The 72,089-nt window shown below is 36.6% G+C and overlaps 3 protein-coding genes across 3 annotated transcripts; all 3 read left to right on the forward strand.

Annotated features, from left to right (window-relative positions):
• Positions 1-16,111: 16,111 nt before the first annotated feature.
• LOC113359892 lies at positions 16,112-17,263 on the forward strand. Its single transcript, XM_026603460.1, has one exon. It carries the CDS (start codon positions 16,112-16,114, stop codon positions 17,261-17,263), a length of 1,152 nt encoding a protein of 383 aa, XP_026459245.1.
• Positions 17,264-36,986: 19,723 nt separating this feature from the next.
• LOC113357148 lies at positions 36,987-40,295 on the forward strand. Its single transcript, XM_026600444.1, has 3 exons — positions 36,987-37,145; positions 37,918-38,806; positions 39,761-40,295. The coding sequence occupies exons 2-3, from the start codon at positions 37,941-37,943 to the stop codon at positions 39,933-39,935; spliced, it is 1,041 nt and encodes a 346-aa protein (XP_026456229.1). The 5' UTR covers positions 36,987-37,145; positions 37,918-37,940; the 3' UTR covers positions 39,936-40,295.
• A 518-nt stretch (positions 40,296-40,813) lies between these two features.
• Positions 40,814-48,036, forward strand: LOC113357149 (pentatricopeptide repeat-containing protein MRL1, chloroplastic-like). The gene is made up of 19 exons (XM_026600445.1): positions 40,814-41,227; positions 41,477-42,230; positions 42,359-42,593; positions 42,854-42,917; positions 42,989-43,133; positions 43,256-43,371; positions 43,976-44,104; positions 44,279-44,452; positions 44,576-44,740; positions 44,999-45,139; positions 45,351-45,450; positions 45,622-45,730; positions 45,820-45,911; positions 46,094-46,184; positions 46,559-46,790; positions 46,896-46,988; positions 47,202-47,250; positions 47,351-47,444; positions 47,586-48,036. The coding sequence occupies exons 1-19, from the start codon at positions 40,895-40,897 to the stop codon at positions 47,863-47,865; spliced, it is 3,396 nt and encodes a 1,131-aa protein (XP_026456230.1). The 5' UTR covers positions 40,814-40,894; the 3' UTR covers positions 47,866-48,036.
• The last annotated feature ends 24,053 nt before the right edge of the window (positions 48,037-72,089 follow it).

Genomic DNA, 72,089 nt, shown 5'->3' on the forward strand with positions numbered 1-72,089 from the left:
CGTCATTAGGGGCGATCCTGAAAGAATTAGGGGCGACTAATAAGACAAAATAGGGTCACCCAATCCTAAAATGAAGCCATCCCTTATCTCCTACTTTTTGAAATGACAAATATACCCTCCACAATCGGTAGATAAAACTACAATCGGTAGTTTATTTACGTAATCGGTAGATTTACAATAATCAGAGGTTATTGTGTACATACATAGTTTGAAAGTTTTGTTATTTTGAAAAAAAACTACAATCGGAAGGTATTTAGTTACCATGTCTCCCGATTATGGAGTTGCCCCAAAATTGATATTTGAAAAAATCTCAAGTTTTTCGAATTTGGGAACTACCATAATCGGTAGCTTATGAAGTTAACATGTCTCCCGATTATGGAGTTGCCCCAAAATTGATATTTGAAAAAATCTCAAGTTTTTCGAATTTGGGAACTACCATAATTGGTAGCTTATGAAGTTAACATGTCTCCCGATTATGGATTTGCCCCAAAATTGATATTTGAAAAAATCTCAAAGTTTTTCGAATTTGGGAACTACCATAATCGGTAGCTTATGAAGTTCACCTAATCTACTGATTTTAAACCCCACGTTAATCGATAGACAATGATAAAATGTTGTGTCGATTATAAGGCTATTTAGGTTCACAAGAACAGTAAAAATGAAGCCACTATAATCTGTAGAAATGATAAAATGTTGTGTCCGATTATAAGGCTATTTAGGTTCAGAAGAACAATAAAAATGAAGCCACTATAATCGGTAGAAATGGTTAATATTTGTACTTCTGATTATGGACCTGTCTGACTTTTTTTTTGAAAAGTCACCAGATCGGTAGTTAAGGTTGATAACATTACTACCGATTCTGCACATATCTCATAATTTTTTGAAAATTTACCAGAATCGGTAGGTAAGGTTGATATGTATCCTCCGATTATGGTAAAAAATTCAGCAATTTCAGACAATCAAGTAATAAACATAACTCAAAATACATTCTAAACCCATAAACTTAAGAACATATAATCCAAAACAAGTATTTAAAACATCATAATCCGAAAGAAACTGTTAAAACAACATAATCCGTAACATCGAATAACACATTACCACCTAGTATTATTCTTAGTATTGTTAGCTAAAGTTTTAGAACGCTTAACACGATCCGGACGACCCGCATTATCACCAGCATCACCTTCATCTCCCTCAATATTTCCTTCAGCACGAGAGCTTGAAGAAGCCTGAGATCTTTTGTTCGCCTTTGATGCTTTTTTTTTGGGCGGGTTCTTCGTCACTTTCTCCTCAAAATCAGTTGCATACTCTTCATTATCAACATTATCAATCATCTCCATGTGCTTTTTTATCTTCTCAATTGGCATAGGTTGTCCAGCCGTTATGCAATCAGCGCACCATTTGGACAAAACCTTGAACCTATTCACCTGTTTTTTTAATTGAAGAAACATCAAATGGAGTTCATCTAAGAAATTGAATCGTAATATTAGAGGGAAAAGTCATAACCATACGCACCAGTTTATCATAACCTGAGGGTTTTTCTTTGATGATACATCTGTAAATGGAAGCCGCTGAGGTCGTCTTTGCTTTAAGTTCACGGAATACACGAAGATGTGAATGTTCCCGGTACCACTCCATATAGCCTGGATCATTTTCATCACCTCGGGTGACATCTCTCCCAGTGTTCACCATGTGGTACTCGCTCTTATCCCAATGTTCAGTAACAGATGGTGTACCAGAGTAAACTACCTTGATGTTGTCCTGGTTAGACTCGCTATGCTCCACGTCCAACTTGAACTTGACATTCATTTGATGCCATGGTACTGTTTGGAAAGCACCATGTTTTCGCATCACCCTGGAGCCATTGTACATCACATAACCTGTGGGGTGCCACAATGGTCCAAAATAATGGGACAACTCGGAACGACCCGCTATATGTCCACTAGCTCGATCTTCCTTGTATGGATCAAAGCATACCTCCGAGGCTTTGAGTGAGTCTAATTTCTCCCTCAAGCTAACCAACTGCTTCTCCTTTGACCTTGAGCGGTTCTTTGTGAACTTGTACTTTGTTCCTCTCGGTGAACCTCTCCCCCACGCTGTGTTCACATCTGCCAACTCCAGACTGAGGTGGTGGTCATAGATCCATGTATACATATCAAACCAAGTATTAGAAATTGATTCTTAAATTAGAAAAAAAAACATAACTGAAAAGACGAGGGTACCCAAATATACCTCAATCTAAAACTTTTCCACCTATAAGTCCTTTCTCCGAAAGTGATTGTTTATGGACTGAGTCGAGACAATACAACGAATCGGTTCACACTTCGTGTGATCGTCTATGGATACGAGATCGAGACAATACGACAACAAGATAACTTGCGTGATTGACTATGGATACAAAATCAAGACAATACAACAACGAAATATGATTACTTGATAATAGGTTTGGACTTAACCAAACACTATAGGATTGCTATCAAGTAATTAGGAATTAACGTTTGTGTATTTTACTTCTAATTATAATAAATCAATTATAATTGCGGAAATAGAAAAGTAAAAGACACAACAAGATTTTGTTAACGAGGAAAACGCAAATGCAGAAAAATCCCGGGACCTTGTCCAGAATTGAATACTCTCAGAATTAAGCCGCTATACTGAATCTAAACCAACTTCGTATAATTAATACCAAGCAACTAAACCTATAGTTCACCTAGTTCCCTCAGTATCCCTGCGCCTCCAACTTGCAATAAGTCACGCACTTGGAACAATTCCTTTGGTTCGTATTCCAAACAGTAAAGGAACAACAAATCTGTTCGGTAACAACTCTTTTAAAACAACGTGATATGAGTTTAACAAAAGTCTCTTCCGTTTAACCAATAAACTCCTTTGTCGGGTTCTTAGATCAATCTATTTAACAAGTACCAAAGTAATTGTTTAGACTATGCAATCAATACTATGAATCACAAAGAAATGTATTGATGCCGATCTATGCAACTCATTAATCCAATCTATCAAAAGATAAACCGATTATAGTTGGATCCCCAACCGGTCAAGTTTTGTGCACACCAAAGATTATGAACTTAAATAAGAAATCTTCTTAGATCTTCAATAAACACCTGCACACAAACAACTTGAATCTCTTGTGATCAATCACACACAGAACGGAGTCTGTTAACGATGGATTATCACAAGACGTCTTTAGATCTACAAACAGTCTAAAGATCCCCATCGAAACTTCGATCTAGTTTGAGTGAATCTTATATCAGAAAAGAAGATTCTCAAGCATAAACAAATTAGGTGTAATCAAAGTTCAACAACCGTTAGTCAATCAAATCAATCGAAAAATAATAATAAACTATAATTATCTAGTTTCCCACCAACGGTACTCGTAGAACTTCTCAATCCCAAAGAAGTCTTTAAAACGAGCGGTCGTAAGAGATTTCGCATAATTACAGAAATTTCCTCTTCGAATAGACGGCTCCACCAGTAACAACACAACTAGGTAGTTTTGCTGGCTCTGAGAATCAGTCTGTTCGAAATGCAAACTTCAATATTTATAGACCAAGGAAGTTTGGACACCAAGGAATTTCCAAAACCGAATATTCTCAAAGATATGCAATAAATCCAAAATCGGTTTTCATAATTCCTGGAAATACTCTATCCAAATATTGACCGAAATCTCAATAGAAAATCTCCAATTAGTAAATGCACATTGACAATTTTTATTTTCTAGCCTCCAAGTGGCTATTAGGATCGGTTACACTAGTTTCCATAAAATGTCTAACTAAGTACCAGGATCGGTTACCACTATTTATGGTACTTACTTGTGATCGGTTGGACAAGTTATAGGATCAGTTACACCAATTACTAAAACTTGTTAACCTACTACAAGGATCGATTACACATCTTGCGATTAGTCCCACCAAGTTCTAGGATCGGTTACCCAATGATTAGGAATGGTCATACCAATTAAAAATATCGATCATACCATCTCAGGTGATTACTTAAGATTGGTTTCACTAATAAAAGTCATACCGATACATAAGTCAGGCATTGTGAATAGTTTTACCAAGATACATAAACAAGTTATGAGCGGTTATACTAAACACACATATTGGTAATCCAAAGATTTGCAATGAATAACAATACCAATAAGCCTAGCGATTTCCCTTTCGATTCACAAAACAAGTTTATGAATTGTACTTCCTTTAAAAGAATGTAAAACATTGTTTCCTATGACGAAATCTTCACCCATACCCATACATAATCACAATAGCATTCGTACGATTATGTCGATGTCTTATATACGAAGTTCAAAAGATAGGCGTTATACTTCGTATTATAATTCCTTAATACTAGGTCTAACTAGAGTATAATCATTTACAGCTTCGCAGTTATGTTTTCAATATAGCACGACTTGAAAGATACGTTAGGAATGAAACAGTTGAAGTCAAAATTTTACTAACCTTAAGAGGAAGGATGATGTCGTCGATGTAGCTCTTTACTTCTTCGCATTCTACAAGTCTTCGAGTAAACTTGTAAGTCTCATATCCTAATAACTTTCTAGCTAACCTATACGAACTTGACTCTAGTAAATAATCAAGCGACTCTTTAAATGAGTTTTGGTTCGCTCAAATATGACAACCAAACTTGACATACCAACGCTTGGTGGGTTCAACCGAGCAATGCTCTAACAATCTCCCCCTTTGTCAATTTTAGTGACAAAACTCTTACATCATATGGGTAAACAAATTACAAGAATTCATTATACATACACTTGATTCCAAGTTTCAACAACACAATAACCTGCATATATTCAATCCATAAATGTCGTTGTTAACATTATAATAACAAAGCTAATACTCCCCCTAAAGGTGAGATAGGTAGATTTTCAATCCGCACATCTTTGTTATTTCCTCTTATAGTCCATATAACTACAAATCATCATATGATATGTTTCTCCCCCTTAGTCAATGCTTTACTCTTTCGTTAGATATAACGTTTTAGCACCATTGTCCTTTCCTTAGTGAATCACATAACTTGTTTACTCCATATATTTCTCCCCTTTTTTGTCACAAAATGACAAAGTTACGAGCAACTAAAGTACAAACCAAAAGGATCTTACAAATCTAAAAGACTTGCATAACCTATAAGAGTTAAGCACGAAGGTTTCACATACCATTTTAGATAACCAATATCGAAACCAAAACTACAAAGTAACTTTATTTTGATATGTTATCAAGGAAACAAGTGCCCGAAGCAATTTTCCCTAATAGTTTAGCAAATTAAAAATTGACTAAGCACCTTAGTTCTTTTGCTAAACCGATTGTACAAATACAATCACTTGTTTGATAATACCAAAATAAAGATCAGAACTAACTCTATTTTTCTCATCAGGTTCTAATTATTCGAATAATAACTTAGATCTTTCACTTTAAACAAGACAAGTACTAGGTTAGTTAACTAGTATTTCTTGTTCGATTAGACTTGAATAACTGAATCCTCCACTTTGATAAGTCTAACTAAGATCAAAATTAACTTAGTTTCTCTTATCCGGAATCGAAATGGACTAAAAAATTGATCCCGAAAACCTTTTTGTTAAGCCATAAACAATTCATACAAACCAAATAAATCAACTTGCATAATTATTTATCTTAACCGGAAGCAATTGAAACAAACATAGACATTAAAGCACCGCAATTGCACCGAAATTTCGTTAAGCCTAAACAATTGATACCAAACAATAAAGCAAGATGAAAATAGTTTTTCTCAACTGGAAACAATTGAATCACACACACATCCATACACAAATAATGGAATAAACATCAATTGTACCGAAATTTTGTTAAGTAAAAGCAAAGTATATGCAATAAAATCAGGCTTTTCTTAAACAGGAAAATGATTAACTAACAAATTCGTTACCTCAAGTTCCACATCCTTTTCTTTGCATCTTTCCAGGGAGGAATATCACTGTGTTTTCATCCTCTTGCAAGACAAAAGAACAACAACAAAACCCAACCTTTACCAGAGAAAGGTTGAAAATCGGTTTTAACTAATGCAATGCAAAAGTTGAAAACCCGAAACACATATGCTTTTATGCTAAACCAAAAATGATTCAACATATTGTGACTTTTTCACACATGAGTTTCAATCGGAACCTCTTATGATCCTTTGATAAAGCCTACCAACATGGGCTAGAACTCAATCCCGCTAAATCAAAAAGTCACCCAAATCATATGGGTTCACACAATATGAGATCGATATTAAGGTTATGAAAATCGAAATCAAACATCCCATAAACACATAGCAATAAAATAAAGCATGTATGCACATGCTATGTAATCGAAAAACTATCACACGAAAAATTATAAAATAATAATTTTATTCATAAATAATAGATAGTTTTATTCAAAATAGACCTTGTACAATTATTGAAAGAAATCAAAAACTGATGTCTATTTTTCTGGATTTAATCACGAGTCTTGTGAAGCTCGTTTTCGAATACTGGATTCAAATTCTTTTGAGCACTTTCTTTTCCAGTAGAGGTATTAATCATCTCAAGTAGTTGAGAATGAAGATCAGCTAGTACTTCTTTTGAATCCTTTATCATTAGCTCATGATGTCTAATACAACTTCTAACAGTAAGAATTTGTCTTCTCAGAGAATCTTGCAGATTATCAGGTTGTGAGACATCTTGAGATTCAGTTATGACAGATGCACAGAGTGCTGAATCATCAAGAGATGATCCTTCTTTTACTGATTTCTCCATTGATGCAAGATGTCTTCTTCCAGACAAGAAGAATATATATAAATATATAATAAGAGAAAATCAAAGGGTAATATAATTTGATTTATAGAAACCAAATATATTTATCGCAAATGTAAAAGATATTGACTATTGTTACCTGATGTACAATTTTGTACATTCTGCCCAGTTTTATGCCTCCTCACAAACAAAATTTTGGGCAACACGTGAGGATGCATATTTCAACACAATCATCGTGCGTTGTGGTGAGGATTAATCTCACCAGAGCCAACAAAGACATCCTTAGGATGATTTATAAACACAACAAATTGTGTTTCCTTGTGTTCTTTCTTTCTCTTGTTACTGCAAGAGTCTACTGCTCCTTTTTGAGTTCTAATAAACTCTTCACCCTTCAACATCTTTATGCCCTTGCGAAGAGCATTGATGAATTTTTTTTGTTGGGAATTCTCATGGAGCATTGCAGTATGACTACAAAAAGAACTTGTCATATTACCAAAATTATCTCCTGAAATCTTTGGTTTGTTAACCAATTTCTTTTGCTCAGATTTCACATCTTGAGTTTTATCTGATAGGGGTTTCATAAGATTTTTAAGTTCTAGACTTAATCTTTTGTTTTCCTTAATCCCCCGCTCAAGTTTTTCTAAACAGTTTGTTAGGAGTTGATTAGACTCGTAAGATTTATTACTGTTAGAATTAGCAAAAAGTGCATTACACCTACATATTCCTTCATAGGGTTTATCCTCGGGGATATCATCTAGATTAGAGATGTAAACCTTATTTCTTTTCTGAGCATTTCTCCCTGAACACTGTTTTGCCATATGTCCGAAACTACGACACTTGGAGCATTGTATTTCTACACTACCCTTTTTATGATAAAAACATAATGTATCAGGATCATAATTATCATTAGATAAGATGTCCTTAATTCGTTGCGCTATAAGCACAATTGTTGAGTCAAGCTCCCTTTCAACAAGTACCTTGTCCTCTTGACAACGTTTCTCAGTTTGATTCTTCAGCAGAATTTCTCTATCAAAGATCTTTAACTTTCCTACAAGAGAGATTCGAGAAAGTATAGAAAGATCATTTGCTTCTATTATGGCATGTTTCTTAGACTCGTATCTGGATGGTAACGATCTAAGTATTTTGCATACTATTTTCTTTTCAGGTATAGTCTTTCCTAGTAAGAAAGAAGCATTGACAATCTCAGAAAGTTTAGTGTTAAACTCCTCAAAGGTATTGTTATCATCCATTTTAAGGAATTCCCATTCAGATGAAAGGGACAGAAGTCGGGCTTCTTTTTCGGAATCATTTCCTTCGAATACAGTCTCAAGAGTATCCCATGCCTCCTTAGAAGTTCACATGACAAAACATGATGAAGAAGATAATCACTTACTGCGTTATGATGTCATTTAGACCATCAGAGTTCTGCTTTGCAAGAGCTCTTCTTCATAACTGCAGAATGCTAAGCGTTTAAACTCTGCTTCTGGATATTCTACTCTTGGTCTTTCATATCCGTCTTTGATTAATAACCAAGTATTAAAATCTCGGGATTGAAGAAAAGTTCTCATAGCAGATTTCCAAAATGGGTAATTTATCCCATTAAATCTTGGTGGTACGTTAACTGAATCATACATAAGATTAATTTCTTATAGGTTGGATCGCACCAAACACAGATTGTTAGATCTTTTCGTGTTTGCCCGCTCTGATACCAATTAAAAAGACAAGGGTACCCAAATATACCTCAATCTAAAACTTTTCCACCTATAAGTCCTTTCTCCGAAAGTAATTGTCTATGAACTGAGTCGAGACAATACAACGAATCGGTTCACACTTCGTGTGATCGTCCATGAATACAAGATCGAGATAATACGACAACAAGATAACTTGCGTGATTGACTATGGAAAAGATCGAGACAATACAACAACGAAGTATGATTACTTGATAATAGGTTCAGAATTAACCAAACACTATAGGATTTCTATCAAGTAATTAGGAATCAACGTTTGTGTATTTTACTTCTAATTATAATAAATCAATTATAATTGCGGAAATAGAAAAGTAAAAGACACAACAAGATTTTGCTAACGAGGAAACCGCAAATGCAGAAAAACCCCGGGACCTTGTCCAGAATTGAATACTCTCATAATTAAGCCGCTATACAAAATCTAAACCAACTTTGTATAGTTGATACCAAGTAACTAAACCTATAGTTCACCTAGTTCCCTCAGTATCCCTGCGCCTCCAACTTGCAATACGTCACGTACTTGGAACAATTCATTTGGTTCGTATTCCAAACAGTAAAGGAACAACAAATCTGTTCGGTAACAACTCTTTTTAAACAACGTGATATGAGTTTGACAAAAGGCTCTTCCGTTTAACCAATAAACTCCTTTGTCGGGTTCTTAGATCAATCTATTTAACAACGACCAAAGTAGTTGTTTAGACTACGCAATCAATACTATGAATCACAAAGAAATGTATTGATGCCGATCTACGCAACTAATCAATCCAATCTATCAAAAGATAAATCGATTATAGTTGGATCCCCAGCCGATCAAGTTTTGTGCACACCAAAGATTATGAACTCAAATAAGAAATCTTCTTTGTCTTCAAATCTTCTTAGATCTTTAATAAACACCTATACACAAACAACTTGAATCTCTTGTGATGAATCACACACAAAACGAAGTATGTTAACGATGGATTATCACAAAACGTCTTTAGATCTACAAAGAGTCTAAAGATCCCCGTCGAAACTTCGATCTAGTTTGAATGAATCTTATATCAGAAGAGAAGATTCTCAAGCATAATAAAACTAAGTGCAATCAAAGTTCAACAACCGTTAGTCAATCAAATCAATTGAAAACTAATAATAAACTGCAATTATCTAGTTTCCCACCAACGGTACTCGTAGAGCTTCTCAATCCCAAAGAAGTCTTTAAAACGAGCGGTCGTAAGAGATTTCGCCTAATTAGGGTACTTTCCTCTCTGAATAGACGGATCCACCAGTAACAACGCAGCTAGGTAGTTTTGCTGGCTCTGAGGATCAGTTTGCTCGAAATGCAAACTTCAAAATTTATAGACCAAGGAAGTTTAGTCACCAAGGAATTTCCAAAACCGAATGTTATCAATGATATGCAATAAAGCCAAAATCGGTTTTCATAATTCCCGGAAATGATCTGTCCAAATATTGACCGAAATATCAGTAGAAAATCTCCAATTAGTAAATGCACATTACCAATTTTTATTTTCTAAAGATGTGCATTTAATTGCTGGAAATTAAAAGCATATAAAATTAAAAATCTTAATTAAAAGATTCTCAATTTATTTCGATCCGGGATTCTCCTTTAGTTATTAAGGAATATCTTTGAACAATAATAGATAAGACTTGCTTCACATGTTCAAAGTATGTCGGCATCTTTACTTTGTAAATCCTTTTTAATATTTACAATCTTGGAACCGATTTTCCACACTTCCAAACGAGTTTAGAATTGGTTCATCTGATTTCCAAGAACTATGTGATTGATCAAAAACATTTAATCACCATTCATGGGTTTAACGGTTCTACCAAACACAAAGTTCGGTTATACCTCCTAGTGGCTACTAGATCGGTTACACTAGTTTCCATAAAATGGCTAACTAAGTACCAGGATCGGTTACCACTATTTATGGTACTTACTTGTGATCGGTTGCATAGGATCGGTTACACCAATTACTAAAACTTGTTAACCTACTACAAGGATCGATTACACATCTTGTGATTAGTCCCACCAAGTTCTAGGATTGGTTACCCAATGACTAGGAATGGTCACACCAATTATAAATATCGATCATACCATCTAGGTGATTACTTAAGATTGGTTTCACTAATAAAAGTCATACCGATACACAAGTCAGGCATTGTGAATAGTTTTGCAATGAATAACAATACCAATAAGCCTAGCGATTTCCCTTTCGATTCACAAAACAAGTTTATGAATTGTACTTCCTTTAAACGAATGTAAAATATTGTTTCCTAGGACGAAATATTCACCCATACCGATACATAATCACAATAGCATTCATACGATTATGTCGATGTCTTATATACGAAGTTCAAAGGCGTTATACTTTGTATTATAATTCCTTAATACTACATCTAACTAGAGTATAATAATTCACAGCTTCGCAGTTATGTTTTCAATATAACATGAGTTGAAAAATACATTAGGAATGAATTAGTTCAAGTCAAAATATTACTAACCTTAAGAGGACGGATGATGTCGTCGATGTAGCTCTTTACTTCTTCGCATTTTTCAGGTCTTCGAGTAATACTTGTAAGTCTTATATCCTAATAACTTTTTATCAAACCTATACGAAGTTGACTCTAGTAAATAATCAAGCGACTCTTTAAATGAGTTTTGGTTCACTAAAATATGACAACCAAACTTGACATACCAATACTTTGTGGGTTCAGCTGAGCAATGCTCTAACAATAACGATCAATGGATTAATAGAGTTGAGAAAATACCTGGAATAAACTCACGTTCCTGGCAATTTGGCTAGTTCTAAGCCTCGACGCTTTTCTCAACTCTGCCATCAAGAATGCAATGGTTGTCGTGCCCCAGGAGTAGTTCGCGACCTTATGAGAGGATGCAATAGTTGTAGAAGGTTAGCGTCTACTCGGTTGCCACTGGTATTGGGGAATACGACACATACCAATACAAACAAGAGATAGGCGGTGGCCGCGACATGCACTTCGGCATCACTTAACGGTTCTTTCTGTTCTTTCTCGGCAGTGCCTTTGAACATCTTGATCAACTGACTCATATTAAACTCTCTAGTTTTGTAAGAGAAGCACCTGCTGAATTCAATGTATGTTGTCTCTTTATCCAAACCAAAACACTTTTTACACAAATCATAAAGTTTTTCCCAAGTTAACTGCTTTGTGTACTCATACTTGACAGCTACACCATGGTCATTGAGATTAAGAATCTGCTTGGCATCATCTGGAGTAATGGTCATCTCCCCAAACGGCATATGAAAGGTGTCAGTCTCGGGATACAATCTCTCCACAAAAGCCGATATCGCGGCCCAATCATGGTCCAACATTGAGTTCTCGGCAGCACTAGATAGTCCCGAGTTGGCTATAGTTCTCTTGAACCTCTCACGTTCACCGGATAAAGGCCAATCTTTCAATACTTTTGATGGTGCGACAATGGGCTTGAGTAGAGGAATCACATCGAAATTATACTATTAAACACACAACACATTACAAAATTAATAGAGTATTATTACGAATAAAACGACAATACGTTAGTAAAAAAGAATACGATTATTATCTCGGTTTCGCAGATTTCTCTGTCCCAGGAGTCTTTGTAGCCAAATAACAATGCTCCTCCATCTCTAGGCAGCCCATGGATTTCTTTTTCAAAATCCGCCTTCTTCAAAGAAATGGGTACAAGGTGTGATGCTTTCTTCACGATTGGCTTCCTTGTAACTCCTCCTTCTCATTGTGTACCACTTGGTTGTCCTTCTTCTTGAGTGATTACTGGAACACTTTGTCCAACTTCATGTTTAGTGATTCCTGGAGCGCTTGCTTGTACTTCTTCTTGAGTTCCTTGTTGAGCGCTTGGTTCCACTTCTTTTTGTCTCATTTCTCTCCGCGCACCAGCGCTTAGTTTCTTACCCCCTTTTTGACGAGGCTCTGTAACATTTGTATCTTGGCCTTTCTTAACTCGCATGTCCCTAAACAATAAAATTGGTTCGTAAGAATCACATTACAAACTCCACAATCGTAAGCTAAGGTAAAAGCTTTTCTTCCGATTACACACAATCGGAAGTCATATTCTAGTTTTCGTCTTCCGATTATGCATCAATTTTGGTTCAGAAACTGATAAAGTTATGAGACATATATAATAGAAACAAAACAATAAAAATTAACTCCCGATTCTGGGTACCAACTGTGTGTCCCTACATGTTCTAATTCTCTGTTACAATCATAAGGCAACATATAACCTAGCTACCGATTATGTCGATTTTATGGTTCAGTGGCAAATAGCTTTGTATAATCGGAAGTAATCTATAAAAATTAACTCCCGATTCTGGTCGATGTAACTGAAAACCCTAGAAAATAGACATAATCGGGAGATAAAATTTAGATCTAACTCCCGATTCTGGGAAATAACTAAAAACCCTAGAACTTATTTTCATGGATTCGTCAAATTGAAGCAACATAAACACATAAAACGATAGAAACTTACCTAATTGGGGCCATTTTATGAAGGGTTTGTGTCATGTACCTAAGTACAATGACAAGATTGGGGTGATAATTGAGGATAAACCTCTCTCAATTTCGAAGAATCGAGCCTCTCTGAGTTCAAATGAACATAGCCTAAGGAACAAAAGTTCCATTGATTTCTTAATAATTGATGCCCTTCCATTACATACACAAGAGTATATAAACCATCTCAACTACTACCCTAGAATCCACGGCAAGATAGCCACCAGGTGGTACAATCACAATCACAACCCACCATTACAGTTAACTACTTAACTACTAAGGACAGACACAATTACGATATGGGGCACCCCAGGGACATGATATTCCACTCCCCTTGATAACATCCCTGTCCTCAAGATTGGGGTGATAATTGAGGATAAACCTCTCTCAATTCCGAAGCATCGAGCCTCTCTGAGTTTAAATGAACACAACCTAAAGAACAAAAGTTTTATTGATTTCTTAATATTCGATGCCCTTCCATTATAGACACAAAAGTATATAAACCATATCAACTACTACCCCAGAATCCACGGCTATATAGCCACCAGGTGGTACAATCACAACCCACCATTACAGTTGACTACTTAACTACTAAGGACAGACACAATTACGATATGGGGCACCCCAGGGACATGACAGTTTGATTATCAGAATCACCACCACCACCTACTTCAGCGGCGTCATCCTCTTCATGTTCGTGTTCTTCGTCGTTTGCAGCAGTTACAATCACTTTTTTCTTTAATTTTTCTCGAGCTTTCGTAGGTTCATTAGTATCAGTCATCGTTTTATAGAAGAATCGACGATGTTTTTGATTCTGCGATGAACGACGACGATGAATTGAAATTTGAATAGGGGGAATAATGTTTTTACTCTCCACAATCGGAAAGGAAGAAGAAGAGGAGAAGAAGAGTTGAAAAGAAAAGAAAGAAAATGAAATGAAATTCCTAAGTTTTGGGTGGTCTTAATCGTCCAAAGGTTGTGTCGGCAATTACAATCGGTAGTCATATGATGTTCATTTGCTACCTATTATAGACGGTTGCCCCAAATTCATTTTTTCTGCAAACAGATAAAATTGAGTTTTCTACTTTAACAATCGGTAGATATGATATGATAGTATTCTACCTATTATGGCAATAACCCTTTCTTAAACAAACTAGTAATCGCTAGAAATAACTATATTCTAAACTACCGATTGTGGAAGGATATTCTCCGGAAATTTGGACATCCCATAACCTTATTTATGGATTGGGAATACAAAAATCGTCCCTAATTCTTTCAGGGTCGCCCCTAATGACACCAGGTTATTAATAAGGGGTTTTTAGGCTAAGGCCCGACCCATGGGTAACCCATAATATGAGGCCCTTAATTAAAAGAAGTTTAAATCTAGCCCCGAGTTAGTAAAAGACATTCATTCCCTTTTATATATTGTCAAGCCCCAAATTAAATAAAATTTAATTTGGGAGACCGTCTGAAACCCTGAAACCACCGTCGGAAAACAGCCTCCCCCTCCCTATCTCATCACCACCACCATCACTTCGATAGGTTAGAGTGGGGTTGAGGTCCGGGTTTTTTTCTTTTTCTTTTCTCCTTTTTCTTTTGTTTATTTTTCCACGCTGGGTTTCTTCCTCATAAACACGGGTTTTCTTTTTTTTTCCTTTCTTTCTGTCATACTTCCCATTCTCTGTGAGTTTTTGGTTGTACATTCTTCCTTCAACCTTCAGTTTGTTGCTTTTGGTGCTGCCTGAGAACTGCTTGTTACCTGGATGGTGTTTTTTTAGTCTGTGTTTGAGCTTCAGGTGCGCTAACTGTTTGATACTATGGCTGAATGGCATCCATTGGCAAAGGTGTTGTTTTATGTCCCTTTAAAGATTTTCATGGGTGTCCAGATGGGTAGAATGGAGGTAAGGGTTTTGCTTGCTTAATCCCTCATTTGAAGAGACTTCGTCTCTGCAATAAGGAAAGGGAAGATGCTATGCAACAAGCCATTCGATGCGATTTAGACGTTTTTGCTGGATTAGAGAATACACTGAAGACCTTGAAGCAATGGTTATGTTTTGATTGCATGACTATCCAGGCTTGGATCAGAGCATGTAAACATGAAGGGGACACTGAGGTAAGACCTGTAACATGTGAATAGGAAGCGGTTGAAGTGATTGTTGGTATATCTCGGCCCTGCCAGCAGGTAATTCGTTTCATTTAGAAGATGATGATTTTGAACTCAATGTGGAGACACTGGATGCAGTCTTCTGGGCTCCGATTCGCACTGTGAAGAGTATACCAAGGGGTTGCAGATTAGCTTTCTCACATACCTTGAATGCGACACTTCATAAGGTGGCGATAGGACCTAAGTCTGTTACGAATTGGGTCAAACTGCTGCCACTCCCTCGATTGACATTGAGGGTTTTTAGGCCTAAAGGGAGATCAGAAAGTAAGTCTGGTAATCGCAAAACTATTCAGCAGAAACAAATTCTTAAAGCCTTGGAAATCTTGGGGGAATATGGTGGGATACACATGCTTGTAAGAGAAGCTTTGAAGGTGTCCAGGACAAGGTGTGCAGTGAATATGGAGGATGACACGGAAAAAAAGGGACAGGCTAGGTACTAATGTCACAACCTTCTTACGTAAGGTCGCAGATGGACATTTTACGGCTGCTGCTAAGGCTATTAGTTCATCATGGGTGGCGCCAAACAATGCAGATACAAGAAAAGCTCTTGAGGATAAACAGCCGACTATGCCTCCTCCGCAGAAACCTTTTATCCCACTACATGAGACGCCCTTAGAAGCAGAGGCAGGGACTATTCTTAGCTGTATAAAATCCTTTCCTAAGGGTACATCGTGTGGCAGGGACGGTCTTCGGGCACAACACCTTTTGGATGCTTTTTGTGGGGAGGGCTCGTCTGTTTCTGCAGATTTAGTCGCGGCAATAACAATAGTTGTTAATTTGTGGCTATGTGGTAGATGTCCACTCAAGCTTGCGGAGTTCATTGCATCATCTCCTTTAACGCATATTCTTAAGCCGGACAAGAGCATACGTCCCATTGCTGTTGGGAAGATTTAGCGTAATCTTGTGTCCAAAGTGGCTATGAAAGGGGTAGGCAAGGACATGGTTGATTACCTACAAGACTATCAGTTCGGGGTAGGTGTTTCTGGGGGTGCAGAGGCAATCCTTCATGATGTGAACATGTTTGTCAATAAACACCACATGAATGATAAGCTTACTATGTTAACAGTGGACTTCACAAATGCTTTCAACCTTGTTGACCGTACGACTATGCTTTTTGAGGTGCGCAAGTCATGCCCTTCCATATCACCATGGGTTGAATACTTATATGGGCATCCCGCAAGACTGTATGTGGGGGATTACCACATCTTTTCCTCTAAGGGGGTACAACAGGGCGACCCATTGGGGCCGTTGTTATTTTCTCTAGTGCTCCACCAGCTTGTAAGGAAAATAAATGTGGAATGTACATTATCCTTACAGGCTTGGTACCTTGACGATGGCACTATTATTGGTGACACAGCAGAAGTAGCGAAAGCTCTTACAGTTGTTCAGACGGAAGGGTCAACATTAGGGCTTATTTTGAACATTAAGAAAACAGAAATTTTATGGCCTTCTTGTGATGGACGAAAGTTAAGAGTTGGGATGTTCCCTGCTGAAATTTCAAGTCCAAATAATGGTGTTAAGTTATTGGGAGGTCCAGTCAGCTTAGATGATGGGTTTTTGAAAGGCCTTGCCATAAAGAGAGCAGAGAAAGCAGTTGAACTAATGCAGGTTTTATCAAAGCTCCGTGATCCTCAAAGTGAATTATTACTTTTACGTGCATGCATGGGTATTTCCAAATTGTTATTTGGACTTCGTATTTTCCATCCAGAATACGTCATGGAGGCAGTCGACATTTTTGATAAAGGCTTGAGAGAAGTGATTGAGGGCATAGTGGTTTGTGGGGGTCCGTTCTTTGGAGAGCTACAATGGAGGTTATCTACACTGCCAATTAGATACGGAGAGCTGGGCATATATACTGATAGAGAGGCTTACCGATATTCCTTCCTATCATCACGTGTCCAAACTTTGGGGTTGCAGGATCATAAGTTAAGGAGTGGGGAGGTAGAATTCATGGATGACAACTTTAACAAGGCTCTGATGACGTTACAAGCAACTCTCCCTGATTTTGACTTTAGCATCTTTACTAGTAAAGACACCGCGCCCACTAAAACCCAAAGTACTTTGGCGTAAGCTCTTTTTGGTAAAGTAGTTAAAGACATGGACAGAGTTTACGAGTTGTCGGGTAGACAAAAAGCAGTCTTGGGTTGCCTGCAAGCAGGGCATGCTCATGATTTCCTCCTCGCTATTCCAATTGAAGGCCTTGGGATGAAGATGTCACCTGTGGAGTACCGTACCATCCTTAAATACATATTGATGATCCCCTTATACCCATCAGACCCCCGTTGTCCTGCTTGTATCACTGGGTGTTTGGACGCTTATGGGAAACATGCTGTTAGAGCATTGCTCGGTCGAACTCGCATGCATTGCCATCTCAAGCATGTTTGTCAATATTAGTGATCAAAACTATAAGTCTTGATTACTAGCCTATTAGAGCTAAGGTCTTGGATTAGGATAGAAAGTGTAGTTGAGCTCAAGACTCCATGACAATCATCATACAAGACGAAGGACTACTCAAGGAACTTGTGTATCTTCATCAACTAAAAGGCATGCGGAGACTTGAAATTATCTGTCACTCAAAAGTCTATTTACTCTATCTCCTACTCTTGAGACAAAAGTCGTTTTGATATATAGACTTTCATTATACACATTTGATATTTCGAGCCGAGTTTATCTCGCCTATCTATATCTTGAAATGTGTGTTGGTAAGCTTTCACTTTAGCCGAATTCATCTTTACCAAGTGACGAAAGTCATCTTATGTTTCAATCACTTTGAAAATTGCTCTGACGAAAAATGGTCCCTGAATAACGGCTATATAACGCTCTCTGAGAATATTTCAGTAATTGAAATGAGAGTTTAGATTACATAACCATTGGTGGATATAAGCATTATTGTGGAAACACATATATGCATAAGTCCTATTCCTTGAACCAAAGTTTGCTAAACTTTGTTGATCAAGAGAAGTTGGAAGTGGCGTGAGCCAAGTCCGCGAACTAAGTACGTGAACTCAGTCCACGAACTTGTGGAACTTCTTGGCCCGAGATTTTCTGTTGGAGTTCGTGTACTCCCTCCATGAGCTTAAGTCCGCGAACTTGAGCAGGTTATATCTAAAGTCGGTTGTTCTTGGACTAATGTTTAAATAAACTAAGAAATGCTTTTTCAAACCGTGGCTATAAAGTTCATGAACCGATTCGAGTGAATTAAACCGATTTTGCTTCAATCGTGTCTTGTTTAGTTACATAAGATTTCCTTGCAATTGAACAACTCTCTAACTAGTTCATTTGAGTCATTTGAACTAGTTATGGTGAAGAAGAATAAGGTTGATATGAGAGTCATCATATGGCTAACCATTTGGTTGACTTGTTGAACCAACAAATGTTAATGTTTGGGTACGGTTCATAAACCCAAAATTGGACATTTCATTTGTGTGTGACAAGCTAAGTTTTCGATCTAACGGTTGAGAAATATTAACTTGAATCTAATCAGGTTTTCATCCAACGGTGAATATTGAATGCTTTGTTACTAATCTAACATTGATTGCAAACCCTGATTTGAAAGTGTATATAAGGGAGAACTCTAGCAACTGGGAAACCTAATCCCCACACATTCTGTGTGATACTAGTTGTGCTAAGCTAGTGTTGATTCTCCTTTAACCTTTGGTTTCTTCTTCTAAACCAGGTTAACGACTTAAAGACTTCAATGGGATTATGAAGCCAGACCGATACTACTTTTCTTGTAGTTGTGTGATCTGATCTTGCATCTGTTATCGTACAAGTACAATTGAAATAATTGGCTTGAGATTTTATATCTTCGATAGGCAAGATAAAAAGTAATCACAAACAAACTTCGTCTCATCGTTTGTGATTCCACAATATCTTTTTTTGCTGCGTTAATTAAGATTATTGTGAGGTGATTGATAATACTAAGATGTTCTTCGGGAATATAAGTCTGGTATTATTGATTGGTTCATGTTCACCTTGATTTATCAAAAGACGGAACGAAACTCGTAGGTATATTCGTGGAAGACGGATTTATCTATTATCGTAGACTTTTCTGTGTGATACAGATTTGTTTATTAAAGTCTACGACTTTGGGTCGTAGCAAATCTTAGTTGTGTGTGAGATCAGCTAAGGGAATCAAGTGCGCAGTATCCTGTTGGGATCAGAGGCGTATGAGCATAACTGTACCTTGGATCAGTGTGAGATTGATTGGGGTTCAACTACAGTCCAGACCGAAGTTAATTTGGAGTAGGCTAGTGTCTGTAGCGGCTTAATACAGTGTGTGTTCAATCTGGACTAGGTCTCGGGGTTTTTCTGCATTTGGGGTTTCCTCGTTAACAAAATTCTGGTGTCTGTGTTATTTCTTTTCCGCATTATATTTTGTTATATAATTAAAATATCACAGGTTATGCGTTGTTCAATCAATCAGAAAATCATACCTTTCGGTTGTTGATTTAAATTGATTGACATTTGGATATTGGTCTTTGGTACCATCCAAGTTATCTCTCTTTGATAAAGACTCGCATATTTCTATTTGCTTGAGTAAAGATCAAATCGAGAGATTGAGATATAAACTCTTTGATATACATTTTATCTAGATTGAGTCTTACTGTCTAGTTGATTCTCTAGAAAGTATATTAGAGTTTGTCCAAACAGACTTCTAAGAAAAATATTGGGTGTGGTTGTTGTACCCCCACTTTTTCAATTGGTATCAGAGCTGGCAAACACGTTAAAGACCTCATAAGTCTGTGTTTGTAGCGATCTGATTATGGACGACAGTATCTCTGATAAACGCGTCACCAGAAATAAAATCTCTGTCTTGTCTAATTCTATTAAAGAGAAAGATTCCTCAATCTCGAATATAGACGAACCATGTGTTCCAACAAGACAGACAGGCTCCGACATGAGTATTTCCGATTACCATTCAAAAGAGTCTATCTCTCTAAATGAATGGGAAACAGATGAAGAGAGCGTCTTGATTCTAAATCTTGCTAGAATCCAAGATAATAGATTTAATCGGTTAAAACACCATGTCGATGTTCTGCTTGGTGTAATAAGAAACTGCAAATTCAAAGAAAAAACTGAAGATCATTCTTCATGTATGACCCCTGAGGCTAGCCTCAAAAAGGATGCTTTGGAAATTGAACATAGCTTGAGTAAACTCTCTATTCAAGGATGCTCTAAGCAGTCTAATATACCAAGCACTCCTGCTACGCCTGAAAACCTTCCAGCTCCAGAAGTAAGATTGGAATCCCTTCCTGTTAAAAAGAATGTGTCTGAATTTCCCATTGATCAAGGATGTTCCACATCACATGGAAGGAAGAAATATCCTAACGAGGTTGTTAAGACTACCTTGTATAATCACAATTGTGATCAGAAAGTATGTCTCTTTTGTGATGCAAAAGGCTCTGCTAAACAAAAAGAAAACTCTAGGTTGAATAAAACCTCCTTGGTTCAACTTCAACACACCTTAGACTTAATTCTCAAAGGTGTAACTGACATTAGTATGTCTAAACCAGTTGGTTTTCGTACTTATCCTGTGTACATTACCAGGAAGGTCAGTTCAATGAGTTCCTCAAATGCTCTAAAGCAGAATATGAGTCTTAACAAGAATCGTCCAAGGAAAGATCATGTCGTTTCCTCTGGAAATAACATTTCCCTTAATGTGAACAAAATTCCAGAAGAAAAAAGAAAATTTGATGATATGAGAAATAACCCGATGGAAATGATTGGAGGATATAAAGAAATTGTCGACAGGTTGTCATCCTCCTCAAGTCAAAATTCTTTTGGTAAGAACTCTAACTATGTCTCGTATTTTGACGACGGTAAGTTTTATGATAATTTCTCACATAAAAAGGGATCTCTTTCTAGATTCAGAAGGAAAAAAAGACTCGATCATAAACATAGTTATTTTAATGATCTCAGAGCTCATACTTGTGCTAATTAATCACAAGGGCTTTCTCATGAAAATCTTGTTGAGCAAGTTGTGTAAAAATCAAGTATACTATGGCAATTTGGTGTTCTGCTTAGTTGAGCTACCCTTTTATCGTTTATAGATAAACTAGTGTTTGCAGATAATATTGCCTAAGAAGTATTGTGTTGTCTTGTATCATTTCTATCTTTTGAAATTCTTTTGCAAACTTTATGGTCTACTACACTTGTGCTCTAAATTACTCCTATGGTAAAGAATTTATTGAGCCAGTTATGAATTCTCATGTAGCAAAAGTTCTTTTATTGTTTTATTCTTTATGGGCCATGTTGTATTCGTATGTGTACACGGGTTACCATCACGAGTCAACCATTTGCGAACCCTAAAGGTCTTCTTCCCTAAGAAACCATATAAATACTAAACCTCTGAGTCACGTTTGCGTACTCTAGGTTATTTTGGTTCATCAAGAATGTCGTCCTCTTCACAATCATATGATTTTGCTAAAGGCTTTCTTGATAAAGGTATTGGTTTTGAATCCGAAGGGAGGAAGAAAAGGACCCTTGTAGATGAAAATCATCCCAATGCCTCATGTTACTATGCATATACTCATGAGAATGTTGAGAAGGATGATATGATTTCTGCTGAAGTGGTCCATGACTTTCTTAAGTATTTTGAGGAAGCAAAACTGCAGCTTGTTGATACTCTGAAAGATCTTGATGTGTTGAAAACTGAGTTGAAAAAGGTTTCAACTGACCTTGGTCTCATAAAATCTCACATCAATGATCTTCATAAAGAGAATCTCTTCTCTGAAGATGCAACGGATGCTGCTAATCACAAGCTCAAAGACATCAAGACTCGTGAGGTTCCTGAACCGTCTATTTGACCTTAGTTCGTGTTCGGACATGGCACTGTAGTCTACTTTTGTTCCTTAGATTGTTGATTTATTTTGTTTATCTAGTAAATCTTTTATTTTTTTGTTTTTTTTAGAAGAATAACTAGAGGTTGGAATAGCCATTATTGTGATTACACATAGCTATGTCCAACGTTTGCATCTTCATGTTTTTAGATTTACTGGTTTAAATTCTAAACTTGTTTGGAAGATGATTTTTGCAGTATTAATCTTTATGGTTTTATATATTGAAATATTGTTATGGGATATGTGTGTTTGCGTCCGTGAACTTGACCGTCCCATATCTTGTCAAAAGTAAAGTCTTTCGTAAGTCGATATGCATGTATTGATGAAAGAATGAATGAACTTTTGACAAATACAAAAGTTAAGCCTATATTGTCAATTATTGATGGAAGATAGGTTAAAATCTTTTGTTTGCAAGGATTATGTCTATTGAATTTCGTTATGCGAATAGTGATGGAACATAAAATGAATCCTTGTGTATTCCGCAGTAATTGATCTTCCCTAATCCATATTTTATGTATTACTGTGAGGCTCCGTAAAGTGTCTTATGTCGAGCATTAAACAACCAAGTTGATTATTTTTGATTAGCTATGTTGTTGTTCCGTAAGGTACTTTATGTCGAGCATTTTCAACTAAATTAATCATCTTGTTTGGTTATTTAGTTATGACTCCATAAGTCTTCTTATCTTTGAGCGTTCATGACTAGGTTGATTGTTTTCATGATTAACTTAGTCATTGCTCCATAGACTCTTTTATGTGAGTATGACCAATTAAATTGATTACTTTGTGATTAGTTTAATTGTGTATTTCGATTAGATTAATTATGGGTTTACTTGTGATTAATCTAATTGAGCACTCTTAAGTCCCCATAAGTTTACTTGTGTTGAGCATTTTCGGTTAAATTAATCATGAACTTCTTGTGGTTAATTTAATATTTTGGATTCAAATTCATACTTGTATGTGATTTGTTTTGTCCAAAGAAATCCTTCTTTTCTCTTTCGAAATTAAGGTCGCTCGTGTTGTTCCCTTGGGAATGACATATTATGGGGAAGAGTTCTTTTTGAACTTGCGCTTAATTGCCAAATCTTTGTGGGGAGTGCGGCTGTGGAATATTATAGGGGTTATCTTGTATCTTTATAAACTCCTTGATGAATGCATTTAGCTTCGGATTTATGATTGCATCTAAAGAACAAGTTGATATTTTTGTTTTCTTTTGGTCATGAAATGTCTCTTTCGGAAATTTCATTAGGATCCCGTTCTTGTACCTTTGCCAATTTTATTGACAAAAAGGGGGAGAATTAATATGTAATTCACAGTACAAATACATATGGTTTTCGGATCATTATGTAAGGGGGAGTGGTTTCCATGTGAGATGGAGTATTGACTAAGGGCAAGTGATACATATCACCATAGTATTGTTGTTGAAGTTGTGATACAATTGAACTTTGACGTTTTATAATGATACTATGACACTGTATAACAATGATTGAGAACTATTGTTTTCTTGTTGTTATAGCTACAGATTTTCAACAACGATGATGCTAAACTTACAACCTTTGGGATCATTGGAGTACTTGAAAGTGACGAAGATTTCGAGTAATGTTGAAGATTAGGCATGTGGAATAGGAGCTACAAAAGTTAATTTATTTATCTTTTGTATTCCATATGTATTAATAGTTTTTCCACTAAAATTGACAAAGGGGAGATTGTTAGAGCATTGCTCGGTCGAACTCGCATGCGTTGCTATCTCAGGCATGTTTGTCAATATTAGTGATCAAAACTATAAGTCTTGATTACTAGCCTATTAGAGCTAAGGTATTGGATTAGGATAGAAAGTGTAGTTGAGCTCAAGACTCCATGGCAATCATCATACAAGACGAAGGACTACTCAAGGAACTGGTGGATCTTCATCGACTAAAAGGTATGTGGAGACTTGAACTTATCTGTCACTCAAAAGTCTATTTACTCTATCTCCTACTCTTGAGACAAAAGTCGTTTTGATATATAGACTTTCATTATACACATTTGCTATTTCGAGACGAGTTTATATCGCCTATCTGTTTCTCGAAATATGTGTTGGTAAGCTTTCGCTTTAGCCGAATTCATTTTTACCAAGTGACGAAAGTCATGTTATGTTTCAATCACTTTGAAAATTTCTCTGACGAAAAATGGTCTGTGAATAACGGCTATATAACGTTCTCTGAGAATGTTTCAATGATAGAAATGAGAGTTTAGATTACATAACCATTGGTGGATATAAGCATTGTTGTGGAAACACATATATGCTAAGTCCTATTCCTTGAACCAAAGTTTGCTAAACTTTGTTGATCAAGAGAAGTTGGAAGTGGCGTGAGCCAAGTCCGCGAACTCAGTCTGCGAACTTGCGGAACTTCTCGGCCCGAGATTTTCTGTTGGAGTTCGTGTACTCCCTCCATGAGCTTAAGTCCGCGAACTTGAGCAGGTTATATCTAAAGTCGGTTGTTCTTGAACTAATGTTTAAATAAACGAAGGAATGCTTTTGCAAACCGTGGCTATAAAGTTCATGAACCGATTCGAGTAAATCAAACCGATTTTGCTTCAATTGTGTCTTGTGTAGTTACACAAGATTTCCTTGCAATTGAACAACTCTCTAACTAGTTCATTTGAGTCATTTGAACTAGTTATGGTGAAGAAGAATAAGGTTGATATGAGAGTAATCATATGTCTAACCATTTGGTTGACTTGTTGAACCAACAAATGTTATTGTTTGGGTACGGTTCATAAACCCAAAATTGGAAATTTCATTTGTGTGTGACAAGCTAAGTTTTCGATCTAACGGTTGAGAAATATTAACTTGAATCTAATCAGGTTTTCATATAACAGTGAATATTGAATGCTTTATTACTAAGCTAACATTGATTGCAAACCCTGATTTGAAAGTGTATATAAGGGAGAACTCTAGCAACTGGGAAACCTAATCCCCACACATTTTGCGTGATACTAGTTTTGTTAAGCTAGAGTCGATTCTCCTTTAACCTTTGGTTTCTTCTTCTAAACCAGGTTAACGATTAAAGACTTCATTGGGATTGTGAAGCCAGACCGATACTACTTTTCTTGTAGTTGTGTGATCTGATCTTGCATCTTCTATCGTACGAGGACAATTTAAATAATTGAATTGAGATTTTACATCTCCAATAGGCAAGATAAAAAGTAATCACAAACAAACTTCGTCTCATCGTTTGTGATTCCATAATATCTTTTTTCGCTGCGTAGATTAAGATTATTGTGAGGTGATTGATAATACTAAGCTGTTCTTCGGGAATATAAGCCTGGTATTATTGATTGGTTCCTATTCACCTTGATTTATCAAAAGACGGAACAAAACTCGTAGGTATATTCGTGGGAGACGGATTTATCTATTATCATAGACTTTTCTGTGTGATACAGATTTGTTTATTAAAGTCTTCGACTTTGGGTCGTAGCAACTCTTAGTTGTGGGTGAGATCAGCTAAGGGAATCAAGTGCGCAGTATCCTGCTGAGATCAGAGGCGTAGGAGCATAACTGTACCTTGGATCAGTGTGAGATTGATTGGGGTTCAACTACAGTCCAGACCGAAGTTAATTTGGAGTAGGCTAGTGTCTGTAGCGACTTAATACAGTGTGTGTTCAATCTGGACTAGGTCCCGGGGGTTTTCTGCATTTGCGGTTTCCTCGTTAACAAAATTCTGGTGTCTGTGTTATTTCTTTTCCGCATTATATTTTGTTATATAATTAAAATATCACAGGTTGTGCGTTGTTCAATCAATCAGAAAATCCGACCTTTCGGTTGTTGATTTAAATTGATTGAAATTTGGATATTGGTCTTTGGTACCATCCAAGTTATCTCTCTTTGATAAAGACTCGCATATTTCTATTTGCTTGAGCAAAGATCAAATCGAGAGATTGAGATATAAACTCTTTGATATACTTTTTATCTAGATTGAGTCTGACTGTCTAGTTGATTCTCTGGAAAGTATATTAGAGTTTGTCCATACAGATTGCTAAGCGAAATATTGGGTGTGGTTGTTGTGCCCCCACTTTTTCACATGCAGTTCATTGCAAGGTAGACCCTGGTTTTAAACATAGACATGATCATGTGAGGGACACTTTGTATGAATACTGTGGAGAGCCGGTATTTCTGCTAAGAAAGAAGCGGTTGTCAAATTTTAGACTGATCCACTCGAGGGGTGATCGACGCTCAGGCCGGCAGATGTTTTAATTTTTGGGTGGGCTAACGGAAAACATGCATGTGTTGAACTTACTGGGGTTTCTCCGTTAGTAGGAATCGGACGTGGCACGTTTACAGTCGGGCAAGCGGTGTTATATCCTTAAGGGCTGCCTCAGATAAGATAGCGAAACATGAGAAAGCGTGTCATGACAATGGGCATGCCTTTATTCCTTTCACTTTTGATATATTTGGTTTTTTTGGCTCCAGAGGCGGTTGGTCTTCTCAAAAGAGTCCAGAAAGTCATGCACAGTAATGTCATGACTCCTGGTTCGAGAGAGTTTGTTTTTTATAGGTTAGGATTTGCAATTCAAAAAGGGCTTGCGGCGCAGCTTGTTGCGCGTTTGCCTATTTCGTCGATGTAAATCTTCAATAATTGGTACCAGATTTAAGTATAAAAAAAATTTAAGCCCAAAATTATTAAATCTAGGACCAAAATTATTAAAGTATAGTGTGAATGTGTAAATAGAAGTTACATATGCATATGGCATGCGTATCCAGAAGTTACACATCTTTATGACATGCGTAATGCAAAGTTACACATCAAAAAAATAGACATAAAAAAGAACGCATACGAAAAATACATGTATTACTTTAATATTCATTTACAATAATTTCTTAGCATGTGTAACTAGAAATTACACACGCATATTTCTAGTGTAAATGAAAGTTACATATGCATCTATTTAGTGTAATTGAGAGTTACACATGCATCTGACTTGTGTATTCAGGGTCAACTCCAATTCCAGTAAGACCAAATACCACAAATAAGCAATTAGCTTTTATGAAGTTATCGGAAACCTGAAATACCACAACAAGCAATCAGTTTTTATAAGCTTAAATGAACAATACATACAACAATGTACATTCAGTTTCACATATATCTGACTAGTGTAGCTAGCAGTTACACATGCATTTGAATTGTGTAACTAAGAGTTACACATGCATATATCATGTGTAATTAGGAGTTACACATTCATATTGATATGTGTATCAACTGTTACACATACATATTTGCATATAAATTTGATACATACAGTGTCTTATTCATCTGTACATATAAATTAAAGAAAAATTGCAAGGTGAATAACAAAGAACATCAAAAACAACAATAATTACAAAAAAAAGTGAATATAAGCCACTCAAATATGACAGCTTCCCCAAAAAATTAATTGTCAGGTGCTTTTGATACTTGGTGAAGGAAACTAGTTCCTAGCTATGTACTTCAGAAACAGGCTAATGCAAATAATCTGCTTTAGTCAGTCTTAATTAATAAGTAAATACTCCAAAACTAACTAAAAATTAAGAAAAGTAAAATCAACGTCATGAGAATTAGTTGTTTAATTGGGGAACAATCAAAAACAAGGTAGTGGATGTAATGTAATAACCTTGACCATATAGTCTGTAATTTTCATACTACCATTACATCTTTCCATATAAAATCAGAGCTAATAAGGGAATTCGTTTGTGGTAATGAGGGTCGAATTGAAAGATTACCTGGAAGAAGGATATTTGTGATGGATCCAATCATGTGTTTCCTGGTGGTATAATAACATCAATAGGAGCAACAAGGCCAACACATGCAGGGGCTCCAACCTGATGTAAACAGAAGCTAGTTTATCAAACTGAATACACATGTGAAAAGAAAAACAAAAAAAATCTTGAAGTTCATTCATGTTGGTTTTTAAGAGTCTTAAAATATATATATCCAACAATACCACTACTACCAACGAATATCAACGGATAACCACCAACTCCAATAATACCACCAGTACCATCAGTACAATATAAACACACAAATAAAACCATCCAATAAACAGAATTACGCATTATTTCGGTTCAGTCAAATTTTCACACATCCAATTAGCATGTGTAACTAGCAGTTACACGTTCAATTAGCATGTTTAACTAGAAGTTACACATCCATCTGAATAGTATAACTGTGACAAAATACATTTACCTTCGCCAGCAGTCCTCTATATGGATGCAAGTCGCGGATCAAGTGTTTCTGGAATATCTAGTCGACGATCTATGAAGCCAATAACACCAACAACCTACAAAGAGAAAAAAAAAGTCAAACCAAACTCAAATTATCAAGCAACTATGTCAAGTTAGTAATTTAACTGAAGTATTCTCTTCCCGGTAGTTCAGGTAGTTGATTACTCTAGGGAAAGAAAGGTACTGAAGTCTACCTGTAAAAGCAAATCTTATGGTGGAAGAGTTCCATCTTCCATCTTCCACGCCACCTCAGTATTTGGAATTGTGGATGGAAGTGCAGGTGTAGTGGTGGAATAGTGAAAACGCTATTCTTAATAGCACAAAAAAAAAAAACGTTATTCTTAATAGCACACAGTGCTATTAAGAATAACGTTTTTTTCTCAACCGTTAGATTTCAACAATTTATTTTAAATCTACATATAAAAAAAACGCTATTCTTTATAGCACTGAGTGCTATTAAGAATAGCGCTTTTTTTGTGCTATTCTTAATAGCGTTTCTTGTCTTCTACTGCGCTATTCTGATTAGCGTTTCCATGGATTCCACGGACCCTTCCATCAATTCATGGAACCCTGCTTGGATTTTCTGTGGAAGACCCCAACTTGGAAGCCACTAGACTTGACATTCCATGGTTTTTCCACACTTGGAATAGGTTGGATTCCACCATAAGACTTGCTCTAACGAGTTTAACTCCGTCCATGGAAATGACTCAGTCATTAGTTCCTATAGAATTATACCAAAGGTGAAAAACATCAGGACTGTCCAAATAAAAATAAAAATCAACGTGATAAGGAACTTTACCGGTGCTCTTTAGCATAACCTGATCCAAAAAAATTCACCGGTCCACGGGAAAATATCATTAGAACATGAGGCTGGTTAGGTGCACTGAGAATACGAGCAGCTTTTATAATGATTGGACCAAAGGATTGTTTTTATGCCAAAAGAAATGGAAAAGATAAGCCAGCATAAAAATGACAACCAAAAAATTGATAAACTCGCTGAAATACAACTTGAAAGATGACCTTCTTAGGTACATCAGAATGTCTATTAGGAAACATCTAAGATTGAATGAAACTAAGAGATAAATAGTCTTGTCTTGTCCAAAATAAGGAAAAGTAAACCCACAAAACAAATATATTCCTTGTGTAATTAGCAAATACTAACCCTAATCAATATTAATAACTAAATTACTTGATTTCAATTAGCGTATCATGTGTAAATTAGAATGTGTAACTATAAGCTACACATGCATTTACCATGTGTAACTTGCATCTACACATGCATCTGAATGTGTAACTAAGAGTTACACATGCTAATTTCTAGAGTCTGACTTAAGAATAAACATACCTCTGCCACCTTCTTCGTATCTTCAATTAGTGCAGTCCAAGCATTGAAGTCTAATGAGTTGGACGTGACTATGCTCCACAGTCGCTCTTCTACGGTAGGAACTGTTGAAACGTTAGACATAACAAAATCATTAACCTGTAGCGTCCTCACTGCAATCGTTCACTGTAAGATGCAGTGAAAAGTACTGAATGACACCCAAAATTTGGGTAGAGATAACTTACAAATTCATAAGAAGAAAGAGATTGACATAGATTATCATGAGTTCATAAATAAGCTTATTCGACATTACAATGTCGATCACGAAGATCTCTTCTAAAAAAGGAGCTTGCTCTGCAACCATATAGCAGCCTCTTCAGTAGTCTCCTCTTTAGTAGCCTCCCATTTGTTGTGAGTCGGAAAACACAATCATCAGTAACCAATATTCTGTAATACAAATTTAGTTATCATTTAATGCACCCTGCAAGAAGAAATACAAGTTCACATCAGTTCAAGTTAGGTCAGAAATAAAAGTAGATCAAATTACAAACGAGTCGACGGGTAATACATATTTAGGTACACAAATTTCAAATCCGAACTTAGATTTCTAATTGAGATTAAAGGTAGAGAGATAATTCAGATTTCAGAAAAAAAATCCCTAACATATATTTGGTGAAATTTATCCTAAATTTTGAGTTCAAAACAAGGATAAAGATTAGATGAACCCAAATCTGAACTGTGATTTCAAATCGGATCATAATCTTAAAATCAAATCACAATTTTTAGGTTTTAGAAATTGATTCTATTTTTCTGAAATCTAAAATCGAGTAAGAGAAGTTAACAACTATGATTGAATTAGAGCAAAAAAGAGAGGTTAGATTTATCTTTCAGTTCCATTTCATTACAAAATCTTCAGATTCATTCACTGATGATGATTCTCATCAACTCTTTCCATCAAATCTCCAGAAATCTTCAACGACACACGGATTAGAGTGAGATTATAACAAATCTAATGATTATGAGTTTAAATAAGAGACTTTAACCAAAATCAAACTTTCAAATGTAAAAATTTCAATTCGAAGAAATAAATTCACTTATTGAATTGAAATATTAAAGATAATAAAACTTATCTGTTCAATTAAACTTTCTAGGTGAATCTTCGGATTTATTTGCTGATTCTCGCCGACCTTTTCCATTTTTTTCCATTGAATCTTCAAGATCAAGTGACATTGATGTTGAAATTAGGTTTTGAGATCTTCAGATCAACCGATCTTTGTTTCGTAGATCTTAGAACTACGTTTTGAGATAGTCTTTCCGCAAAAAATTTCCATTAGAAACTGTATTTTTCTGTGTGTTTCAATAGCAGAGAGAGAAAGTGAAATTAAAAATGAAAATGAAACTGAAATTACAGAGGAATAGAAGGAGAATATGCAATCAATCTTTGTTGCTGCAGTCGAAGAATTGGATGAAGACGACGAAAAATGAATCTCAGAAAACCTAGAAACTATATTTGTACAACAAAGAGAGATAAAGATAAGAGAGAGAAAGAAAATAGAAAAATGAAAATATATTATGATATTCCTCTTGTTTATATACTAAAGGGTAATGTTGTCATTATTAAAATTCGTAATAATTAATTATGAGCCAGATCTGAAGAAAATTTGATATTTTGGGCCTAACAATATCATTTTCTAAAAGTATGGAGTTGACAATGTATGATCCATTTAGTGAGGCTTCTATATCCGGGCGTCATTAGGGGCTATACCCTGAAAGAATTAGGGGCGATTAAATAAGACAAAATAGGTTGAAAATACTTGTATGTCCCTTCACAATCGGTAGTTTAGAATATAGTTTTGTCTACCGATTACTAGTTTTTTTATGAATGGGTTATTTCCATAATCGGTAGCATACTAACATATCATATCTACCGATTGTTAAAGTAGAAATACGCAATTTTATCTGTTTTGAAGAAAAAACGAATTTGGGACAACCGTCTATAATCGGTAGAAAAAGAACATTATATTACTACCGATTATAGTTGCCGACACAACCGTTGAACGATTAAGACCACCCAAAACCTAATTTCATTTCATTTTCTTTCTTTTCTTTTCAACTCTTCTTCTTCCTTTCCGATTGTGAATAGTAAAAACATTATCCCCCTATTCAAACTTCAATTCATCGTTGTCGTTCATCGCCGAATCAAAAACATCGTCGATTCTTCTATAAAATGATGACTGGTATTAATGAACCCTCGAGAGATCGAGAAAATTAAAGAACAAATCGATTGCAACTGTCTCAAACGACGAAGAACACGAACACAAAGAACATGATGAGGATGACGCTGCTCGTGTAGGTGGTGGTGGTGATTCTGATAATCAAACTCTCCAGGAAATGACCCCAATTAGGTAAGTTTCTATCGTTTTATGTGTTTATGTTGCTTCAATTAGACGAATCCATGAAAATGAGATGAAGGTTTTCGGTTATTTCCCAGAATCGGTAGATAGATCTAACATTTATCTCCAGATTATGTACATTTTCTAGGGTTTTCGGTTAAATCGACTAGAATCGGGAGTTAATTTTTATAGATGACTTCCGATTATACAAAACTATTTTTCACTGAACCATAAAACTGACATAATCGGTAGATAGGTTATATGTTGCCCTCCGATTGTAACAGAGAATTAGAACATGTAGGCACAATTGGTACCCAGAATCGGAAGATACTATATAGTATTTGTCTTCCGATTGTGTATAATCGTATGTTAAACAAATTCAACACACTATCGATTATGAAGTTTTTAAAATTTGAAAATTTTGTGATTTTAGCAAAATCCTATTTCGGGGCTACTTTTGAATCGAAATCCAATCCTATTTCTTTACTTCCGAGTATAGACAATCGGTTGATATGTTATATTGTTTTGTTCCGATTATATATGTCTCATAACTATATCAGTTTCTGAACCCAAATTGATGCATAATCGGGATAAAAAACTAGAATATGACTTCCGATTAGGTGTAATCGAAAGAAAAGTTTTTACATTTTCTTCCGATTGTTCGGAATCGGAAGTCAATCCTAGTTTTTTTTTCTCCCGAGTGTTGTTTGTAATGTGATTGTTATGAACCAATTTATTGTTTAGGGACAGGCGAGGTAAGACAGACAAATATACAACTGTTACAGGGCCTCGTCAAAAAGGGGGTAAGAAAGTAACCGCTAGTGCGCGGAGAGAGAGGAGCCAAAAAGATGCGGAACGAAGCGCTCAACAAGGAATTCAAGAAGAAGTACAAGCAAGTGCACCATAAATCACTCAAGATGAAGGACAACCAAGCGGTGCACAAGGAGAAAGAGGAGTTACAAGGAAGCCAATCGCGAAGAAAGCATCACACCTTGTACCCATTGAGTTGAAGAAGACGGATTTTGAAGAAGAAATCCCTGGGCTGCCTAGAGATGGTGGAGCATTGTTATTTGGCTACAAAGACTCCTGGGCCAGAGAAATCTACGAAACCGAGGTAATAATCGTATTATTTTTTACTAACATATTGTCGTTTTATTCGTAATAATACTCTATTAATTTTGTAATGTGTTGTGTGTTTGATAATATCATTCCGATGCGATTCGTCTACTCAAGCCCACTGCCGCACCAACAAAAGTAATGAAAGATTGGCCTTTAGATGGTGAATATGAGAGGTTCAAGAGAAGGATAGCCAACTCTGGATTAGCTAGTGCTGCCGAGAACTCAATGTTGGACCATGATCGGGTCGCGATATCGGCTTTTGTGGAGAGAATGTATCCCGAGACTGACACCTTTCATATGCCATTTGGGGAGATGACCATTACTCCAGATGATGCCAAGCAGATTCTTAATCTCAATGCCAATGGTGTGGCTGTCAAGTATGAGTATATAAAGCAGTTAAGTTGGGAACAACTTTATGATTTCTGTAACAAGTGTCTTGGTTGGGATAAAGAGACATCAGACATTGAGTTCAACAGGTGCTTCTCATACAAAACTAGAAAGTTTAACATGAGTTAGTTGATCAAGATGTTCAAAGGCACTGCCAAGAAAGAAAAGCAAGGACCGTTAAGTGATGCCGCGGCGACCTCCTATCTCTTGGTTATATTGGTATGTGTCATATTCCCCAATACCAATAGCAACCGAGTAGATGCCAACCTTCTACAACTATTGCATCCTCTTAATAAGGTCGCAGATTACTCCTGGGGCACGACAACTATTGCATTCCTGATGACAGAGTTGAGAAAAGCGTCGAGGCTTAGAACTAGCCAAATTGCCGAGAACATGAGTCTATTCCAGGTATTTTCTCAACTCTATTAATCCATTGATCGTTATGTTTTTTCATTTTCTAATATTAGAATCAATTTCTAATACTTGGTTTGATATCTATGTAGACATGGATCTATGACCACTACCCCAGTCTGAAATTGGCAGATGTGAACCCAGCATGGGAGAGAGGTACACCGAGAGGAACAAAGTACAAGTTCAATGACAACCGTTCAAGGACAAAGGAGCAGCAGTTGGTTAGCTTGAGGGAGAAATTAGAGTCACTTAAGGCCTCGGAGGCATGCTTTGATCCATACAAGGAAGACAGAGATAGTGGACATATAGCATGTCGTTCTGAGTTGTCCCATTATTTTGGACCATTGTGGAACCCCACAGGTTATGTGATGTACAATGGCTCCAGGGTGATGCGACAAAATGGTGCTTGCCAAACAGTACCATGGCATCACATTAATGGCAAGTTCAAGTTGGATGTGGAGCATAGCGAGTCTAACCATGACAACATCAAGGTAGTTTACTCTGGTACACCATATGTTGCTGAACATTGGGATAAGAGGGAGTACCACATGGTGAACGTTGGGAGACCTGTCACCCGAGGTGATGAAAATGCTCCAGGCTATATAGAGTGGTACCGGGAGGATTCACATCTAAAAGTAATCTGTGAACTTAAAGAAAAGTCGACCTCGGCGGGTTCTATTTACAAATGTATCATCAAAGAAAAACCCCCGGGCTATGATAAACTGGTGCGTATGGTTATGACTTTTCCTTTTAATATTACGACTCAATTTCTTAGGTGAACTCCATTTGATGTTTTGTCAATTAAAAAAAATAGATGAATAGGTTCAAGTATTTGTCCAAATGGTGCGCTGATTGCATAACGGTTGGAGTGCCTGTACCAATTGAGAAGATAAAAAAGCACAATGAGATGATTGATAATATTGATAATGAAGAGTATGCTGCTGAGTTTGGGGAGAAAGTGACGAAGAACCCGCCTAAGAAAAAAACATCAAAGGCGAACAAAAGATCTCAGGCTTCTTCAAGCTCTCATGTTGAAGGAAATATTGAGGAAGATGAAGGTGATGCAGGTGATAATGCGGGTCGTCCGGGTCGTCCGAAGCGTTCTAAAACTCTAGCTGACAATACTAAGAAGAAAACTAGGAATTAGGTGATAATGTGTACTTCGATGTTATGGATTATGTTGTTTTAACAGTTTCTTTCGGATTATGGTGTTTCAAATACTTGTTTTGGACTATATGTTCTTAAGTTTATGGGTTATGAATGTATTTTGAATTATGTTTATTACTTGATTCTCTGAAACTGCTGAATTTTTCACAATAATCGGAGGTTAAATATCAACCTTACCTACCGATTTTGGTAAATTTTCAAAAAATTGTGAGATATGTTCAGAATCGCTAGTAATGTTATCAACCTTAACTACCGATTCTGGTGACTTAACTAGCCAATTTGTGAGATATGTTCAGAATCGGTAGTAATGTTATCAACCTTAACTACCGATTATAGTGGCTTCATTTTTATTGTTCTTCCAAACCTAAATAGCCTTATAATCAGACACAACATTTTATCATTGTCTACCGATTATCATTGGGTTTAAATCGGTAGCTTAGGTGAACCTCATAAGCTACCGATTATGGTAGTTCCCAAATTCTAAAACTAGAGATTTTATCAAATTTCAATTTTGGGGCAACTCCATAATCGGGAGACACGTTAATTCAATGTCTACCGATTGTAGGGTAGTTCCCAAATTCGAAAAACTTGAGATTTTTACAAATATCGATTTTAGGGCAACTCCATAATCGGAGACACGACAACTAAATACCTTCCGATTGTAGGGTAGTTACCAAATTCGAAAAACTTGAGATGTTTTCAAATATCAATTTTGGGACAACTTTATAATCGGAGGATATGTTAAATAAATACCTTTCGATTGTAGGTTTTTTTTTTCAAAATAACAAAACTTTCAAACTACAAATGTACACAATAACCTCCGATTATCCTAACAACTACCGATTACGAAATAAAACTACCGATTATAGTTTTATCTACCGATTATGGAGGGTAAAATGGCCATTTCGAAAAATCAGAGATAAGGGGTAGCTTAGATTTACGCTTGGGTGACCTTTTTTGTCTTTTTGTGTCGCCCCTAATTCTTTCAGGGTAGCTCCTAATGACGCCATATGTTGAACTCATATAAAAGGGGGTTATAGTATTTTTCACTATTACTATTAATAATGAATCACTGAAAAAAAAAATTTTGATAAAATAATGAATCACTGAATTGTTTGGACTATGATGGACTAACTCGTCTAGAATTAGGGATGAGCATGGGCCGGTATGGTCCGAATTTTGCCTCATCCGCATCCAATCCATTGCACTACGGATTTCAAATTTTGCATCCGCATCCAATCCATATCCAACGGATTTGCATCCAATGGATGTACGGATGGACGGATTGGATGCGGATAATCCAATGGATTTGTTTTAGTTTAAAATTTATAGTAAAGAAAATAAACTGACACAAATGACTCCTTATAAAACTTACATAACTTACATATCCTATATATGTATATAAATATAAATATGCCATGTACAACAACCCAAGCAAACATCTTAAAAATTCCTAAATGATCTATAATATTTTTTGAACTATATAAATGCCCTTAATTTAACGGATATGGATGTCCAACAGATTTTCAAGATTGCATCCGGACCCGATCCGTTGTCCATTGGATTTCAAAAATTCCATCCACATCCAACCGATTAACGAATGGTCCGGACATCCATCCGCAAATGAACGGTTGGCACCGGTTAAATCCGCGAATTACGGGCCAAATACTCACCCCTATCTAGAATTTGGATGAAACTATAAAACCTCGGATTATTTGGACCATGAGATTCTGGGCTTTGGAGGGGTGGACTAGAGCGTCCAAAGCCTACTAAAATTGATTAAACATTAATTTCTACAACTGGAATCTGGATCAGACTTTAAGATTAAGCAACGGTTCGGATAATTAGTGGTCCCTTGTTAAAGTAGAAAGAAACATCACCTGCTAAAGTGAATAGAAAGAAGAGACAAAAAAGGACCATTCATCTCCCACTCTCTCTCCTTCTTCCATTTTATTTCTTTCTTCATCCTGTATTATCCCAACGCGTGTTAATAAACGAAGCAGAAAAATAAAAATCCATCTGTTTTTCGTTTTTTTCCGTATGAGTTTTTTCCTCTAAAGATCTCTTGAATAAGGTAATAATAAAACTCGTTGATTTAATTCCTGTATGTATCATCCTTCTCTTCGCCGACCAGATTATTCTGGGGTTTTTCCTTCCATCGTAAAATTGACGATTTTTCTTTTTATATTAGGGTTACGGTTTAATCCTTATTGGGACGAGTTCTTACTTCTTCTTTCTTTTTTCATAGAAATGAGAGCTTTGAGTAATTATACTCCCATTTGTGACTTGAATATTTTAGTAAGTTTGTTTCTTTGAATGGTATGTGAATTCTGATATCAGTTGATATGAAGGAAATGATAATTTCGGAGTTTTTGAAGTGTGTTTTTTGTTAATTGATTTTTAGTACTGAATTAGCTCCCAATACTGTATATTTCAAAATTCGTTTGAGATTCAAGTTTATTCACCTTCGAGTAATTGCTTAAGATTTAAAGAAATTGCTCAGTTATCTTGGCCTTGAATGATATGTCTACTTCGCAATCCATAAATGTACAAACATTTTAACTTATTCTTGGTTTCCCTTGGTTGATTTGAATTGCATCGAACATTTGTTGGAAATATAGTCTATTCTTAAAGCAAAGTTTTTTTTTTTTTTTTGACTACCTAATTTGGAGTTATTCAAGAAAAATGTCACATTTTGTTTGTTTGCTTCTTTACAGTTTCTAATTAGAAAGGATACTCTTGAAATGATCATGTGTAATTTCCTGTTTTAATTATCCTAATGTTGCTTGATTAGTAGGCAGCTTCTCTAATTGACCACTAAAATGCGTAACTTTTAAACTTGACAGTTAGTTTTATAAATTCAAAGGCAATGACAAAGGAAGTTGAGGGAGATTCATCCCTCTCATTACTTGAATCTCATCTAAGTCAGACCAACACTTCATGGAAGTTGATGGATCATGGTCCTTCCAAAGTGGATAAGTTGCAAGAAAAGCTTATGGAAGTTGAAGGGTGTATTCAAGGCTCTGATGCAGATTCAAAAAAAGAACTAGAAGTACTCTGGCGAAGGGTCAAAGCTACCTCAACAATGTTGTCCTACTTGAAATCAAAGGCAAGAATTATGGCAGTTCCGCATCTAGCACATGTATCGTGTGGGATCAAACAGCAGGAAGGGTTGGGGTTTGTGGATAAAGATGGTACACCGTTGTCTGGTTGGTCGAAGGATGTAAGTCTTTCTTCATTGGACAATGTGGATGAAGATGAATGCATGAAAATTAATATTAATGGGAGTTGTTCATTTGATGAGCATGATGGAGCCTATATTGGTGAAATCCTTAAGTCTGTGCAGATGGTAACAGATGTCATGGAGGTTCTTGTTAAGAGGGTAATTATGGCAGAAAGTGAAACCGCTATTGAGAAAGAAAAGGTAGATTTGGGTCAGAAAGAAATTAAAAAGAAGGTTCTACAGATTGAGAACATGTCAACGAAGGTAGAGGAAATGGAAAGGTTTGCTCTAGGTACAAATTGCATCCTGAATGAAATGCGGCAGAAAGTAGAAGATATGGTAGAAGAAACATCTAGGCAAAGACAACGAGCTGCAGAAAATGAGCAAGAGCTGTGTCGTGTGAAGCAGGATTTTGAGTCATTGAGATCCTACGTTAGTAGTCTAATTAGTGTTAGAGAAACACTTCTTTCATCAGAGAAGCAATTTCAGACAATTGAGAGGCTCTTCGATAGGTGTGCTTATTCTTCTCCCTTGCTTGTTTCATAGGACTTCCTAACTGCAGTTGTTGTTGCTTCACAGGATCTTATGCTTCTTCCATGCCCATTCATCATCGATACATCATTTTAACACATTCTTTATGCATATATATATACCCACACATTTTGCAATTTCTTGTTGTCTTCTTTTCATTGTGGTGCTTGCACATTGCGAAAGTAAGTGACACTGACTCATCTCTTCTTCATGCTTCTATGCGTAAATGGTGCTTAATATTACAAAAAAAACAACACATGGATCTTCTTTCTATCCCTATCATTCGCAGTAAAGTGTACTCCCATGCTGTTCATAGTCACATGATTAAAGTGTTCATAGTCACATGAATCATGATCCATTTCGTTCAGAACTAGTTAGTAATTGAGCAGACAATTCCAGCAAGTTCAGTTTGCTTGTCAGTTTATGTTACTGAACTTGTGGAGAACTCTCAGTAGTTTACGCTACATCAATTGATACATTTAAACTCTCAAATATTTTTTACCGTTATATGTAAGAGTTCACAACGTTGTGATATCGACTTTGATCCAAATCTGGTGGCACAATTCTTTGGTTTGCATTGCCTAGTCTATTATTTTTTTCATCAGAGCAGCTTCACTGTGCCTTTGAACTAGTGGTCAACTCTGCTCTTAGCTTGACTTTCCTAATACTGATTTGGGGCATGAAAGAAGCATTTAATTGAAGCTCGTTTATAGTGTATATACAAACGAACAACAGTACTATGAAAATATACCAAATAACTGTGGAAGTGTATGTGTTTCCTCTTGCGAGTGATGAATTATTTGGGGTGTGAAAGAAGCATTTAGTTGTAACCCCTTTCTAGTGTATGTATAACTGTAAATGAACAACCGTACTTCGAAAATATACTCAATAACTGTGGAAGTTTATGTATTGTATCTCCTTTTCTGATATAACAGGCTAGTTGCCAAGACCAGTCAATTGGAAACTGAGAAGATGCAAAAAGAGGCTGAAGTACAGAAGCTCATGGAAGAGAATATCAAGCTGACATCTATGTTAGACAAGAAAGATGCCCAATTGATGGCCATGAACGAACAGTGCAAGTTCATGGCTCTGAATGCATCGGGTATGTAGTCTCTCGTCTATGTGATCAGAATACATTCCCTGTTCTTTAGGGTTCATCATCAATCAACCTACTCTGCTGTCCGACTTTCTAGACAAGAACAGGATTGAGCAGGTTTTCGAGCACATTGTGGGCTGTTCTTAATTGATGCATTTGGGAGGTCCTGGTGTTAATCTTCTGTTGTATTAATGCTTAATTGATCGATCAGCCAGGGATCCGAAACTTGGTACTGCTGTAGAGCGTTAGCTGTGTCATTAGAGTTTTTGTTAAATAACAAAAAATTGTATGGGGTCCCTGTGACATTCTCATAGTTGTCTGACTTGTAAAAGCTTTTAGTTGATGAAATAAAAAAAAAGTTATGTGCTCCTCAAGACTGTTTTGGTTTCGAAATAAGATTAACTAATGATAGTATTTTCAATGAATATTAGTAGTTTCTGGTAGAATCTCTGAATATGCATACCTTTGCTGATAACTGGAATCTGAACTTAACTTTTGGAGTGTCTCAATTTCTTCCGACGGAGATAACTGGTATCCTAGGAAACTAAATGCGGCACAGAACTCAAAATCTGGCACCCAAAACACTCATCCCCTCAGCTGTAGTTAGTAGCATTGACTAGGGAGTAATTAAAGAGAAGTAAAGAAAACCCATGTCAAGGTCCTGTCTCAGCTCCCCGTATGCATCTTATCTCTTATATTTTTGAGACGTTCTTCTTACACGATACAAGGCCTAACAGTTAGGAAACGATTGGTTTCGATTACCCACGTCAAACGTGGGTAGTACAAAAAAAAGCATAGTGTGCATGAAAAGATGAAAAACAGTTTTGCCACGTAAGCAAGGAAATGGATGAGTGAAGTAATAACTAACAACCAATGTTTCTTCCGTCAATCGTCAGACAATAATAACCTCCTCCTCCTCACCCTCTTACTTCCCTCCACTGTCCACACACACAGTCTCTCTCTGTTAGCTTCAATGGAAGTAAGCTTCTCGTCAAAATCTCAAACCTTAACTTCATTAACATCTTTCTCTTTATCAACATCATCCTCACCTTCTTCACCTCGTTTTTATAACCTTCTTCGTAAAGAATTTCTTGGTTGTAGTAATCTTCGTGGATTAAGACTTGAGCATAGAAAAAGAAAATGGAAGAAGTTAGAGTATCAAATTCAATCAACTGGGTTTACCTTAAGAGCTTCATTATATTCACAACCTGTTATTGTCATTGTTGCTGTTGCTACTATCTCAGCTCTTACCGTTGTCTACTTGAATTATACTAATTATCTTAGAAAAAAGAAAATTTTGAAAAAGGTAAGCTGCCGCAATTCTTGAAAATTTCAAATTCTCGTAATGAAACTTTTTTCTTTTTCCATTCAGATATTTTGGAAGGCTAACCTCAGTGAGGAAGCCCCTGGCAAAATGTTTCCGTTGACTGAGCAAAAAGTTTCATGAAAAACTGTTTCTACACGATTATTTACTGTTGAAAAGAAGTGCTGCATGTCCCGTAAGAATCTCAAATTGAATCCCTTTTCTAATGATTTTTGTGAATTCATGGTGTAGCTTTCAGGTCCCAAAGGTGGTAATGCCGTACGCAACCATGAGTTACCCGAAAATGGGGAAGAAGTTGTGAATCAGAGTATCAGGAGTGAGATTCTAGAAATCAAGGAAGCTAAAGTAGAGATACATGTGGAGGAGGAAAGTAAAACTAAGAGTGGGAATGAGAATGGAAGCATTTACAAGGAAGGATTGGTGGAATATCAGAAAGAATTTGAGTCAAATGGTTCTGTTGTTGTTGCTACTAGAGTCGATAGTGTTGTATCCACGAAAGAAATTGAGTCATATTCTACTGGTGAAACCCCACTCCTCAAGGAATTAAGCTTGGAGCCATTAAATTTTGTAGTGGAGAGGCAAGAATTTCCATCTCAAGTACATGAAGGGGAATTTGTGATGGAACCGGAGGAGTTGTCTCAAGTAATGGTTGAATCAGTTTCTAGTGCAGAGACTACAATGTCTGGAATGGATGTAAACGGACACATACATAAAGAAGAGAAGTTAGAGAATGAAGTGGAAGAAGCCAGTGAATTTCAAGTTCCCAGCTATACTGCATTCCTTAGAGAATCTGTTCGGGAAAGACTCCACACATTTTATGAGGAAAGCCAGTCTGAGATGAAGTCAATGCAGAGCTTGAAGGAATTTAAGGCAGTATTTCCTCGTATCTCCAAAGCACATATCAATAATGCTTCATCCCTGCTCGAGCCTACTACTACATCGAGCAGAGAAGAATTGACATTAAATGGTTCTCATGAAAAAACAGGTTATACTCTACATGCATGTACACTGCTTTGATCTCAATTTGCATTAGTCATTTTGTTTTTGTCTCGGTGGAGACTCCCAAATATTGTGGCTATGGTAGCTTTCTTTAAAGTTAAGCTTAAATTTCAGGATTCCTACGAGGAGAGGTGCCTATTTCCAGTACTAAAGGAAGAGGCCCTTCTCGTAAAAGAAAGAATTCTGGCAAGGACGGTGGAAATTTGGGAGATATTGGAAACGGACTTCCAGCTCTTAATGGTCAAAAGGAGGTAAGTCCTCCACTTAATGAAGTACAAATCAACGGTACGGGTACCTGTGATTTATCGGACTACTCAAGCGCCTACAACCGCTTGTTGAGAGGGGGAAGGTACCACTCTTCCTTTATTAAGCTGCAAAGTCATTTTCATAAATGATGTAGGATGCTTTATATTTGGATTGATATCTAATTATTCCCGAGGCTCTGATAGGAAGAATTGGCTTAACGCCAATCCTAACTTGTATCCCATGACCTGCCTTACTGCTTTAGGTTTCCTGGGACAGTGATTTTGAGTAACCTCTGTACTTCTTCAGACTGTTCTGATTTAGTAATTCGTAGCAGCTTATAATATGTCTTTCTTGGGTTTTCAGGTTAAGTAGCTGTATAGAATTGCTAGAATCCATGGAACAAAGGGGTTTACTTGATATGAACAAGGTTAGTCTCTTCTTCTTTAGCTTATCCTAACTCTTTTAAATGTTCACAAAATTAATTTTGCCTGCTGTTAGGTTTATCATGCCAGGTTTCTCAGCTGCTGTAAAACTCAAAAGGCTGTCAAACAGGCATTTCGCTTTACTAATTTGATACAGAACCCCACCCTGAGTACTTTCAATATGCTCATGTCTGTTTGTGCAAGTGCACAAAATTCAGAAGGTAACTTCTTTTCAAAATTATTATAATTCGCGTTTTGTACCGAGGATTACACTCTTGTAGTGATTACTATTCTGCTAGTTTTATCTTATTTTTTTAATGCCGCTTGTTGTTTGCATTTTTAGGAGCTTTTCAAGTTTTAAAACTTGTTAAAGAAGCTGGAATGAAAGCTGATTGCAAACTTTACACTACTTTAATAACCACTTGTGGTAAAAGCGGAAAAGTCGATGCCATGTTTGAAGTAAGCTGCCTTTTCTGCCTTGGAGTTTTAGCTAAATATGAACTTCGTCATAACTTGTCTTAACTTGCAAGCGAGTTTAATCTTGGCAACTTTTGTTCACTTCTAGCTTGCATGTATCAAACCCATGTCCATCTTCCTATTATTGATCTATTATTAAAATTCAATCCTTTGTTTGCTAAACTGAACTCATAGGAGTTTCATACAAAAAATTGGGATTTTTCCCCCTAAAGTTGGTGATGTATACTTTAAATTTCATTGCCTTATTCCTGAACTTAAGCTTATAGGTTTTTCATATAACTCTGTTGGACTTTCCCTTTCTTCACTGATGTACAATTCTAGATTCAGTAGTGGTAAGTTTTTTTCTTTTTTGTTTTTGAAGCAGTAGTGGTAAAATTGTTAGGTGATGATTTCAACTACGTGAGTTCGAAGCTCGTCAGCACCATATACATATTGACCGATCCAAAAATAAAATAAAATAAATCTATTATTCAGTGCCTCTTTACTAAAGTTGAACTTATGCAGTTCTCATACAACTGCGTCGTCTTTTTCCGTTCCGTATGAGCAAGTCATATTGATTGAACAAGGTTGGTGTTTTACTTCCCAGGTATTCCATGAGATGGTTAATGCTGGAATAGAACCAAATGTTAATACATATGGTGCACTAATTGATGGTTCTGCAAGAGCCGGTCAAGTGGCTAAGGCTTTTGGTGCTTATGGAATTTTAAGATCTAAGGTATTATTAGGGCTGTTTTAGCAGAAGTTATACTTCTTGATACTTTTATGCTTTTAAGTTTGATTTCAATAAAATTATCTCACTTTTTTTTTGTTGTTGTTCTCTTTTGCTAAGTCTGTATAGCATCATTGCATTGTAACCTTTTCAAACTAAACAAGGTTTTACATGCAGTAGAATGTAAAGCCAGACCGAGTTGTATTCAATGCGCTTATCACCGCGTGTGGTCAATCAGGAGCTGTTGAACGTGCTTTTGATGTCTTAGCAGATATGAAAGCTGAAGCAACACCTATTGATCCTGATCATGTCACGGTTGGTGCTCTGATAAAGACATGTGCACAAGCCGGTCAGGTAACACCATTTATTGTCATCCCTTTTTTCTGGATTATACGGGAATGTCAGTTTTGACATTCTTCAGGTCTATCTCTTTACCAGTTAACCTGTTTTGACACTTAAGAAACTGATTTCTTTTAGTTTGAGCGAGCCCACGAAGTATACAAGATGATCCATAAGTATAAAATCAAGGGCACGCCAGAGGTGTATACAATTGCTGTTAATAGTTGCAGCCAGATAGGTGATATAGACTTTGCTCTTACTGTGTATGATGACATGAAGAAAAACGGAGTGAACCCTGATGAGGTACTTGTTCACTTCTAGATTCTTAAAATATCTTTTTGAAGTAGAGGTTCGTGTATGTCGTTAAAGTTTCGCTCCATGACAATTTCTTCCGACACTCCAATAGGATATGCCATGGCAATATATCTATTCATTTTGTCTACATTTTTTTTCTCCTTCTTCGTGTCTGTGTTAAGTATCAGCAACTTCACCGAATCACCAAATTATTTTTCTCATGCTTTGCGGGACTTGCCAAATTCATTAGCCTTTTATGCTATGCAGATGTTCCTCAGTGCGCTAGTAACTGTTGCAGGGCGTGCTGGGAAGATAGACATTGCATTTCAAATTTTACATGAAGCTAGAATTCAAGGAGCAAAGCTTGGAAATATGTCTTACAGTTCGCTGATGGGGGCTTGTAGGAATGTAAGTCAGAGGTCGTGGTATTGTTAGAGAAATAAATAAAACAAAATTAAACTCTCTTGATGCAAGGTGACCTTATATGTTCCCTCCTCATAGACTGCGACTAGATGGCTGTAACCGTACTCATTTGCCAAAAGATTTTGACTGCTAAGACTAGGATCAATTTATACTCTAACAAACGGATGCTTACAAAAACTGCCCTTTTCGGTGTCAGGCAAAAGATTGGAAGAAGGCACTGGAGCTGTACGAGGATATGAAAGCCACTAAAGTGCGCCCAACAGTTTCAGCACTAAATGCTCTGATTACTGCACTATGTACGTTTTTGTCTTAGGATTGACCTTTCTTGACTTAGATTTCTAAAATTGTACCCTCCAATCAAATATCAAACTTATCATGTGGTCTTGATGCCATAGTACTATCAGAGGTTTCTTAAGAGCTTTAGTCAACATTATGTTCCAGAATGATAATGTGGGATATGGTAACAGGTGACGGTGATCAACTTGACATGGCTGTGGAAGTTCTCGATGAACTGAAGAAAGTTTGTGTGAGCCCAAATATTATCACATACTCCGTTCTTCTAGTAGCCAGTGAAAAGTAATTGCCATATACTTCTCTTTTGCACCTTAGTGATCATTAAAACGTGGTATTTTCCTTTGGCTCATTCTCACCTTATGAACAATTAGGAAAGATAATCTGGAACTAGCTTCAATGCTTTATGCTCAAGCCAAAAGGGATGGTGTTGTTCCTAACCGTGTTATGTTCAGATGCATCGTTGGTAAGCTTCATGGGTTTTAACTAACTATTAAGTTTCTCGCAAAAAAAACAACAACTAACTATTAAGTTTTGGCTACTTTTATGCCTCCGAAGTTCCTCTGTATTGTTAACCACCTTTTATCTATCTTCGCTTTTGTGGTTTCTACTTATTTTGGTTACTGATTAAACAATATCTCTTTGAAGGTTTGTGCTTACGGAGGTTTGAGAAGGCTTACTCACTTGGCGAGCAAATTCTATCCTTCAATTCAGGAAACCCACAAATAGAAAACAAATGGTATTTTGTTGTTTATTAGATATTTCTAATGGGGTGTTCTTTTCCTTGCTTCTCTGGTTTCCAGTACTTCGCTTTGTTCTGTACATTCTTGTTACCACTTGAGCATAAATACTCTCTGGTTCATGTATTCAGTCCTTTTTGGATACCCAACTTTTCACGCTTTTCCATATTCTGTACACTGCATAATAGAAAGGATATTGAAAGAATGAAATAAAAGCATCTGGGCTTCCCTTTCCTAGAACTGTTGGGAGGTTTTTGGAAATTGCATTTTGGATGTTGTGGTAAAACACTACAGAATCATAAATCGCATCTTTCAAGTACCTGGATAAGCTTGTTTTGCAATTTGTAACTAGAGCCTCTAAATCCATCTGTAGGTCTTCATTGGCCGTAAGCGTATATCGGGATAGTATTACATCTGGCAGTGTTCCTCATATTGAAGTTCTTTCAGAAGTCTTGGGATGCCTGCAGTTTCCTCATGAAACTTCTCTAAGAGCAAGACTTGTTGAAAATCTAGGAGTCAGCACTGATGCTTCAAAATGCCCAAACCTGTATTCCTTGATAGATGGATTTGGAGAATATGATCCTCGTTCCTTTTCTTTACTCGAGGTCAGTTTTCAACTTAATATACGCCACTTTTTTAAATTCTGAGTTGTCATTGTTATTCATTAATGGGGAAGCTAAGTGATCAACCCATGTTCTATGATTTACTAGGAGGCTGCTTCCCTTGGTGTGCTACCAATTATGTCCTTCAATCGAAATCCTATTGTATTTGATGCAAGAAATTTGCAACTTCATACTGCTGAGGTTAGCTTTGTTCAACTCTGGAACTAATAATGTAATAACTGCTGCTATTATATCTGGCTTATATTCATGTCTGCTAAGAATCTTCCTCCTGACTACTGAGCTCATTTATCACTTTTGAGTCGTCCCTCTTTGTGTATCTATCAAATTAGATAAATTCTGATGTAATACAATCGATATTCTGGTTACACTGATTTTTCATTTTTGAATGACCAGGTATACCTTCTAACAATTTTGAAGGGTCTCAAACATCGGCATGCTGCTGGTAAGCCTACCTTTAGAAGTGGCATTATTTATGGTTTATATATCATGTCTTTCGCATTATCTTCTAATTGTTCTTGTTCTCCTTCAAATTCTCTGTGCAGGTGCAAAGTTACCAAACGTGACCATCTTACTTCCCGTGGAAAAGACACAAGCTGTGACACCCAGGGGAGAGAAAACAATAGTCCTCGTAGGCAGGTAAAAACAGTTTTAAATTTATCTTGTATGTACATAGTTCCATGACCATGATGTACCTTTGCCGGGTTTCACTTCTGGTCTTTGATAGTACCACTCCAGAATGTAAACCGCTGTGTGTATTTTTGCGTGTGGAATTACCAGGGTTGGTCAGGCACTTGGAGCCATGTTGAGGAGACTGGGTTTACGGTATCAAGGGAATGAATCATTTGGAAAAATTAGAATTAATGGGTTATTCATAAAACGATGGTTTCAGCCTAAGCTTGATTCACCAGCTTTTAGTGGAAAACCAGCAGAGTTTAGCTTCTCAGGTTTTAGTGGAAAACAGACGGAGTTTAGCTTGTCATCCTCGCAGACGAGGTTGGGTAAAGGAATCGTATATCAACAACGCAACATAAGGAATTGCAATTTATCTTCGGAATAAGTTGGAAAAGAGGTACATTTTTGGGATATAACTTATAATCCTGTCTACCCTTTAACAACACGGCTTTGTTACACCACTGATGTACTGAGATAACTCACAAGAATGAATAATGAATGCGTTGTATTTTTAAGAACTACTAGTAAAATTGCACGCGCTATGCGCCTGCCGCCGGAACCTAGCGCTGTCAACCTGCCACCCGTCTAACTTAAAAAGAACATTCATGTTCATAAACACATGTTAATTTTTTAGCTTTATATTTTTTCCAAACACTCGATGCTAATAGTTACACTAAGCTTTCACTTTGCATTTGACTAAATGTGTTAGGCGCGTCACTTATTATTCACCACCAACAATGGATGCTAAAAGTTACATCTCATCAAACATAACAGTAGATGCTAGAGTCTCCATACTTGCGAAGGTTAGGTTCCACAAACACAATAACAATGTGGTACTCATTCTGTATTCCATTCCATGACAGAAGCATTACTAAGTGTTGATATCATTTCATCGATCCAACGGGCAAGATCTGTGGGATCTTTTTGTCCTATAAGAAACGGTATCAACACTTAGTAACGTTGGTATCCCTTTTATAAATCATGCAAGTGATAGCTCAGACATTACACTTCAAAAAATTCAATATGATATATAAACAACCAACAGGCCCGCCCAACGCTGAAGAGATTTTTATGTGGATTATATTAGTCAAAAAATTGAGAGTAGTAACATCAATTTAGTCCACCTGGAAAAAATCCCAATAAAAAATAGGCATCATCTTTTATACTCGTTAGAAAGTGTGTAGGCACTGGTGCACAACACATGTGGGCATCTCAATCGCATCATGCGTGTTCGGCAAATGTAGTCTAACCTCGATAGATGAATAATCTGGCCAAATGAATAACCTTTTTCGGTCCTTGCTTGGGCAATGGTGCTAAATGAATAATATCGCTAAATGCATCAATAAATAAAAAAAAAAATTGGTTCTTTAAAGGCCCTATATAAGAATGATTTTTTAGGGACCATGGTTTTTTTGAGGGGACCATGATTTTATTAGGCCACCTTCCCTATAGTGATAAGGGGTGTCCTAAAACGTTGAAATGACTAACCTACCCTTAACCTAATTTAATTTAAAACCAACCTAATAACCACCTATATATATATAACCACCACCTCCTCCCACCACCACCACCACCACCTCCGATTATCACCACCACCAACCACCGATTACCACCACCACCATCTCCGATTATCACCACCACCAACCACCGATTACCACCACCACCTCCTCCCACCACCACCACCACCGCCTATTTAAGAAACGTAACAACATCAATGCAATCACAATTAAGTTCTGTTACATGATAATTTTATCGAGTATAAAAGACGCCAGCCGCAGCCTGATTCTGCCATGGGACCACTCCGGAGGTATTTTCCAACAAACCCTTCACTTTAATTTGATTTTGATTGCTTCAATCGAATAGAAATCATCAAAATAGGGTTTTAGTAGGAGTTACAGAGCCATGTTCGGTTAGGCCGATTTTCCAAAAAATCTTAGTTTACTAACCGAACTTCTTGAAAATGAAGAACACGAAGAACAGTTCGGTTCTATTGGATTTAAAACTAAGTCACCGAACTCTCTGTTCGGTTGTTTCGCAAAAAAATTTAAAACTACAAAGTAACCGAACTCCACCCTTAGAACCGAAAAAAAACAAATCCAGTCTAACCGAACTGTGTTGTTGTGGCCACTATGTTGAGTTCCAAAATAACCGAACTTAGCCAATATAGTTCGGTTTTTTCGCAAAAAAATTTAAAACTACAAAGTAACCGAACTTAGCCAATAGACGCTGGAACTTCACATTTTTTTTGTTTGTTAAGTTCGGTAACTTCACAATTTTATCGCAGAAACCGAACTCAAAGTTAGTAACCGAACAGTTGGTTCGCAAAAAATTCTAAAACTAGTTAGTAACCGAACTCTACCCATAATACATAAAAAAAAAAAAAACAATGTAACCGAACTGTGTTATTTTTCCTACTATGTTGAGTTATGATATAACCGAACTTTACCTACCTTGTTCGGTTGGTTCGCAAAAATTTCTAAAACTATCTAGTAACCGAACTCTACTTATATTCCAAAAAGATTTTTTTTCCAATGTAACCGAACCGTGTTATTTTTCCTACTATGTTGAGTTTCAATATAACCGAACTTGTTCCACTATGTTCGGTTTGTTCGCAAAAAATCTTGACAAACCGAACTCTTCACTAATTGCATACATGTGGAGTTCGGTTAGATATGTTGTTGGGTTAAAGTTTGCGAACCAACCGAACATTACTCTGTAAGTCCTATAAACAAAGTTCGGTAACCTGCGTGTATGGAAAAGGTAACCGAACAACTAAAAACCTCCATTAAAGAACGAGTTCGGTAACCCGCGCATATGGAAAAGGTAACCGAACTGCACTTTCAGATGAGTTCGGTAACCTGTTCTTCACATAAGGTAACCGAACAAGCCCAAATCTACCCTAAAAATTTACAGTTTTTTGAAAATTTGGAGCAATTCAACCAACATTATCTAAGTTTGAAACATACCTGGGTACCCAAATACTCTTCCTTTGGTTGTGATTGGTAAAATCTTTTGTTTTTCATGTTTTCCTTCTTCATCTTCTCCAACTTTACTCTCTCAATAATTCTGCTTCTTTTTAAAAAAAAAAAGCCATCTGATTTTTTAATCTCATTAATTATCTTTAACTTAATCATTTTACTAATCACTACACTAACTATTATTAATACTAACTAACACTAACTAATCATTACTAAGAAATTAATCAAGAGGGTAATTTAGGTATTAATATAAATATCTAGATAAGGGGTGCCTAGATTTACTTCTAATGTCTTTACCCAAAATAAAACTATGGTCCCCCAAAAAAACCATGGTCCCCAAAAAATCGTTCCTATATAAGTATAAACGAATAATCACTAAATTTCACTAAAAAAATATATAGTCACAATCCAAAATATTTATCCAATCAACAACATTTTTACGAGAAGCCATTTTCTTTTCAAAAAATGCATCTAAAGCTCATTGTTTTTTCCTTCCGCCTAAACTAAAATGCATCTCATCCTTAATAATGCATGTATAACTTCTGGAACATTTTGCTCGTATTGTAGCAAATCCTTGTGTATGATGATTACTGCTTGAAATCCTCGTTTAATTAGGGTATACTGTATATTTATTCACACTCCAAAAATTATAAGGGGGTGCCAAAAGGCGGTGAAAATGCTATTTTTCCCTTCACCAATCATTAAAATTAAAATCCTAGTAACACTTCGCCGTTATCCCCTAATTCATTCTTCGATAAAACAAACAGTCTCTCCTCTTCTCTCTAACCTAACCTAACGACACTTTGAAAAAATAATAATTTATTCATCTTAATTGATCGTCGTAATCATTGATTCAAAAACTTTAAACGACGATTAACTTCTTCTACAAACATGGCTCGTACGAAAAAGTACAAGCGAAAGGTTGAGAACACAAATATCGTAAAGAAACTCAAAGGAAAGGTTTGTGCGAGAGGCAAACAACAATCAAATCCGGAAAAATTGGAAGAAGCTATGGCCCTAATTATAAAGTAAGTGAACTTAAACCCACTTCCGTATTTACTATTTGCATTATCTGTGGTGTTATGAATGGAAAATTAGATTCGTAAACGTAAAATTGATGTTACAGAAAGAGGGTCGTCACCTTATCGTAATATGTTGACTTTTCATATGCATGTTGAAACTATGAAAAGTCGTCATCCCATATGCTGTAGAAAATAACGACTTTGTAACTTTTTTTTTTTTTGAATTTTTTGGCCTAAGTTAGAGTCGTTAGTGTAATTTCGAAAAATGATGACGACTTTTAATTTGCAGGGTGACGACCCTTTTGTAAACACTGACGACTCTTTATGATTAAAAAATAGCTCTCTATCCAAAAAATTGATATGGTCGCCACCCTATTTCTACTGGATCGTCATGGCAAATTTGAGAGTCGTCACCCCATTACTATTGAGTCGTCATTTGCTATTTAGGATCGTCATTGTATAACATTTCTTGATGACGACCCTTCTTCTAAGAATATGAAATTGAGGCATTATTTATTCATTTTTGTGTATGTCTAAGATGAAAGAAATCAAGCAAGGAAAGAAATACTCGCCCACTCCTCTTTTCAAACCTCCACGCAACCAGAAATTCTTGGCGACCGGTCCATTTCGCGGAAAACGACCGAATGAGGTACATTTTTCTATCCGTGAACCCAGAGAAAAAATTAATGACTCGTCCAATTCCCCGGATTCATCATCTCCTGCTGTATCTGCTTCTCCTAGCGATGAAGAAGAAGGTACGAAAGAAAAAGAACTTCCGGTAGAAGATGAAGAAGAAGGTGATATTGATGGTGATGGTGATGATGAAAGTAATGGTATTGGTGGTTCTGGTGGTGGTGGTGGTGGTGGTGATGATGATGATGATGATGAGGAGGAGGAGGAGATCCAGAGAAGGATTCCTTGCGGCCGCATGTGGTACAAGCGGAATATAAAGTCCCAAATCAACCTAGCGTGAGGCACATTCCCCCAGACATTTGTGGCTGGAACGTCTTCGTAACGGGAAAGCCATAGGAGAACCTAAAGATGGTGGAAAAGTTCTATTTGGATATCCCGGCTCGTGGGCTCATACCATCTTTGAAACCATCGTTAGTATCTAAAAACTATACTTTTTATTTGAGTACTTGTTGTTGATTTTCTAATATTGTATGTTTATTTCTATCTCTCTTGTAAGATCATGAGAATGTCGTTCGTCTTTTTAGGCGTCAGTCTTCTTATGTAAAATTGGACCAATGGAAACTAGAAGATGAATGTCAAATATTTAAAAAGAGATCGTAGAAAACTCTAGTTTGTATAATTCCGTTGAGAACTCGTCGATATCATGTTTTTATGAGAGGTTTTATGGTGAAGTCGATACCTTCCAATTCTCGTTTGGTGAGATGGCATTGACTTCTGACAACGCGGAACATATTTTAGGGCTTTAGGACGAAGGAAAATCCACCGGAGACAAATTCAATAAAAAGCTTACTTGGACTCAAATTCATGAATTGACCAATAAGTTGTTTGGTTAGGATGCAGAGAAGACTAATGGCCTTTTCGTCCCAAAAAGAAATATTCGAAGAAAGAGTTCAAACTTGTAAAATTTAGGAAAATGTATGCTGGGTCCAAGAATAAAGAAGCAGACAATGATCCCTTCTCTGATTTGGAAGTTCGTTCAACGATGGCCGCATATTTTTTGTACGTCATTGTTTCGGTTGTATTTCCCGACAACAAAGGAAATAGGGTCAGCGCCAACTACTTCCAGCTTCTGGATCCCTTGGAAAAGGTGAGTAGGTACTCGTGTGGGTCTGACATTGTAGCACACTTGAATGGGCAGCTATCAAAGGCATCTCAGGAACAAACTCCTAAAATTAACGGGAATTTGACTCTACTCCAGGTAATTAGAGTGAAAATTTTGTTTGTTGTATGTATTTTTTTCTCTTTAATTTTTTGATATTTATCAGCCTGTTTTATTATTTTGATGTTAACATAGGTGTGGATTTACGATCATTTTCCTTCATTCTTCAAAGACAATGAAGACGTCAAAGTGAACCTGGCATGGAGCAATCCTAAACCAAGAGGAACCCGATACAAGTTCACTGGATGTAAGGATAAGGATCAAAAGGACGCTTTGTTAGCCATGCGGAAAAAGTTGGACAACATGACAACGCAAGATGTAATCTTTGATCCGTATAAGCATGATAGAGTTGGCGAAACGCAAGACGTCGTCTATTACTATGGCCCTTTGTTTCTGCCTACCAGATCTTCAATATATAATCTGATAAGAGTAATGCGGCAGCTTGGGTGAAAATACGAGGGTACCCAAATACACCAAAATCTTTTATTTATCAACTTATAAGTCCTCTAGAATGTGATCGTCTATGGACAGAGTCGAGACAATACGACAATTCGGTTCACACTTCGTGTGATCGTCTATGGATACGAGATCGAGACAATACAACAACAAGATCACTTGTGTGATTGACTATGAATACAATATCGAGACGGTACGACAACAAAGTGTGTACTTGATAATAGGTTCGGAAATAACCGAAACTCTATAGGATCAATATCAAGTGTTACGGGGTTAACGTACTTGTGTATTTTACTTAATTGTAATAACAATTATAATGCGGAAAACAAAGTAAAAGGCACATTAAGATTTTTTTAATGAGGAAACCGCAAATGCAGAATGTTGATATATGAAAATTATTACCCCTTAGCGGGGATAGGGAGACCCTAAAGGGGAGGAAAGACCAATACGAAATATGGGGACTAAGGGCCAAGTCCACTAGAAGGTGTTCATGAGATAGAAAGGACAAGAGAGAAATTAATGGGAAATGAGAAGGTTGTATTAGAGAAGGAATGACATTAGTGGTAATTAAGGAGGTTTAGGACATGTGACATGATGTCATAAAAGAAAGGGCTTTTAGGAAAGTCTATAAAAGGAGGTACATAGTACAATGGAAAAGGGAGCTCTCTCTCTTACCATTCCTAGAAAAGTGTTGTCATTAGGTGTGACTAGGACGGGTAGAACCAAAATCATATTCACCCTTCAACATTTGGCGACCACACCCGGAGGCTCGTGCCTAGCCCACCATGACACACCAAGGAAGCACTAGCTCAGACGAGCTAAAGAATCAATCGGCCAAGCGACCCGTTAATCTCGATGAAGTAATAATAGAAGAAGAAAATGAAGATAGCGAAGAGGAAATACTAGCACAAGGCGCGGTTACACATCAGGAAATACATGAACCCCATAATAAAGAGGCAATAGTAGCACAGGGAAAGCGCACACATGAAATAACTCAGCCACTGCGCCCCCCATCTCTAACGCTACAAGACATACAGAAGGAGCTGGAGGGGAGTGTACAAAGGAAACATGAGCTGAAGAAATAGAAAGAACAAGATACGACGGCATACCAAGGTATCCCCGAAGGAACATCAATAAGTGAAGGATACAAGGATAACAAGCCGACGACAATGCCACAAGAAGTCGTGGAAAAGTACCTAGAAATAAACTACCGCGCGGTAAAGCAAGACAACTACGGCTCCATGAGCAGTCCTTACCCAGCGAGTATCAGCGAGTACCAATACCCAAAGGATTATATATCACCAAAATTCAGGGTATACGACGGACATAGGAATGCACAGGAACATCTTATCTGTTTTTTGTCGGCAATGAACGACAAGGCCTCAAATGGAAAGTTATGCCTAAGAGAATTCCCCAAATCACTCACAGGAACGACGTTCACTTGGTATGATAACCTAAAGGAAGAAAGTATAAACTTGTGGAAAACCATGTCCACTCTTTTCCTCAGAAAATTTTACTCAGCCAAGAGAAAGATCACATCAATAGATTTGAGCAAGTGAGGCCAGCAGACGGGAGAAGAAGTAGGGAAATACATCTTTCGACTCTGACATCTCGCGCTTGACTGCCACGAAGACATCAGTAAAGGGGCGCTAGATAAGATTTGCATACGCGGAATGATGCCCGCCTTTAAGAGGAGCCTGGTCAACTTAGGTTCCAAACTTTCTTCGAGCTGGAAGAAGCAGCAGAAAGGATCGCCGACTGTGTTGAAGAGACACATACAGATCACCCCTAGCAACACACAATCAACGATGTATCCAAAATTCCATGCAATGTAAGGCCCAACGCCTGTAAGGGAAGGAAAAACCCGTTTCAGACTACCAAGGGGAACCATGAGGAACCATAGGAGCAAAACGAGACTTCAACCCTTCGGCTCCTCTATCGGGAGTATATAATCGAACTCTGGAGCAGTGGATGGCGAGAAAGGAAATCAAGCTACCCCTAACAGTACTGGATATCAACAAGCTAGACAAAAGCGCCGCCAGATACTGTCACTATCATCAAAGATTAGTCCACCCGAAAGTGGAGTGTTTCGCCATTAGAAGCATTTTTGATCGCAAACGCGCAACTGGAGAAATCGAAGTAGCAAGGCAAGCAATTGAACACGACCCCCTCCCCCACCAGTAAACCATAATTGGGAGAGTCACACATAAAGTAAGCAAACCAGCAAGCGGCAAGACCACATCCTCCCTTTCATAAACCCAGTAGCAGACAACAACTTCCTATAACAAAAGGCAAGTTGTATCTCCTTTTTGTCCCCTATAAATGATAATTTATAATAACAAATAAAGGCGTTGCAAAGGAAAGTGTATCGACATTATAATATATAGAAAGGCTACGGGATGCCAAGGGAACCCGGTCGGCCGATGAATACACAAAAAGTCTATGGGATGCCAAGGGAACCCTGTCGGGATACGAAATACAAAAAAGAATCTACGGAATACAAAAGGCTATGGGATGCCAAAGGCACCCGGTCTGCCGATGAATACACAAAAAGGCTACAGGATGCCAAAGACATCTGGTCGTCCGATGAAATAAAAAAAGGCTACGGGATGCCAAGGGCACCCGGTCGGCCGATGAATACACAAAAAGTCTACGGGATGCCAAAGGCACCTGGTCGGCCAATGAATATACAAAAGTCCACGGGATGCCAAAGGCACCTGGTCGACCGATGAATATACATCAAGGCTACGGGATGCGAAAGGCACTCGGTCGGCCGATGAATACAACAAGGATACGGAATGCCAAAGGCACCCGGTCGACCGATGAACTTACAAAAGTATACGGACACCAAAGGCACCGATCATATGATGAATATACAAAAGATTACGGAATGCCAAAGGAACCCTGTTAGAGGATAGCTCGGTTGAACCCATCAAGCATTGGTTTTCAAGTTTGGTTTCATATTTTAGTGTGTCAAAAATCATCTAACAGTCGCTTGATTATGTACTAGAGACAACTTCGTTTAGTTTAGACTAGAAAGTCTAGGAATGTTGAGACATACAAGTATTACTCGAAGACCTGAAGAACGTGAAGAAGTAACGAACTACAACGATGACATCATCCTTCCTCTTGAGGTTAGTAATATTGACTTGAACTGTTTCATTCCTAACGTATCTTTCAAGTCGTGCTATATTGAAAACATAACTTCGAAGCTGTGTATTGGATATGTTACTCTAGTAGTGAGACATGATCATATGATCATAGTATTAGATAACTAGAATACGAAGTATAACGCTTATCTTTTGAACTTCGTAGATATGACATCGACATAATCTTATGAATGTTGTTATGATTATGTGAATGGGTAATGGTGAAAATTTCATCCTAGGAAACAATGTTTTACATTTGTTTAAAGGGAGTACATTCATGAAATTGTTTTATGAATCGAAAGGGAAATCGCTAGACTTATTAGTACGACTATTCATTGCAAATCTTTGGATTACCAATATGTGTGAGATGGTAGAACAGATCATAACTTTGTTATGTATCTTGGTACAACTAATCAATGTCTGACTTATGATTTGGTATGACTAGTTTTGATTAATTAGTGTAACCAATCCTGAATAATCACCTAAGATAGTATGATCGATATTTGTAATTGGTGTGACCGATCCTAGTACTTAGTGTGACGGATCACATAGAGTTGTATAATCGATCCTTGTAATTGGTGTAACCGGTCCTAGTAATTGGTGTAACTGACCCTAGTGACTGGTGTGACACATCACAAGCAATACCATGAGTATATGGTTACCGGTCCTGGTAATTGATGTAACCGGTCCTGGTAACTGATGTAACTGGTCCTGGTAACTGATGTAACCGGTCCTAGTAACTTGTGTGACCGATCACAAGTGCTTCCATATGAGGGTATAACCAATCCTAGTGATTGGTAGAACCAATTGAACCCATGTATGTGATTTGATATTTGATCAATCACATAGTTGTTAGAGCACCGCTCGGTCGAACTCGCAAGCGTTGCTATCTCAAGCTTGTTTGTCAATGTTAGCGATCAAAACTATAAGTCTTGATTTCTAGTCTACTTATAGTGATGTCTCGGACTAGAATAGATTGTGTAGTTGAGCATTAGACTTCACGACGTTCATCAATTGAAGACGAAGAACTACTAAGGAGAGCTTGCGGAACTTCATCAACAAAAGGTATGTGGAGACTAAAACTCATCTATCACTTGGAAAGTCTATTTATACTCTATCTCCTATATTGAGACAAAAGTCGTATTATTATATAGTTGTCAATTATACATATTTGAGTTTTCGAGTTGAGTTTAACTTGCTTACATATTTCTCGAAATATGTGTTGGTAAGCTTTCACTTCAACCAAGTTCATCTTATATTCTTGACGAAAGTCAAAATATGATCATGTGAATAACATCTTACATGGTTTGTGTGATAAAATCATTTGATGTAGACTTGGAATGTTTCGTCATGATTATTTCAATAACTTGAAAATTGCTTTGATGCTAATAGTGTGTGAAAACGGCTATTGTCATCCTCTAAGAAAGTTTCAATGATTGAAATAGAGTTTAAAATATTTAACCATCATTGGATTATGAACATAGTGTGCATTCTTGCATGTATGTGATCCATGCATACCAGTATGCGTACTTGAAGTTGGAAAATTCCGTGTACCAAGTACACATACCGGTACGCGTACTTGCGTAAGGTATAGGTCAGGGAATTTCTGCTGGGATTTGGAAGTGTACTTAAGTATACGTGCCAATATTGCTTATGAATTATTCTTGAATCGTTTAAGTTGCAAATTAGATGGTTAACTGATAATTCTAATGCTAATTTGGGATTCTTCGACCCGTAATTGTCTAGATGTTCCGAGTACAAGTAGTAATATGCGAGTATTAACGATGAGATTTTGTTAAGTATTCGTATGTATTGAATGACACTAGTAGATGACTCAATCTTTTGTATTTGTCACTAGGAATAACCTATCTCACGGAACTTAAAGCATTTGTTTAAGTCACACCTAGAGAGCGTACTTCTAGGAAACTTGGCAAGTAAAATACGGTAGTTGAGCGCTTCCATGTCCAGTGAATTAAGAGATTGCAGAGTATTTGAGCGTACTAAATATTATAGGGTTATTAGTAATTGGTATTTGCAGAAACATAGCTATATTGATACGATTCTAGTTTTGTGACCGAGAAAGAGTCCTTGATCATTTTCATCCTCATTGTTTACATTCATTCAAAAATTGAATAAACAACTTTAGCTCAACTCTCCCTCAGGAACGAACCTACTTGTCAGTGTACTTCTAGTTAGTTTAAGGAGATGTAAGGAATTTATTTTTGCGAGTTCGACACCTCGTCAAAATTGGCGCCGCTGCTGGGGAGCAGTCGGTTGTTTGAGTTGTTATTTAATTTTCTATTTCTGCATTTAGTTTTTATTCTTTGCATTTACTAATTTATCTTTTTAGAATTTTATTTTCAGGTGCTATAATCATTCGCTTTGCCTGTGCACAATTGGGAACAAGAGGTAAGTCTCTAAACGAGTTGTGTGCATAATTTTCAAGATGTATCCTTTTGAGAACAACATATATGGTTCATAAGACCAAGCATACGATGGTAATAATTATGATTTTCAATCTCACTTTTACAATAGCTTCCAACCATATGTGGGATACAATCAAAACCAATCTTTTGGTTATGATGACTATTCTACAAGACCATGTGATTTTTCTCATACATCGCAACAACCTTTTGGTGGTTATGTAAGTGGACAATCACAAGGATGGGGGGATAGTTATACTTCTCATACGTTCCAATCTAGTTTCATGTAGATGTTTGAAGAATTTAAGGATTTGCGACGTACATGGAGCCAGATAAACCCAATTCCCAACGTGCTGAGTTTAGTATCAAGTGAAACCTATGATAGTGTATTTAGACCAGTTCCGGATCGTACTTATAATCTTTCACCCATTCAACGTGTTAACATAAAGAAACTCTTTAGACAATATGAGCAGTTGGAAGAAGATGGAGCAACGGAAGAGACTCTTCAAGCAATTTCTAGGGCCATACATGATGAGGTTAACCACCGCGTGGATAAGGAAGAAGAGCCCTAAGAAGAAGATTCTGAGGATGATGAACCTTTGGAAAATGTTGATAATGACGGTGCTACTAGCTCAACTCGTGATCATAATGATCATTCTCCTATTCAAAGGGAAGAAGTTGAGTCTAGAAAGACTACAATTATTGATGGTAAGACTTATGTTTTGTATGAGAGAGATGATGATTATGACTTCTTTGTGCACCGTACCCCAAATTCAGAGATAACCGATACTTTGAATGAGAAGTCAACTTGTGATGAAGAACATAAGGATTATGATAATTTTCTTATGGAAGATTCTGATTTCTTTTCCGATGAGGAAGACTTGGTTATAAAAGAAACCAATGAATGTCTTAACAAGAGTTCGAGTGAGAATGGTGATTCTTGTGATGTGAGAATGGAAGTGTCCAGCGGTACCGAGGATCCCGTAATACATGAGGTTTTGCAAGATTTGTCTAACCTTTTACATGAATCTCCATCTAATGATGATCCTCCAAAACTTGAAGTAGTTTCTCAAAGAGTTGATAATCCATCTTTTAGGAAAATACCTCATTTGGGGATGAAATTATGTGCTTCTAAAGTTCTTTCCGAATTTCTTGCTTCCAATTATCCACCATATATTTTTGAGTCTAACACCTTGCAGGTTTGCCAAGAGGAACGAATAGAAGTGCCTTCCACTTATGTTTTGTATACACTTCCGAGTGTAGAAAGGACTAAGTATGGGGGTGACTCTCGTGGGATGATAGTTTCATTTTTCCCACCATTTGCTAATATTCTTGTGAAGCTTTTGCTATATATGCAGAATATTTTGTGGGTGGATCCTCAAATTTTCAGATTGTTGATATATGAGGAGTCTATTTTGAATGTTTCTTGTATGCGTCAATCAGGTGCACAATTCCAATTCTTACTTCCTTGTCTTTTTCAAGTATTCCTCTTATTATTTTTTGCAATGGTTTGAAACATTGAGAACAATGTTTGATTTAAGTGTGGGGGTAGGGTATAATAAGAACAAAAACTGACGTATACAAAACTCCAACTTTTAGAGATTTTTGAACAATTAAGAATAAACACTAGCCTTTCTAAGTAGATGGAATTTTTTCTTGACGATGAGGTATATATTGTCTGAGTTGGGATTAGATGCCAACTAAATAGCTAGTTTAGTGTTTATCCTCTATTGTCCAGAAATAACTATGAGTTGGAGTATCAATTTATGTAATTTGTATATAATTTGTAGAGTTTGATGCCTTTAGTTAAAAAATAAATAAATTGCATGATAAACTTCAAAATCTAGAAACTTGTGCCTTCAGGATGACACTAAACAATATAAGTGGATGGAACCATCTTGGGTGCAGGAGTTGAGGAACCCATTAACTAAAAGGACATAACTCAGGTGTTATAACATGATAGTTGTTACCATATCTCGGAATGTCACCATATCACTTTCTGTTTTTATTTTTGCAAACTTTTTGTTTGTCTAAGTGATTTGGTGGGTCACTAACATCGAATTGTTATTGCTGCTATGATGAAATAGAGTGGTTGAGTTACTAAAAAAAAAAGACTAGACCAATTAGACCAACCGGAGTATATTTGAAAAAAAAAGAAAAAAATGAAAAAAAAGATTGACACTTGGATAGCAATATGTGTGTGTTCTCCCTGTCTCCGTCGCATAAACAAGCGTGGAATACAGGATCCATGGGAATTACCATATAATCTGCTGACAAGAAACATGCGCTTGGATCTAAAAGATCTAATCATGTCGTCGAGGAAAAAAAAAGTGAAAAAGAAAAAAAGAAAGAAAAGAAATTTTTATTATTATTTGTTTTGTTAATAAGTCGATCATTGGTTCCCTTGTATATGCCAACTGAGTTGATCTAGAATTAAGATTGTCGACTGCTGGTTCCCTTGTATATGCCAGTTGTGTTGATATTAGAATTTAGACCAGTATCTCAATCTGTTAGGATTTATAGGTTCATCTTGGCAGTGACCTCCAGACAGATATGAGAAACACCATTCACTTTAGTAAACATCGGAACCATTTATTTCTATATCCATCTTCTTAATCTATTCATGTGTGATTGTAGTTAGTTAGATTCCGAGTATTGTGGTTTGTTCAACTTTTAGAGTAGAGCTTTGTCACCTATATATGAATTGGATTTGCATCAAGGTACCTCCTCCTGCAGTCATTTTGGATTCGTTCATAGATTTTTCACAGGTAGTTGGAATTTGGAGTAAAAGGTTTTGTAGGTATATCTCTTGTAAACCTTCACGAGACTATAACTCGTCCACTAGGGACACCTAGGAGTTCAAAGGCTTGTTACTTCCGCTAAAGGTAACCTTAACCTCGACTAGATGGAGTTGTTGTATTTTAGTTTTATTTTGTTTGCTCGAAGACTAGCAAAGATTAAGTGTGGGAGAATTTGATAGGAGCTTAAAATACATATTTTGAATGTCAATTTCTTATACTTTTCTTTACTATTTCTCTTGTATTTTTGTATATTACGTTTCTTTTGCATTTTATAAGTATTTTGGAGTCATGCGACAACAAAGAAGGTAAAAGAGGCTCGATTTGCTATTTAGGAACCTTAGGCATTGGCGCAGTCGAAGGATAGGAGGATTCACACCTCTAATCCATCGAAATAATGAAGTTAGTGAAGCCAGATCCATGATTTTCTGGAGCACCAGTGCTGTTAGCTCGGGGCCACCATTTTCTGTCACTTAAAACAAACAGGTTGTTCACTTCCAAGAGGGTCCCGTCAGCTAACCATGGTTTGTTGGGTTATGCTCGATGATTTAAGACAAGTTCACAAAAGAAAGAAGTCCACGACAAACTTGTTTATGAGTTTACGAGAACTCTGGTTTTGTTTTAGCAGCAACAAGTTAGAGAAGATTTGAAGTTTCTGCCATCTGATTCTTAACAATCAAAGGAGAAGATTAAATGAGGTTTTGAGTTATGTTGGGTCGAGGGAAGCTCGTTTGCAGTCCATTTTGGTTTCGGGCAGAGTTTTCGAGAGTTTAAACCAAGAATACACTGAAACGGAGTTGAGTTGTTGCTGCTGTTTACCTCAATGAATTGGTGCAATTAATGTGTGTTTTAGGATCTGTAATGGATCAGTATGAATGGCTTTTGTATGAAATTCGATTGCAATGCAGTTAAGGAGGTACAAAATGGCTTGGAGATCAACCTCAATGTTGTATCTCCATCATTAGAAGAATGTATACAATGCGTTTGTGTAGTTGCCTGAATCAAGAACAGCAAGAACTCAAGAGAATTAAGAAGATGATTGTCTACCCCAATAGGTGCTGGAGATGAAAATGGTACCAAGTTCATGAAGAACGCTTGGATTAGGCAGAGATTTGGGGTTGTATTGGCAGTGATTTTGAGCTGAATTCGGTGATTTTGGCCGAGAGACTATTCCGACAGTTCACGTTTCCTGCCAAATCTTTGCGGCTAACTATGAGTTGTGTGGATTATTTGACAGTAGTTAAGACTCAATAGACACTGGGAAGAATCGGGTTACAGGTAGTTCAGGTTTGGGAATTGTTTGGTTTGTATTTCAGCCGATAAGTCAGTAAAGAAACAAAAGTTGTTGTTGTTTAAAGTTGATGAAGGGTGCAGTTCTGGGAGCGAGAAAGCAGTGAGGACCACACCAGTTCTGTTGTGGTTCTGTGCAGCCCCTGGCATTGGTTCGATGCTATGTTTGAACAGTTCTGGCAAGGCTATGACTCGTATTTGGAAGGTGAGACAGAAACAGAGTTTGGATACCAATTTGTCTTGGTCTGCGGCAGTGTTTGGTTGCCGAGAAACCAGTTAAAGAAAGTAGTTTTCTGTCCGTTGATTCCTGTGGATTAAAGGAGCAGATTGAAGCTGATTAGAGTCGGTGAATGAACGAGAGACTTGGGTCTTTATCAGATTCGTAAATACAGGAAGAGGAAGGTTTTGAGCTATAAAAGGAAGGCCTAAAAAGCTACAAAAATCATCCCATATCCCCCTTATCACTGCCGTTCACAGCCAAAAGAGAGTAGCTTTTGCTCCTCTCCAAACCCTTCCATTATCATCTTCATTCCCACCTGCATATCCATCTCCACCAGCACACGACCACTGCACTTGCATCTCCACCTGCATACCATCCACACCATCAGCATCAGGTCATGTGCAAGTCTGCCACCATCTGCACTACCACCAGTTCGCCTCACTTTCATCTGTTCGCAGCAGGACCTGGATCTGACGAGCACAACACTTTCACCAGCATACAGGCAGCAGGGAGCACAAACAATACAACCCAAGGCAGCAGCCGTTCTATTTCTCCACAAGCATTCCATTATCACCAGGCTATACCGTCGCCAACACCATCAGTCCACAGTCAACTTCACCTGCAGCTGTTTTGGTTTTGTATTCCTGTTTTTATTTGTTCCTTTGTTTTCCATGAAGTCCAGTAGCTAAATTGCATTTGATTAGGGATGATTTGAACGTCCGAACATGATTCACAGTTTGATAGTTAAACTGCCTGTTTTCTTGCAATTATCTTATTATTGTTCATTCTCTACTGTGCCAATATTGCTTATGAATTATTCTTAAATCGTTTAAGTTGCAAATTAGATGGTTAATTGATAATTCTAATGCTAATTTGGGATTCTTCGACCCGTAATTGTCTAGATGTTCCGAGTACAAGTAGCAATACGCGAGTATTGACGATGGGATTTTGTTAAGTATTTGTATGTATTGAATGACACTAGTACATGAGTCAAGTTTTTGTATTTGTCATTAGGAATCTCACGAAACTTAAAGCATTTGTTTAAGTCACATCTAGAGAGCGTACTTCTAGAAAACTTGGCAAGTAGAATCCGGTAGTCGAGCGCTTCCGTGTCCGGTGAATTAAGAGATTGCGGAGTATTTGAGCGTACTAAATATTCCAAGGTTATTAGTAATTGGTAATTGCAGAAACATATCTATATTGATAAGATTCTAGTTTTGTGACCGAGAAAGAGTCCTTGATCATTTTCATCCTCATTGTTTGCATTCATTCAGAAATTGAATAAACAACTTTAGCTCAACTCCCCCTTAGGAACGAACCTGCTTGTCCGTATACTACTAGTTAGTTTAAGGAGATGTAAGGAATTTATTTTTGCGAGTTCGACACCTCGTCAAAGAATAATTACTAAATTACGTATAAAAAAATATACATATTAGATCAAAGTATTTCATCCATTTAACAATGTTTACGCAAGAATTCACTTCTTTTCAAAAAATGCATGCAAAACTAATTGTTTTTTCCTTCCACCTAAACCAAAATGCATCACGTCATTAATTTTTGGTCATGATGCACAACTTCTAGAATATTTTGCTATGTGTAAAAAGTAATTTTTTATGGCGATTGTTGCTTGGAAAGCCTCACTTGATATTACGCTGCTATTATATGGTTCAAGATCATTCTCATCATTTATTACAGACTCAGTAATTTCTTCACATGTAGGTGATTCCATAACTGCATATTCTTATTAGGATAGATAAATCAAAAGATGTTCAACGGCTATCACAATTCTATAGCCTAAACTAAATTTGACATCAATTGATAAGATGGGAAAAAAAAACTCTAAATGAATAAATATTCATTTATTGATAAATAAATAACCTCGTCAAATGAATATTTTTTTCTGGTCCCAAGATTATTCATTTATCGAGGTTATACTGTAGATTTTTGTACATGCGTGCATACCTATAGAATATAGTTTACGTTTACGTGTATTTTTGGTTTAATAATTTCACATATTCTTAATCATTCATATCATCTCCTTTTAAATTGTTAGTCTGCCATCATGTTTCCTCTCTTGTCTGAACATTTACAAGCCCCATTGTTCTTCACAACTCTTATATGCTGCCTAGTTTTGTGTCAATCTTCTTGAATTATATTCATTATATATAGTAAGTTATTTACACCTGTTTACTCACTACTTCTTGTTTGAGCACAATCATTTTATATAGTGGTGTAGTTTGTGAATAACTGCATTGAAGGCAATTCCATGTTGTATAAACCTTTTTTTTTGTAGGGTTTGTAACTTTTAGAAAACATGTTGGATGAAAAACCTCAATATCCGAATATAACCTAGAAAGTAGTTGGCCAGTTCGGTTTCGGTTCCAGCCTTTCGAAGGGCGTTGGTTTACTAAATGGTGCTTTCAATTCTCAATCCACGTACCAAAGGCGTTATGCTTATGGAAACACCGAAAGGACCTTCAGTACATGTTGTGTTAGCCAAGATCCATTATTGGTAAAACCAATGTGCATCACATGTCTTTGTACAAGCACCTACTGTGAAAGGATTGGCCAATTTTTTTGTTGATTTTCTTATGGGAGGTGTCTCAGTTGTTGTCTCGTAATCTCAACAAAGCTAATATAACATGAGAAAGGATTGACCAGTTTTACTGTTAGTTTGCAAATGTAACCTACAAACCCAGTAAAGCTACTTATACAATATGTAAATCTTATGAGTTTATAAATATATTTTATTCTTTAATGTCCACTTAGTGGGTACTATTAAGACTAGTCCTGTTGCAGGTTTGCAATAACACTGCAGATGTAATGTTTCAATGTTTATGGTATTACTGCATATCGGACTTTATGATGCACATAAATGGATTAAATGTCTTCATTAAAGTAACTTATACTATAATAAAAAAGGGGGACTTTTCAACCGTGGCCCCCCTTTTTTACTAGACTGCCCTCACTTATTTCTCGATCAAAACTGAGCAACAAATGGTGATACCGTAACTTGATTTCACTATGCAAAACAAAGCTCTTTCCTTTTCTCTCCATCTCAAACTCTTTTCGTCAAAACACCACAACACCTTCGTCATGATTTCTGCAACACCTCCGCCATGAAAGAATTGCAATCCTACAAGGAGAGTCGAAGGAGACAACAACTCAACATCAAAAGGGGAAATTATAATATAATTAATTTACCTATTCTGATGTTGTGTTGATGTTAGATTTTTAAGGAGAAATCACTTCAAATCGAGTTGAGGCAGGAATTGGATTAAGGTTACATGGTATTTTTGATTCTTCGTACTTATGAAATTGTTAATTCCGTTAATCGTTTCCATTCACTATAAAATTTGGGTATGAGTTTCGGATTTTATATGGTTTTGTAGTTGGATTTTGGATATGAGTGAAGAGTAGATTCTGGTATGACTTGAATTTCAATTGGAACTTAGAAAATCAAATCCCTTTTTTTATTAGGTTGTGGTTAAGTGATTAATATTTTTCCTTACTACTAATTGTTTGTTGAAATGCCTAATACAAAATAATGTGCAGTTTTGCTTGGCAGGTATAATGTATTGAACCAAGACTGGATGGTAATGGAATTTACACAGGCTCAAGGAGTTCACATGAGGGTTACAAGACATTCTTAATGAATTTCTTAATGTCAGCCTGCAAATCTTAGAGACACAACACTGTAGATGAGGCTCAGGTTAACCATACTTTAGGAATGCATGAGTTTGTCAGGAATGCATGTCTGACGTTCAATTATGATCCATTGCGGTTGAATAGCCATATGTAGGTACGCCCCCCGCCTATATTGATCAGTCTCCGTACATATTCTTTTCCTTCTAATACCGGCTTTGAAGATGATAGAAATATAAATTATATGATATTCTGTGTCGCGAGAACTTATGGAAGTTTGCAGATTAGTTTCAAAAATTGCAAAAACAGATGATAAGGGTATTTGTTCGCCTTTTCTTTTGTGTTTGTTGCATTTGATGATATGAAATATTATAGCCTTCTCGCTGAGGTGTATAGTATTTTGCAAGTATCCATACATTTGAGTGCATGTTGGATGCAAATAATGGTGGCGCAGGGAGTGCTTCTCCTACATCTGCCTCATGAGTAATTTTGATTCTTGGTTCTTTAGATTGAGTAATTTAATTTTATCCAGGAATTTTCCCTGAGGATTGATGTTTGAATTGATTTTGTTTCTGGTAAGTAAGTTTCCACCAATAATTTTTTAAATGGAAGCTGTCAAGTATTGTTTCCTCTTAACAGTAATGTATAGGGTTTAAGGTTTTACTTTTTACATGCCAGATTGAACATAAACATCATCTATCTACTTCTACTTTCATGCTTGAGTTTTTCATTCCAACTAGGATTTTTCTTATTGAAGGGACATTAAAAATGTCAGATTACTGTCATGCAATCACCCTCTTTCATTCGCAAATGTTGCTTTATTCTTCTGATCCTTCCTATACAACATTCAGTGACTGTACGGTTTAGTCTTGATCCTCTATCAGATCACAGTAATGCTGACTATTGGGAGCCACTAGAGAGAGCACATTCAAAGAATATTATGAGAAGAAACTATTTGAGTCTTGATGTTGAGAGGAATCCTTGACCTTCTTAAAATTATATGTTGTAGACTGTTCAGTATTTCTGTATTATCCAGCATAAGTATCTTTTTGAACTACTTTCATAAAATTAATCGATTTGATGCTAACCAGACACTGATTTGATATGGTAGTCTTTATGTCGTATTTTGTATCGTCTTTACAATTCCCTCTTTTCTTTTTCGACAGCTTCGAATTGCTAAAGCATTAGATTTGCAGGGCAGGCGTATCGCGCGTGCGGTTTCACTAGTGATTCAAAATGTAAGGATTGTACTATATTGAGTATAAGATCCTTCAGACTTTATGATCCGGGAATAAAGATTCAAATAAATCCATACACGTAATGTCAGCAATATCAGATCCATATGTTTGTTTCATTCAAGCAAAATGCATCACAGAAGTTGCCTAAATATTGTGTCTCACCGATACCCATACTGGAGGGGATTGTTATAAAACATAATGTACTGCATGAAAATACAAATTCTCTTCGCAAATAAAGAAGCATACAAATAATGAACCTAAAACCAAATGAAAATAACACAAAATACACTTCCACATAAAATCTAAATCCACCTTCGAGTTAGCCCCTCGCTGGAAGGTGTTTGTGATGCACTTTGAGTGAAAGCTCGATTTGTTTTATGTGGGCGGTGGTTTCCGTATGTTACTCCAAAATTATTGATTCCTATATAGTACTGCCATGGTGCGATTCCAGGGGCCTTCCAATACAAAACAAAATATACATTTTAAAAGTTTATATATTCATCAAAGTACACTTACCAACTTTCATAGGTTGCAAAAGTTTGTTTACCATTAATTGTTCTAGAAAGGAATAAGAGGAGAAAAAAATATAAGCATTGTTGCTCACTCAAGGGGTGTTCGTATACGATCCATGAGTGCCCCGACCTCGACCTCGAGTTCTCCAATGATAGGCACTTGATTTATATATTTTTATCGTCATATATGTATTTTATAATAATCGTGTTTATACTAATTTTATTATTTTATTGCTCTTATAGGCAGTATGCGTGAAACCCGGTGCTAAAAGCAAAACATGGTTAAATGATCAGATCTATCAATGATGTCTCTTACCTTTGCGTTCCAAGCACAAATTACGACTATTATGTGCAGCCTTACTTTCGTAGTCAGCCGAAGAGAATGGGTTGGATAGCTCCTGGTGATGGTTGGCATGAACCCATCCCCAACTAATTATGGAGTCTGACATATATATCAGATGATAACGAGAAGAAATTGTTAAGAATGCAAATTCTATTAGCAATCAGAAGTGGAAGATTTTTAAATAAACAATATATGAAAAGAGAATTCACATCTTTTCTCTTTGAATTCACATGTCAGAGTTAGCTTGGAAGGATTTTTCATGGTTATTGGATATTGGTGGGGCTAATAACCATATATAGCTAAGAAATGGTATTCAGATATTAAAATAGCCAAGGAAGTGGGAGATGGTAAGTTTCTCAAGGGACATTGAGGAATGTAATGAGAATTTTATTCTCTTTGTGGACGGTGTACGTTAACTTTAGAAACGTCCATGGAGATTTGTCTTTGGTGTACTTTAATAATGTCTAAAACAGATAGCCCAAGGTGGTTTGGCGAAGAAAAAAAACATAAGTTTAAAATGTATAGACAAAGATTTGAGGGTGCTGTCTGGAGATTTTCGGCTGAGGACAGTGGGGTTTTATGCTCGCGACAAGCAAACTGTGGAAGGGAGAGGGAGTTGTCGTGAAGGCCATTTGAAAATTTCATATGGAAGGAAGACGAAACTGTCATTCTATATTGGTTTAATCTTTTTTTCTCGTTATTATTTTTACGGATTTTGAGAAATCCATAACTATGTCCTAATAATCTTTAACTAGGGTTTTATGGTGAAACTACTCGAAGCATTAGACCAATATGAATTTAATTGAATAATATTTTGGTAGTAGGCTGTTACAAATCGAATTTCAAAATCCAATAATTATTGTTTATTGATTTTATAAAGATTATATGTTATTGATCCATCGACGTTATACGATACAAAAGCCTAATGCATAAATGTATATGTTTTTTCAATTTTATTTGTTATAGTATTTGATAATCCATGCTTAGATGACGTAAATAATAATTATGAACCTATAAATTATATTTTCAATAATTTATTTGTCATTATAATTTGATAGTCCATGTGATGAGCGCCTAATTTATGCATTTTTACCGGCATATTTGTATTTTCTAGTACTTATATTTGTACTAATTTTATTAATTTTATGCTTTTGTAGGCACTACACCTTGAATCCGATGTTACAAAATAAACATGGTTAAAGAGTGAATACGCAGAGAACTTTAATATCTTTCAGACTCATTACAGGACACCCAAGACACTGTTGCAAATATTGTGAAACTAGAATAATAGGCATGTGGCAGCTACTCGGTGGGTGCCTCGTAATCAGGATGAGTTCTTATTCTTTCGTTTAACTTAAATGATGAAAGAAACTAAGGTCGGAAAGATTAGTGGCAAATAATGGAAAGTGCTTGAATGAATTGATTGTTTATGTTGATTAAAAATAAGGATGCACAAGCATGATTACATTTGGAGAAATGAAATTACCAAATTTGGATTTGGATTGCTCTTTACGCGTGATCGATCATAAGTCGGAATCAAGTTTATTATTGTGCATGTACAAAAGACTATTCAAGATTTGAAGACAATAAGATTTTTTTTATTGGTTTCGTATCTTTGTGATTTTCTGCATGCACGAACTTGATCGATTGAGATCTGACTATATCTAGTTTATATATTTATATACTTGTTATTGCTAGTTCGTATTTAGATCGACAATCTATCATTTGGTGGTACTCTTCAGTATCCGGATCTGGTAGTTTTGTTTGACTTGATCTGGTTAACTTGTTAATCCAGATATTGGAAGATCTAAACCTGACAAAGGAGTTTAATTGATATTAAACTGAAAATCCTTTGTCACGCTTAACTATTATATCTCTGATTAATTTCCTGATATATGAGAGTGGTTACCAAACAGATTAATCATTTACTGTTTGGTAGATAATCAAAAGGGGTTGAGTGCTTAAAGTCTCCAGAGAGGCTGAAGCAACTTAAGATATTGGACTATATCTTAGGATTCATGTGTGTTGGCCAGATTGGTTGTAGGTGTAAGGGTACTGAGGAAACTAGGTAACTAGGGGTAGTTTACTTGGTTTCAACAATATGAAGTTGGTAGTATCTTTGTATAGCGGCTTAATTATGAGAGTACTCAAAACTGGACTAGGTCCCAGGGTTTTTCTGAATTTGCGGTTTCCTCGTTAACAAAATCTTGTTGTGTGCTTTTACTTTACTTTTCGCATTATAATTTGTTTAAGTTATAGTTAAAGTAATTGCACTTGTACGTTAATCCCAAACACTTGGGTTGATCCCTATAGTTTAAGGTTTGGTTTCTGTTAAAGCAGTGCTCGATTGAATCCACAAGTTTTGTTATCTCAAGCTTGTTTTCAATGTTAGATGATCAAAACTATATATTTATTTATAGTCTACAAATTCAAGTATCAGACTAGGTTAGAATTTGGTAGTCATCTTCGAAGATCGACGAAGACATTTGGATTCTGTATCAGGTATATGAAGACCGAGTCATTGTATTTTACTCACTATCTTACCATTATGTGGAGACCACATGACTTCTAGTAGATTTACAAAAAAGAAGTTTTGAGTCAAACGTCTCTTGTTAAAAATCTCAAAATATGATTCTAGCAAAGATGTTCAACGATCCTTAACAACATTAGTTCAAAACAATTT

Source organism: Papaver somniferum, chromosome 3, assembly GCF_003573695.1.
Source record: "Papaver somniferum cultivar HN1 chromosome 3, ASM357369v1, whole genome shotgun sequence".
NCBI lineage: Eukaryota > Viridiplantae > Streptophyta > Magnoliopsida > Ranunculales > Papaveraceae > Papaver > Papaver somniferum.

What these genes read in the sequence shown, in the direction of transcription:
- LOC113357148 (XM_026600444.1), top strand. Translation starts at nt 37,941, where the DNA reads ATGACAAAGGAAGTTGAGGGAGATTCATCCCTCTCATTACTTGAATCT. An exon ending in ATTGAGAGGCTCTTCGATAG is followed by an intron (nt 38,807 to 39,760) that starts GTGTGCTTATTC and finishes CTGATATAACAG; the next exon opens with GCTAGTTGCCAAGACCAGTC.
- LOC113357149 (XM_026600445.1), top strand. Translation starts at nt 40,895, where the DNA reads ATGGAAGTAAGCTTCTCGTCAAAATCTCAAACCTTAACTTCATTAACA. An exon ending in CGCTTGTTGAGAGGGGGAAG is followed by an intron (nt 42,594 to 42,853) that starts GTACCACTCTTC and finishes TTGGGTTTTCAG; the next exon opens with GTTAAGTAGCTGTATAGAAT. An exon ending in CAAACATCGGCATGCTGCTG is followed by an intron (nt 47,251 to 47,350) that starts GTAAGCCTACCT and finishes TTCTCTGTGCAG; the next exon opens with GTGCAAAGTTACCAAACGTG.
- LOC113359892 (XM_026603460.1), top strand. Translation starts at nt 16,112, where the DNA reads ATGAAAGGGGTAGGCAAGGACATGGTTGATTACCTACAAGACTATCAG.